General features: G+C 41.8%; 1 long non-coding RNA gene across 1 annotated transcript; it reads right to left on the bottom strand.

The window, feature by feature from the left end:
• Window positions 1–43929: 43929 nt before the first annotated feature.
• Window positions 43930–51347, bottom strand: LOC143414578 (uncharacterized). Its single transcript, XR_013095212.1, has 2 exons — window positions 47815–51347; window positions 43930–47513 (listed from the first exon to the last, which is right to left on the bottom strand). It is a non-coding gene; the product is annotated as an uncharacterized LOC143414578 (long non-coding RNA).
• Window positions 51348–72089: the final 20742 nt, after the last annotated feature.

Below are 72089 nucleotides of genomic sequence, written 5' to 3'. Positions count from 1 at the left end.
CACACACACACACACACACACACACACACACACACACACACACACACAGGTAGGGGTGTGTTAGGTGACAATCATGGTGAAAACAAACATGCTTGAATAAACAAAACAAAGCACAAAGGAAACATGTCAGCTTATCTGAGGACATATTTAAGAAGTTTTGGGTGATAACAAATCAAACTGGATGACAGCTCACTAAGCCTCACCCACCGTAAATAATACCTGGCAAGCTTTCATTTCTCATACAGAACAGACAGTTTAAAACAAAGCTCACCAGTTTACTATAAAAACATTCACATTTTTTAAATAATTTCTTGTCTGTTTTCGGCTCAGTTGTACTAAAAAATAAGACAACAGCCTCTTTGTGACTGACAACTCAGTGGCTGCCCAGTCATTGCACTGGAATTTTTTGACATTCATTGACTTACTGGGCAACCAATTGGTCATCCAGAGGGTTGAGCCTACAACAATCTGAGTCTCTGGGTGACTGCTTTCGATCACAAGAGTGCACAGGTCGCCTAACAGGGGGGCAACTGGTCTACAAATGACCACGGTCTGTCGAACTGATTGCCATCACTCTCACACACAATGACAAAGGTTTGCAGATAATTCTGATTTATAAACTCAAACTCAGATTGCTAGCACACTGCAATCAGTCTGAATCACTCTGCACCGAACTCATCTGTGCTGTATCTTGTGGCATTAGGGGAACTGACCCTGTGACGCTGACACTGCTATTAAAAACCAGGGATTACATGAAGTAACCCGATGTTCTATTCCTATATGTCTGTGAAGGTTCTCAGTCATCCAGGTCATTGTAGTCTAAGAATGACCTGGATGTATTCTGTGTATGTAGTCGTCAACAGATTTGTTGCCATGTTGCTGCACCAAAGTACCCTGCAGCAACCAAGTAAAGTTGCCCTGTACCTGTGCATGTGCAATGACAATAAAGTTGAATTCAAAGTCACCTTAAGGATGTCAACTGACTACAAATCGTCCCAGATCTGGTTCCTAACTTCAAAGCAACCATTTCAAAGTCACCAAGATCCCAAGTTCACTGCACATAATTGTGGTTGTGCTACATTCTCCAACCGCTGTTTCCCTGGATTGACTGCTGCATTAGATACGCAAATGCAGTCTGCTGGCTTTTAGCTGGGAACCATTGATTTTGCCGGCCTAAATTAGATTTTATGAATGAGGGTTTAAGGATCCGATTTGAACTGTATTCACATGAGAATGTTGTTAAATGGGGAGTTAGATTATAGTGTGCTGAAAGTGTAATAATGTTAAGTCAGATTATTGTTATTTTTCTGCTTGAATTTTATTTAGAAAGAATAAAAAACGCATGCGTGTCAAGCATGTTTATTAAAAAGTAACTGTTTTTTTCTTTTGCTGAAACTTGTGATTTTCAATCTTCACATAAATTCTGTTTTCAAATGGTAAACTGCAAACAGAAAAAGAAAATTCAAATGAAACAAAATAATTTTTATCAGTTAATGGCATACAAAAATCAGATTCAACTCTTATTTTATTTACGTTTATCAGGAACATCTATGAGCTTTCAAACACTGGAGAAATCTTAAAGTATGGATTAGCATGTCTTCTAAACTGGGCATTCTTTTACATGAACTGGAACCAAGTTGCAATGTCTGGGGCTAAACATTGCACTTCCTCTATCCTAGAGCTAAAAATGGATAAGTCTACATAGACTAAAGACAGTGCTAAAATGCGAGTCATGCAAATAACATGCTCATAGCCTGGCACAAAAACGGTTTTTAGTCTCTGTAGCAAATTTAACCATTTACAAAACCTATACTAGAATTCAATTAAATTTCAATAAAATTTGCTGCTTTGCTGCTGCTTTATACTGGTAAAGCTCTTACAATAATACGGAAAAAACCCCAAAAATCAGATCATCCCCAATGAGCAAGCACATGGCGACAGTAGGAAGGAAAAACTCCCTTTTAGCAGGAAAAAACCTCTGGCAGAACCAGGCTCAGGGAGGGGCAGCCATCTCCCCCACTCCCTGAACCCTCTCACCTGATCCATCTCTCAGGTGGATGCAGACACAGGCTGTTATTGTCGTCTAGGCTTCACATCTGTTTATTTTAGACACTCAAATGGATCTCTTGAACTTTTTTGTGGTGTTGGCGTCTTCTGGAACATTTTTACTTTCAGTATTCTGGCAAGTTGCGTGGGTAAAGCTAAGGAGGTGTTGAGCAGGTCATCTACTAATTGAAAGATTGGTGATTCAACCCCTGACTGCTCAATTCTGCATGCCAAAGTATCCTTGGGCAAGACACCGAACCCCACGATGCTCTGTGATGTGTTCATTGGAGTGTAAATGTCCATGAATGCTGGGTGAATGAGGCATGTTACATAAAGCATTTTGACTGCTCGTGTAGAAAGAAATCTGCTTACAGCCAAGGCATAATTCTTATGCGTCATTATGCTAGAATTAGACATTTCCTCTTTGGGGGAGGAGTTGGGAAAACAGTTGGTTGCAGAGGTTGAAAACAATGCTTGGCTGTCAGTTTTAAAGCCTTTGTTTCCATCAGAACAGCACAGTCTCTCCTCAAGTAATTTTTGCTCAGTGGCTTTTCTCTTTCACAGTTCGACCTGTCTGAAGAAGAGAATGAAAAGCTGGAGTGATGTATGCAGGGATGCTCGGCAATCGTCAAAGCATCAATCAAATGTTTTAACTCCGTGTGTTCTATTCATAGAGAGTCATTAATCACAGAGGAGGGTGTCGCGCTGCTGCCTCAAAAAGCCTGTAGCAACGATGGAGGCGTGAAACTTTTCTCTCTGAAACTTGAAACCGAGCTGCTTAAGTATGAAGTGTGAATCTGAGCAAAATGTAGGCGTTAACCTTCAACACAACAGAGTTTGCCAAACATGTGGTAGCGCGCTTCTTGGAATAAGTTCATGATGTGCACACTTAAATGTTCTTCGATCTGAACATCAGTAATGTTTGAGTGGAGATGCAAGCGTTTAGATATAGAGTGCAGCTGTGCATGTTTTTCCAGCTGACGGTATATCGATCAGCCTCAGTTACATTATGTTAGCATTCCTCACAGTGTTATTCACACCATTAGACAGACAGAAAATAGCACCACTGTGAATTCGGCATCACTCTGATGCCTGGGGTGCTTAAATGCCTGTCCTGATGGATTTTCTGAAATTAACATTTTTCCAGGTTGCCCAGCAGTTTCCTCAACATTAATTTATAGTATTTACAAAGTGTAGGACTGGGTGACAATATGAAATTCATAAACTAGTCACAACGTTAATGCAAACTCCATAGCTAAGATACCAGCATGTTAAAGCTGCACTGATGCAAACTTATATTGCATTAGACGATTGTTAAGACATGTAGGTTGCCCCCAAAATTCCCTAGTCAGACACATGTTTTCTGAAATAGAAATGAATAAAGAAAAAAGAAAAAAAAACATCAACCAGGCCTTTACTTCATGCGCACTTACTTTATAGTCAGTTGCTCATGCAGTTCATATGCAGGGATGAGGAAAATGACAAGCAGTCTGCAGCTTTCAAAGATTGGAGTTATGGACAGCAAGAGCGTGATGGTAAAATACAAACTGTGCCCAACCCCAGCCGAGCAGCCAGAGCCTTCAGCAGGTAACAATGGCAGTGATGAGCAGTGTGGTTTGTAGCATTTCTACGTCTGTGAAGGTTCTCAGTCATCCAGGTCATCGTAGTCAAAGGAGCTTGCAAAGAAAAGCGTCCGGACTTCTTTAAGTTGCTTGAAGACGTTTCACCTCTCATCCGAGAAGCTTCTTCAGTTCTAAGGTCAAATGGTGGAGAGTCCCAGATATAAACCTAGTGGGAGTATCCCCCCACAGAGGGACAAAAGGACCCCCTGATGATCCTCTAATCGCCTGAGCCAAGGTGTGAAACTGGGTGTGGGTCCCAATCAGCCAGAGTTTCGGGTGTGTTCATTGTGAAACCTGGTCTCACCTTATCATGCGAATTCCTGATACCTGTATATGTTTCTGAAGTAGAATCACTCTGGTGATCTCTTTGAAGTCTGGGCTGGTTTTTCAGGTTTCGTCTTTGTTGCTGGTTTTGCGTTCAATAAACACTAAAAGAAAGATCATATGTGTGTCCTCATTCTGTGTCAGCAATGTCGACAGTGGTCTAAGCTTTATTTCAGTTCATGATTATGAAGTAATGGGAAAGTAATGTAACAAGTAGTGTAAGAAATTACTTGTTCTAATGAATAATTCAGTAACGTCCTGCTTTACTGTTATGAAAAGTGATGAGTAATGTGTAATCGGGTACTTTTTTGTGTAACAGCTCAGCACTGGTGAATAACATTATTAACTTAAATTAAACATTTCAAATGTGTAACTCATGTGGTATGTAATAACTTCAGTTTTTCAGATGTGCAGCCTACAACTTTCTTAAGCACTGAACAGATCTCTCCAATAACCTTTACTGCAAGATTGGACAGTCTTTATGCACTTCTTGCAACTGATGAGTGAAAGACAAAATTATAAAATAATGAGTGGATCAGGTCGCACAGAGCACCAGGTGGCTGGGCCTTCGCCCATGGAGGAACAGCCCTAAAGAACCTCTTGGGTCAGCCCTTCCTTGGATCGACAACCTGCAAGGCTGCCTGTAAGGGTCAGTGCAGTGTTGAACAGGTGATGATCAAAGGCAGAGGAGTCGGTGGTTTAGTCCCTGAAATGATATTGGCTTGTTATAGACGGACTCACCTTGATGCACAGAAGAGGAGATCTCGAGAGGAGCTGGACTCTATTTCATTTTGGAGTTGCTGTTTTTGAGAGGTGGCAAGCAGGGCCAAGTATACTTGTATTTCCTGCTTCAGTGCCTTTATACTGTGCTTTTCCTTGTTGCAAGAGAGGGTTGCTTTCCAGAGTTACCCACCCTTTTTGGGGTGTCTTAGTTGGATGCTGATGGTAAGTTAGATCAGTGGTCAGGGAGGATGCCCGATTGACTTGGCAGCCCACATGTATAGTTAGGGTGTATCTGGCAGAGGGAAGTTCCACTTCCAGCAGAAGTTCAAGTGGGAAAATGAGGACATAACCCAAAATAGTAAAAGACAACACACAAAGTTATAGACTCAGTTGAATGATAGCAGTATCATCAATAACAGCAGCGGTTTGTTTAAAATGGCATCAACATAACACCACCTAGCAGGCATCAGTGTTTGCATTTTGCACCTATAAGGAATGCAGCTCGCTAGCTTTAACTGATAACTTACAATAGACATGTATAAAAGGCTAACCCTTCAAACACCTTCAAACCTTTATAGCAGAAATCCTTCCATCCATCAACATCTCCACAGTGAAAAAATCTTCACATTACACTCTGTGGTTTTTTGCACATGTAGTATCAAATCTTGTGGTCATCAGCTGACTATGCCGCTCAGTGCACCCAACCCGATGAGAAAATTTGTGTGGCTGACTCCAGCTTGTTGGTCTCGCGAATAACTCGTGCACTTTCCTCTTCACTGTTCTCATTCATAAAGTTCTCTGCAAACGCTAACATCAAGGCTAATAGGTGGATTTCTCCATTTTAGCACAGCTAGCCAAACAACAAAAACAAACAAACCACTTACTGCTTAAGAGACAGAGAGTGAACGTGTATATAATTTGATTTTTTAACTTAAAACTCAATATTGTAACCCGAGGTAGTATAAAAGTCACCTCCTTAGACTGCTTTTTAGTTATCAGTTCTGTCACTCGTTAGCGAATATAAACTAAAGTAAGCAGCAACCAACCCATCCAGTGATGTCACGTTCTGTACTTGTCTCCACAGTGCATTTGTAGTGGTTTACTTCAGAGATGCTTTTCGTCAGGGTGCAAATACACTCAAGAGTAAGTGTTTACACTCAATGAATGTATTATGTAAAAATATTTAATTAAATTCATTAATAAATACCCACAACAACACTCTCTTTAGCTGGTGAGGCGGCTGATGGCAAACTCCACACTGGATGCTTCTATTGCTTGAGGATGATATTTGTTTCTCTCTACACTGAAAGCAAGAAGCTCTTACTCATGACATATTCAGAAAAGCAGAGGGCGTTTAGCTTTTGCAGAGGAGAGCTGACCCCCTGGGAGAACTTCTCCATAGAAAATAATGAAAAGAAGCATGTTTAAAAGGCCCTGTCTGAGCAGTAATAGCTATGTTTCAGTAAGCTCACGTTGAGCAAACCTAAATGCAAATGAGGTGGCTTGAAGCAAATAAATAGGTTGCCTTGACATAAATTCATGCCAGTAAAAATGCACAGTGAAGACGCATCATCGTCCACATTCCAGGAACGGGCTAATTCTGGGGGGGGGGGGGGGGGGGGGGTTAGGATGCTATGGTGCACTAAAGTAGCACACATGTAATGCTGTTTGAAGACCAAAATAGATGATACTCACTGAGTCACAATGCTAATCTACTAAGTGAAAATGAAAGTGAAAATGAAACCCTTTGTGTTTCCAGTGTGGGAGTGACAGCAGAGTGACATGTCTTAGTATGTCGTCAGTGGTATTTCAGGAAAGCCAAGTGACATCAAACACTCATCCCGTCATTCTCACTCACTACATCCTGTTTTTCATAACAAAACTGGGATAAACTCGGCAAAAACAATCGTCTCGAGTATCTGTGATGTTTTCTCTGATATCAAGTCTGTATAGCACTGGTGTTTATCCTCCCTCTCATTATTTCTTCTGGGCTTTACATTGTCTGTGTTATTGCTGCAGTGACTTAGGATTGGACGATAATTGTTGTGGACACAATGAAACGGCCAGCCGAGCACTCAGTGGCTCTAAGCTCTTATAGACTTAAGTGGCTGTGGTGGATCAGTAAAGTGCTTGTGGAAGTGCAGAGGGAACCTAACCCATCTCCTGTTTCTATCTTCTTGCTCGCTCAAATGCTGCACAGTCACTGAAAGCCCTCCTCTCCTTCATTACATATTCCCCTCGACAACCCCTCCCCCTCTTCATCCTCTAATTTCCTCTTTCCATAAATCTCTCTTTGCCATAGTCTCTCTCCACGCTCCTCTGTTTCCTCACCTCCATTTTGTAACTGAGGCGCGCTCGGTGCTCATCATTTCTGTCGAGCTCCGATTCACTTTCCTGGAACCCGTCTCTCCATCTGTCTTGCCAGTTTTTCAGCAAAGTGAATGCAAACCTCTCCTCCACCTTCTCCACTCTTATCTCCTCATCCTTCCATCAGTCTCCATCACGGCCGACTGCTGCCACTTCAGACCTGTCTGTCCATGCATCTCTTTCTTATTCTTGCCCTCTCACCAGCACAGAGTTCCCTCTGTCTTTCTCAAACCATCTCTCTCCTGGCAAACAGAGGGACGTTGCTATACTGACAGTGGTGTGGGTTCGACAAGTGTTTTGGGGATTTACACCATTAAAATAATTTTCTTGGTACCTATCAATAAAAATACACTGAAGCCAGTACTGCCGAATAAAGTAAGACTAGACAACACACCACATATGATATATAGTAAGCAGATAAACTACCTCTAGCTGACAAATTATATTTTGTGTTGTGTTTTGGCTATATTTGTGCACCTCCCCTGCAGTGATGGTACATTACTGCCGTCTGGCAGATGGAACTTTTTGTGGATATTCACTGTAATATGATACCTACAAGTAACAGAAATCTTACCAAACTTGCAGTAACACATTGTTGGTCACTTGGGGGCACTGTTGGGCACATTACATGTTTCAGTAACCCAATTCAATTTTATTTATACAGCGCCTCAAGGTGCTTTATATTGTACGGTAGACCCTACAATATTACATACAGAGAAAAACCCAACATATGACCCCCTATGAGCAAGCACTTTGGCGACAGTGGGAAAGAAAAACTCCCTTTTAACAGGAAGAAACCTCCAGCGGGGCCAGGCTCAGGGAGGGGCGGGGCCATCTGCCACAATCGGCTGAGGAGAGAGAAGGAAAACAGGATAAAAGACTTGCTGTGGAAAAGAGACAGAGATTAATAACAAGTAAGTAATGTAATGTAACACATTACTGTACTAGATTCAGTTATCACATTACAGTTACAATGACGTTGTTACTTATGTTCAGTTATCTGCATGTCAGGCAAATAGAAAAAAAAAATATTTTTTTGGTTTCTTTGGGTGGCACAGTGGTTAGCACTGGAAACTGATAGTGGAGTAGTCTACAGTGGAAATGTGGACATTACAGCACAGACAGTATGCTATCACAAACCTAGCCAAGAACCCAGAGCGATAATAAAGCTGAGTGAGTCCAGCAGCCAGCTCCTGAACTTCAACATGTAACAAAAGTAGTGTTGAGCCATCAGCCTCACTGTCTCGATTTGCTTTGAAGTCTCATTGGGGTGATTTTTAACTTTGTATTGTCACCTTTGTGTTCATACATGAATACTAGTAAGCATGTCCTGACAAGGCCAGAGATTTATATTGTTCTAAAGTTTATATTGTTGACTGGTAATTATGAGACTGTGTGATTCAGGGGTAAGGAGAAAGTAATGTAATGAGCAATGTAACAAATTACTTTCTCCAGCGAGTACAGCTTTTCTTAAAAAGCAATGCTTTTTAAATGCTTTTTAAAGCAATACTGTACATACATATGTCTGCACTTTCAGAAGAAGCTGGAGTACCCTGAGAGACAACATGCAAACTCCACACAAAAAGGCCTCAGTCTGGATTTAAGTTGCTCCTGATAAAGACAGGCTGCCGGCGGAGCTCACGGGCATGTGACTGCAACCCCCCTGGCTTCTGCTCCGCAGCTGCTGAGCGACCCCTCATCTGGGGCTCTCCACAGCTCTTTCCGGGATAGTGGCGCGGCTGCCCCTCTGTTGGTCTTCCTTGGTCTCTTGTGTTCTGGGGGCCTCTGGATGTCTGGAGTTTTGATCTCCTCCATACCTGCTTCATGCCCTGGAGGACGTGTGGCCCCCCCACACCCTCTAGCAGATCATTACACGAAGGAACCTTTTAAATACAAGCGCGCTCATGCTCACAGGTGTACACACGGGTGCTCACACACACAAACTACACCCTTTTTGGCTCCTACCTCAAAGCACACTGTGCGCTGTCGATCTTATGTGCTGCACAATAATGTTTAATATTTAGTATTTACTGTTATATTCACATAGATCATTACGATGATGTTGTTTATTATATTGCTCTGTTTTTCTTTGCTTGTTTTCTCTTTCTTCTTTCTCAACAGATGATCCAGGTGATTGATATATGTATTGTTTGTCTGTTTGTTTTGTTGGTTTTTGCCCTTTATCACCGTCCCTCTTCCCCATTCTTTTTCGTTCCCTCTTTCTTTCTCCCCTTTCTTTTCCCCAGTCTAGTCTGTCCCGTGTTCAGCAAATGAAAATAAAATAAGCAAAAAAAAAAAAAAAGAGGTTTATATAATTATGTTGTCATGGCACACACAAACACTTTTGCTGTTGCAATTTGAGATTCAAAAACTTATTTTAAATCTTAGTTTTAGCAGTTTTAGCACTTTATCGCTGAGCAGTTCAATATTGAAGGAACAAGAATGACCAAAAACTCGCAGCAGCACAGTTAAAACTGTTTGTTTTCTTTTTAAAGGAAGATTTCTTTAACGTATTAAAGCACTACCACTGATCTGAAAAATAGTGCCCTGTTTTCCTCTAACTGTGCTTGCATAAAACCTCAGCACTTTGGCTCCCTTTATTTGCAGGTACTCAGCTGTGAGTGTTACCGCTGCTTAAATTATTGCCCCGACCCCCACATACTCCACTGTCTATAGGTCAAAATCAATATCCTACAAAATCTTTTCCTGCAACTTGGATGGACTTGGTGTAAAATATTTGTTGTGTAGGTTTGGGGGCAAAAGTGCCCAGAAAGTTGACACTGACAGATAATGATGGGAAGTTAAAAACAACAGGGAAAAAAAAATCAAGAAAAGCAAGTTGAAGACATTACCCTTGGAGATGCGAGATAAAAGGCATCCCATATAGGAACAGCAGGACGGAGCAGGGCGCATACGCAGGGAGGAATCAGTGAATCTTTACGGAGCTTCCTGTCTTTGCTGCTGAGAGCCCACGGTATAAATCATGAATCATTTACAGTCTCTTTCCGTCAGGAGGCTGTGTTTAAATATTAATGCTCTCCATTCAGATCACAGCCACCCTGACCTGCATAGCTGGGTCTGCTCCCCAAGGACGGCATGTACTCTCTGCTCACACACACATACAAAGTTCTGAGGATCATCTACAGGCAGAGATAGAAAATACCAAACTGCTAGCTAGCTCTGTCATGCTGTCTCCTTGGTATATGTGTGCACACATGAAGTTGATGTGGTCATATTGCAGTGAGGTTTGCTCTGCCTTTGTGCCTTCTCTCCTTTGTTCATGTTTTTTGCAAGTCATATTAATGCAAAAAACCCTTTTAGATCAGTATTGTAGATAGAACTCAGCAGCTGTCTTTCCTTTTTTCCACCTTATGTGCGTATGGTACCAGACATAAAAGATAGGAAAACTGGCAGTTTTGGTTTCCAGACTAGCTGGGAATGTGGGTGATGAAAACACGCAATATACTTACCCCTAAAGGTTTGGAACAAGTCTGTGTCTGACTGGCACAGATGACAAGTGTGTGAATGGGTGAATGACTGAATGTAGTGTGAAGCGCTTTGGGGTCCTTAGGGACTAGAAAAGCGCTATACAAATGCAGGCCATTTACCAGGCCATTTACAAGACCACGAGGCTACTTCAATCAGTTTTGTCACTGCAATAGTATTTCCTACTCATTAGTTAGATGTAGTCCTGGTGAACCTCTCTTTTGGCAAAAGGAAGATTCTTAATCTCTTCTAAACAGTAATACAATATTAGATCAATAAAGTATCATGTCATCTTCAGATTTTCTAAATTCAGTTCAGTTTTATTTATATAGCACTAACTCACAATAGTTGTCTCAAGGAGTTTTATAATGTAAGGTAGAACCTTACAGTAATACAAAGAAAACCCAAACGATCAGATCAAACTCTATGAACAAGCACCTGGCAACAGTGGAGCTAATGCATATTTACATATCAACAGATGATGAACATATTTAGCATTGAGATATATCAGCAATCTGACAAACATTAATCTCATCTATTCTTTGGTCTCCTCCATCTCCTTATGTGGCTCCATGCACAAATATAAAAAACCTTTCTCTCTAGAGAGTTTAGGTTGCAGTTAAAACTGCTGTAAGCAGGCACAGTTGGTCATTTATTATGAGGATAACGCTAATATTATTTATTGTATAGTATTGTCTTACATCTCCTGGTGCTTTGGCTAGGCTATGTTAAACAATGAAGAACATGGTGTTAGCATACTAAGCAAGTATTAACTGGTGCTTTGTGTGTGGCTAGGCTAAACTAAACAGTGAAGATGGCTTTAACCCTGTCCAAATTCATAAGCTGCATCCTCCTGAGGACCCGGCCTTCGCCTTTTACGTGGGCCAAGTCCTCCGAAAGCCAGGTAGGGCGGAAGTGAGCGGCTGTAAAATTGGACGGTCTAACCTTCAGATTTGCATCACCAGCTGTCCCGGTGGAGTTTAATAAACTCAGCAGTCTGCTTCTTGCTATCTAAAATATAACAGGACACTGGCGTAAATTCTCGATAATCTTACACTTTTGTTTAATCAGTTTTCTGTTTGACGTTTATTCAGTGGTGTGAAAACTATAACTTTAATCTCAGCCAAACCGATTGACTCACTGAAAAAAGCCAAACAATAACATTTTGAAGTTATCTAAGTGACTTATATATCATGTTTAACCTCAGTAGCGAAAGACCGCGGGGGGTTTGAAAACGATGTACCGGGAGTTCACTGTTCTCACCGGCTTTAGTGAGCCTTGAACCCCCGCCTAGCTATCGAGCTGGTGGATAACAGACGTCTTCAAAAACGTCAGAGCACTTTTGCAAAAATGTGATGTCTTGATAAACCGAGCAGATATTTGAAGTTTACACAGCTACATTCTCGCCTGAAAATATTTATTTTATTTATTTTATTTTAATATTTAGTTTATTTTGTGACCCAGAAAGAGTAATAAGAGTAATATTAAAACTAAGTAGCTGCCACCATTGTTGGAAACTGGAATTTGCTGGGCGACGCTATGAATTCTGGGATGTGGTGGGCCACAAAGGATACACCCGACCCATCCTTCAAATCTGGGGAAAAGGAGAACGCATTTGTCGGCCGCATTTGTCAGAATCTACGAATTTGGACAACCTTTGTTGCATTACTGTGACGTAATCGGCCTGTGGTGTCAGGAGGATGCAGCCTATGAATTTGGACACTCCCTTTAGCATACTAAGCTAGTATTAACTGGTTACTTTTTGTGGCTAGGCTAAACTAATCAATGAAGAAGACGGCTTTAGCATACGAAGCTAGTATTAACTGGTGCTTTGAGTGTGGCTAGGCTAAACTAAAGAAATGAATGTGAAGGTGGCTTCAGCATGCTAGAGTTATGTCATGTATGTTGTTGCTTTCATGCACTAAACATAACTACACAGTCAACATCATTTATTCATGTAAATTCATTTGCATTGTCAGTCTTGTTTTTTCTGGAAAAACATGAAACATGAAAATATAATTATACAGTGTAAGTGAAACCATACATGTTCTTAACCAGGACATATACATTTACCTCAAATTTCTTTTATAGAGAACAGTGGCCTATGTAGATATTAACTAAACAGAAGAGAAAGGAGAGAGTGAAGCCTCCAAAAACCCCCAAAAGATAAAAATTAAAAGAAAAGCTCCAAGAGATGGAATATAATTTTCAGTCGCTCTAAATTACCTCTTTTACAACAGATCTAGAAATAAAATTCAACCCATTTTCCAATATTGAAATATTGATTAGGGCAGCTTCAAAGTTAGGAAAAGATTGCCTCTCTGCTGACTTTGCCATTGATTTTAGGAGATGTGACTTAAAGCGTGGCCTTTGGTGTCACTATAGGTGTTTGAATTAAACTGAAGTGAACCTCTAGCTCTCTGATCTTCCTGGTGGGGACAGCCTCCACCCTGAAGAGGACGTTAGAACTGTCAAACACTCTGGCACACCTTAGGTAGGCTAAAATAGGAAATAAAAACCTCAGATAAATAAACTCTCCCAACTCATGCACTTTCTCCTTACCGTGCCTGTTTCTTCATCGTGTCTTTCTTAATAACACTGGGAGCATTGCTCCCACAAGATTTGACAGTGAAACAAACATTCCAGACATCTGCCATAACCCTGCAAACACTTTCTCAATTCAGCTAAGCAAAAAGATGAGAATCCACACCAAGCTTTCACAGCCAACACCCCAATTAGTGTCACGTCCTCCAGTCTGGAGCATTCCTCGACATGGCTCACGCTCTCCCTCCATTTCTCTCTTTGTTCTGCCCCTTTAATTCCCATCTTTTTAGCCCCAGGCGAACTTGCACATACACAGGTATCTGCTGCGTTTCCTATTTTTTTCCATTCTGTTTTATCTCCTCTGGTCTTTTTTTTTTTTAACACTATGTGCTTCACTGATTCTTTCACAGCGCTCTTTTAATACGCCCACTGTTTAGATCAATCTTTCCAAATCAATACTTAATATCAGAAAGAAGCGCTGGCCTTTTGCTATATGTACCCTGGCGTATCGTCAAGACACACCGACCATCGTCTCCATTCAACCTATTCACACCAAAAGTAATGAGATATTGAATTGGACTCAGATACACTAAAGAGCGACCAATACTGTACCATCCACAATTGGTGCGTTTCTCCCCCAAACCCTGATAATATTTAGCATCAGAGCCTCATTTTTCTTTGTTTGTTTCTTGTTCTCTGAACAACACATTGACCAAAACAACCACTAATTCTTCAGTGAGAAAAACTTTGCAATTGACATGTATTCCGCATAATAAATGAGTCCTCGGCCCATGACCTCTCAGCGTGTACTTCCAGCGACGTGTTTTCGAAGGGCCTACTTTCAAATGATTTTGCGTCTCTCAGGATATTCCCTGTCTTCCCATTAACCATGCATTACAGGCCTAAGTGTAGTGCCTGGGATAAGTGGGCACCAAGCAGAATTTAAGTATGTGTTGCGTGCTGTGTATAATTCATCATGTGAGGAGCCTCAAGCTTTTTAATGGTCTCTCCTCTCATTATCCAGTCTCTGTTTTTCTGCCGACCCTTCTGAGAGTTCCCCCTAATGGAAGGACAAATAGATTCATATGAGATTGTAATTACAGCGTTTTTAAGCAATAAGTACATCTAGTAAAGGTAGCAAAAAGAGTGCAGAGTGCCTGCCAGCAGGAAAAAAAGAACAGTCCAATCAGACAGTGTCAGATTACCCAACAAGCTTGTCTGTCATTCGTCTACACTCTAGTCTTGCTTCCTGTTTCTATCTGTTTCCTGTCTCCGGGTTGACTGATGGGGCCTTTGGAGGAGCTGAGCGCCACGTCAAAGTTGCAAAGCACTAACTCTTCTGTCAGACCAAGATCCGACTACATTAAATGAATAGAGACGGATGAATTTCTTGAGAGGGCTAATTTAATTGAGACTTTCCGTACTAACCGAATTGTTTCATTTGCATATTTTCACAAAAGATGGAGAAAAAGCCTTCAGTTAGTTAATTAAGGAAAAGAAAACAGTGAGAACAAGGATGACACTGCTTTTTGACAGCATTTCCAGAACCTTTTTGAGTCATCTGAACTAAAACGCGGTGTGACTTTTCAGAAGACAGTTCAATCGTCTCTGAAGAATTGAAGAAGAAAAAACTGAGACAACCAGGAAAGTAATACAATTGGGTAATTGACAGCAGAAAGCATGTGGCCAAATATATCTGGCAAAGCTCCCCGTGTTGCTGAAACATGAGCGTCGGATATTCACTTCCCTGCCAAGAAGAGCTCATGCATAAACAACACTGTCATATTTATATAGGCATCCCCGCGGAGTTATTCCACTATTGTGCTGTTATACTAACTACCTCTGCCGAGGGAACATGACAGTATCGCCACAACACATGTTCATAAGTGATTAAATTTCACTCTCCCCTTGTAGGCTGCTCTTATCGGTGAGGTTTCTTTGGTGTTTCTCAGCTGCGGAGAGGGTCACTAGGGGCAGCTGCGGGAAGCAGATAAAAAATTGTATTTTTCATTGCCACTGAGCTGCTGTGCACAGCCATCACCAGACGCACATGCCGGGGAATGTTGTCGAGGCCAACCTCGGGAGTGCTGGGTTGATAAAAACAGATTCCCTCCATTGCACTTGAGCGTTATTATTCTCTCATCGTTTTTTTTTACTTCTTCTTCTTCCCCTCTATCTGAAGCCTATTGATGGAACACTGGGTGGTTATTGGGTTTTGTCAAGACAGGCGAGAAACGAATGGAGGATGGGGACAAGCTTTATGCCCTCATTCTCTGCTCCAGTGCCGTGGAGCAAAATAAACCCACATATAGCCTCCGCTGGCACCTCGCACCACTCAGATTCTCTCTCTGAAATGATAACAGACGTTTTCTTTGGGTAAAACATTGGAGGTGAAGATTTATTTTTGTGCCGAGGTGCTCTGTAATTGAATAAAAAAGGAAAAAAGGAAATTTTTCCCAGTTTTCCCAGACACACTTTGTCGTCACTAGTTAAAGTCACACCGAAATGATTGCAGAGGGAAAATATTAACCTTGTACACTCTCTCTGAGGTAACGAGCTGTGTGCAGACCTTTGATGAAGTAGGACTCTGAGTTGGATTACTTCACAAGACAACGGAGAAATGAAGAGAAATAACCAAGCTATTTTTTTTTGGCTCCAAATTTCATAGATTTAATTCTCCTGAACTGACACTCAGGCTGTATTCAGACTTCACACCATGTCCTCGCACAGTATATACATTCAGCTATTCCAGAGAGATAATATTTTCTAGAGAGAAAGAGATGATCTAAAATTCATGCACCCAGTGATGGCAGTTGACCTTGTAAACTTTTCCAGCTCGCAGCCAAGTAAAGTTTCACTTCTGCTCCGAGCTCTGCGATCTAATGAGGGTTTGTAGAGAGAGAGAGATGCGCCCGCTATCTGCGGGGCCTTGTTGTGAAATTAAAGGTCATTCTCACTGGATGAGCAACCCCGATACCACCTATCTCTCTTCTCTCCGGCCAACGGGGAAATCAAACACTATTAGACTGGAGAAGCGTCCTTTATCATCACGGTCATTATCATCCGAATCATCACCCAGGCCACGGCGCATCATTTAGCCTCCCCATTTAACTTCTCACCAGCCGTGTGTCAAACATATCCACCAGTGACAATGTGTCCGGCAATATTGGGAGCTGCGGGGAATTATGCAAGAAGGAAAGCAATTAGCGGGCCAGAAAAGGGTGAAGATTCAAAGGCAGGGCGTGTACAGTCATAGAACAAGGAGAAAGGGGAGATATAAGCGAGAGAGCTGAATTACTTGTTATTGCCACTAATGAGGGCTATGCAATGAGGGCTTAAGAGGGAACGAGGTAATGCACCTTCTGCTGTGTAATTGGGGTAAAAGCTCTATCCCTGCTTGTTCCAGTGTGGATCCAGAAATCCTGAAATTGTGAATCGTTTGGTACATTTCCACAGCATATGCAATGCAATACAGTGGGTGTTTGGGTGTAGTGTATTGCTGAAGCACGGATTGCCATAATGTGATGTTTTCCATCAGGAAAGAATACAAGGATTGCAACCTGAAATTGAGCTATTACATAACAGTTACGGATGGCAGAAATGCTCTGTTAGGTTGACACAGGGGAGACATCAGTGACAGGAGACATGACGTTGATTAATGGCTCAGTCCTACTGCTAGCATGATTTTTAACTTAAAGTCACAGGAAAACTGAAGCCAGTTAGAATGAAATAACATCAGAAAATGCTTTTTGAAATTGTGCTTACATTTTAATGGTCCTTGTGTTTGATAAAACTGTGAATGGCCATATAATCAGTAACTTGTACAGCAAAAGAAGGACAACATATTAGAGGAAAATATATGAAGACTGTGAGGAAGAGGACTCTCTTACTACTATTTATATCAGTGTTTCCATACCACTGTGCCGAGGCACATAGGTGAGCCGTGAGACATGGTCAGGTGTGCTGTGGAAGATTATCTGGTGCCACCTGATTACATACATGCCAACCTTCCCAGTTTTTCCGGGAGAATCCCAAATATCAGTGCCCCTCCTGAAAATCTCCCGGAGCCACCATTCTCCCGAATTTCTCCCGATGTTCCACCTGGACAACAAAACTGAAAAACCATATCCCAGAATTCATAGCGCGGCCCAGCCAAACAATGGGGGCAGCTTCTTAGTTTTAATATTACTCTTATTAATCTTTCTGGGTCGCAAAATATGCTTTTAACATCTTTTCAGGCGAGAATGTAGCTGTGTAACTTCAAATATCTGAGCCGCGAGAACAGCAAACCCCCGCGGTCTTTCGCTACTCAGGTTAAACGTAATATATAAGTCACTTTGATAACTTAAAAATGTCATTGTTTGGCTTTTTTCAGTGTTTTAGTTGTTTGTGAATAAATCAGTTTGGCTGAGACTAAAGTTATTAAATTAGATTAGATTAAATAAAACTTTATTAATCCCTCGGGAGGGTTCCACCGGGGTTTTTCACACAGCTGAATAAAAGTCAAACAGAAAATTGATTAAACAGAAGTGTGAGATGGTCGGGAATTTACGCCAGCGTCCAGGTTATATTTTAGATAGCAAGGAGCAGACGGCAGAGTTTCATTCCACCGAGAGAGCTCGTGATGAAATTCTGATGGATAGACCGTCCAATTTCACAGTCGCTCACTTCCAGCCTACCCAGCTTTCGGAGGACCCGGCCCACTTACAGTGGGGCAAAAAAGTATTTAGTCAGCCACCGATTGTGCAAGTTCCCCCACTTAAAATGACAGAGGTCAGTAATTTGCACCAGAGGTACACTTCAACTGTGAGAGACAGAATGTGAAAAAAAAATCCATGAATTCACAAAAAGCATATTGATCATTTCCCCCTGTGCATCAGGCATAGCGGAATTGGTTCGGTTTGTCCCCAGTATACCTTTTTTGCTTTCTTCTGACCACTACGCATGCTAAGGCTTTCATCTGGGTCGGAAGTTTCTCCAGGATCCAGGTCACATTGACTACTGTTCCTTTTCAAATATTCATCTGTTGCTGTTACGCACTGCGTTGTCTCACAGCATGATTATTATGTCATTTCTTCTTTGTCTTCTGTTTTACTGGCAGTTGGCAACCCATTTAATAGAGTGGGTAGTTGTACTGCCCTCTAGTGGAAGAAAATGTGATTGTTCTGCCCATTACTCACGCCGGTCGCTTAGAGTACTAATTAGGCATACTTGCCAACCTTAAGACCTCAGAATTAGGGAGACATTCAAAGAGGCTGTTTGGGGGGGGGGGTATACATATGCATATATATATAAAAAAAACTTGAATTTTACAGTCTTTATTTATCGGATAAAATAAGTTAAATGTCACCGTTATTATTGGCCGGCCGGAAACAGTGGGGGTGTCCAAATTCAGAGGCTGCATCCTCCTGAGGACCCGGCCTTCATGGTCTGTCACTACCCGATCCGTACCGGAAACCCGATCGGTACACCGCATGCGCGAAAGGTTTCTACTTCCGGTCGTAGCGTTTTACGATAGTTATGCGTCAGAGTATCTGTTAAGATGTTAAGAATAACAAGTACAGTGTGGCAAAAAAGTATTTAGTCAGCCACGATTGTGCAAGTTCCCCCACTGATGACAGAGGTCAGTAATTTGCACCAGAGGTACACTTCAACTGTGAGAGACAGAATGTTAAAAAAAAATCCATGAATTCACATGGTAGGATTTGTAAAGAATTTATTTGTAAATTAGGGTGGAAAATAAGTATTTGGTCACCTCAAACAAGGAAAATCTCTGGCTCTCACAGACCTGTAACGTCTTCTGTAAGAAGCTTTTCTGTCCCCCACTCGTTACCTGTATGAATGGCACCTGTTTGAACTCATCATCTGTATAAAAGACACCTGTCCACAGCCTCAAACAGTCAGACTCCAAACTCCGCCATGGCCAAGACCAAAGAGCTTTCGAAGGACACCAGGAAAAGTATTGTAGACCTGCACCAGACTGGTAAGAGTGAATCTACAATAGGCAAGCAGCTTGGTGTGAAAAAATCAACTGTGGGAGCAATCATCAGAAAATGGAAGACATACAAGACCACTGATAATCTCCCTCGATCTGGCACTCCATGCAAGATCTCATCCCGTGGGGTCAAAATGATCATGAGAACGGTGAGCAAAGATCCCAGAACCACACGGGGGGACCTGGTGAATGACCTGCAGAGAGCTGGGACCAAAGTAACAAAGGTCACCATCAGTAACACACTACAACGGCAGGGAATCAAATCCCGCAGTGCCAGACGTGTTCCGCTGCTGAAGCCAGTGCATGTCCAGGCCCGTCTGAAGTTTGCCAGAGAGCACATGGATGATACAGCAGAGGATTGGGAGAATGTCATGTGGTCAGATCAAAGGTCACCATCAGTAACACACTACAACGGCAGGGAATCAAATCCCGCAGTGCCAGACGTAAATGGCCTGCATTTATGGTAAATGGCCTGCATTTGTATAGCGCTTTACTCAGTCCCTAAGGACCCCAAAGCGCTTTACACTACATTCAGTCATCCACCCATTCACACACACATTCACACACTGGCAATGGCAAGCTACGTTGTAGCCACAGCCACCCTGGGGCGCACTGACGTGTTCCGCTGCTGAAGCCAGTGCATGTCCAGGCCCATCTGAAGTTTGCCAGAGAGCACATGGATGATACAGCAGAGGATTGGGAGAATGTCATGTGGTCAGATGAAACCAAAGTAGAACTTTTTGGTATAAACTCAACTCGTCGTGTTTGGAGGAAGAAGAATACTGAGTTGCATCCCAAGAACACCATACCTACAGTGAAGCATGGGGGTGGAAACATCATGCTATGGGGCTGTTTTTCTGCCAAGGGGACAGGACGACTGATCCGTGTTAAGGACAGAATGAATGAGGCCATGTATCGTGAGATTTTGAGCCAAAACCTCCTTCCATCAGTGAGAACTTTGAAGATGAAACGAGGCTGGGTCTTCCAACATGACAATGATCCAAAACACACCGCCCGGGCAACAAAGGAGTGGCACCGTAAGAAGCATTTGAAAGTCCTGGAGTGGCCTAGCCAGTCTCCAGACCTCAACCCCATAGAAAATCTGTGGCGGGAGTTGAAAGTCCGTGTTGCTCGGCGACAGCCCCAAAACATCACTGCTCTCGAGAAGATCTGCATGGAGGAATGGGCCAAAATACCAGCTACTGTGTATGCAAACCTGGTAAAGACCTATAGTAAACGTTTGACCTCTGTTATTGCCAACAAAGGTTATGTTACAAAGTATTGAGTTGTATTTTTGTTATTGACCAAATACTTATTTTCCACCCTGATTTACGAATAAATTCTTTACAAATCCTACCATGTGGATTCATGGATTTTTTTTTTTTCACATTCTGTCTCTCACAGTTGAAGTGTACCTCTGGTGCAAATTACTGACCTCTGTCATCATTTTAGGTGGGGGAACTTGCACAATCGGTGGCTGACTAAATACTTTTTTGCCCCACTGTAGACCATGGTCGTGTCCAAATTCATGGGCTGCATCCTCCTGAGGCCGCATTTGTAGACCGATTACGTCACAGCGACGCGCCGAAGGCTGTCCAAATTCGTAGACTGCTCCGAATGTAGCCGACAAATGCGTCCTCCTTTTCCCCGAATTTGAAGGATGGGTCGGGTGTGTCCTTCGTGGCCTACCATATCCCAGAATTAATAGCGCGGCCCAGCCAAACTCCAGTTTCCAACAATGGCGGCCGCTACTAAGTTTTAAAATTACTCATACTAATCTTTCTGGGTCACAAAATAAACTTTTAACATATTTCCAGGCGAGAAAGTAGTTGTGTAAACATCAAATATCTTCTCGGTTTATCAAGATATTGCATATTTGCAAAAGTGCTTCGACGTTTTCGGAGGCGTCTGTTACCCACCAGCTCGATAGCTAGCCGGGAGCTCGAGGGTTACTGATGCGGCCGAGAACGGCACAACTCCGGCACATCATTTTCAGATCACCGTGGACTTTCGCTACTCAGGTTAAACGTAATATATAAGTCACTTAGACAACCTAAAAATGTTATCGTTGGGCTTTTTTCAGTGTTTTGTTTGTTCGTGAGTAAATCAGTTTGGCTGAGATTAAAGTTATTAGATTAGATTAGATTAGATAAAATAAAACTTTATTAATCCCCCGGGTGGGTTCCTCCTTGGTTTTTACACAGCTGACTAAACGTCAAACAGAAAACTGATTAAACAGAAGTATGAGACAGTCGAGAATTTACGCCAGTGTCCCGTTATATTTTAGATAGCAAGGAGCAGACGACTGAGTTTATTAAACTGCACCGAGACAGCGGTGACGCTAATCAGAAGGCTAGACCATCCAATTTCATGGCTGTTTACTTCCGGCCTACCCGACCTTCTGACGACCCGGCCCACGTAGACCGCGAAGCCGGGTCCACAGGAGGATGCAGCCCATGAATTTGGACACGACCCATGTCACTACCCGATCCGTACTGGAAACCCGATCAGTACGCCGCATGCGAAATGGTTCATTATTGCAAACATTTTAAGATATACAGTGGGGCAAAAAAGTATTTAGTCAGCCACCGATTGTGCAAGTTCCCCCACCTAAAATGATGACAGAGGTCAGTAATTTGCACCAGAGGTACACTTCAACTGTGAGAGACAGAATGTGAAAAAAAAAATCCATGAATCCACATGGTAGGATTTGTAAAGAATTTATTCGTAAATCAGGGTGGAAAATAAGTATTTGGTCAATAACAAAAATACAACTCAATACTTTGTAACATAACCTTTGTTGGCAATAACAGAGGTCAAACGTTTACTATAGGTCTTTACCAGGTTTGCACACACAGTAGCTGGTATTTTGGCCCATTCCTCCATGCAGATCTTCTCGAGAGCAGTGATGCTTTGGGGCTGTCGCCGAGCAACACGGACTTTCAACTCCCGCCACAGATTTTCTATGGGGTTGAGGTCTGGAGACTGGCTAGGCCACTCCAGGACTTTCAAATGCTTCTTACGGAGCCACTCCTTTGTTGCCCGGGCGGTGTGTTTTGGATCATTGTCATGTTGGAAGACCCAGCCTCGTTTCATCTTCAAAGTTCTCACTGATGGAAGGAGGTTTTGGCTCAAAATCTCACGATACATGGCCCCATTCATTCTGTCCTTAACACGGATCAGTCGTCCTGTCCCCTTGGCAGAAAAACAGCCCCATAGCATGATGTTTCCACCCCCATGCTTCACTGTAGGTATGGTGTTCTTGGGATGCAACTCAGTATTCTTCTTCCTCCAAACACGACGAGTTGAGTTTATACCAAAAAGTTCTACTTTGGTTTCATCTGACCACATGACATTCTCCCAATCCTCTGCTGTATCATCCATGTGCTCTCTGGCAAACTTCAGACGGGCCTGGACATGCACTGGCTTCAGCAGCGGAACACGTCTGGCACTGCGGGATTTGATTCCCTGCCGTTGTAGTGTGTTACTGATGGTGACCTTTGTTACTTTGGTCCCAGCTCTCTGCAGGTCATTCACCAGGTCCCCCCGTGTGGTTCTGGGATCTTTGCTCACCGTTCTCATGATCATTTTGACCCCACGGGATGAGATCTTGCGTGGAGTGCCAGATCGAGGGAGATTATCAGTGGTCTTGTATGTCTTCCATTTTCTGATGATTGCTCCCACAGTTGATTTTTTCACACCAAGCTGCTTGCCTATTGTAGATTCACTCTTACCAGTCTGGTGCAGGTCTACAATACTTTTCCTGGTGTCCTTCGAAAGCTCTTTGGTCTTGGCCATGGCGGAGTTTGGAGTCTGACTGTTTGAGGCTGTGGACAGGTGTCTTTTATACAGATGATGAGTTCAAACAGGTGCCATTCATACAGGTAACGAGTGGGGGACAGAAAAGCTTCTTACAGAAGACGTTACAGGTCTGTGAGAGCCAGAGATTTTCCTTGTTTGAGGTGACCAAATACTTATTTTCCACCCTAATTTACAAATAAATTCTTTACAAATCCTACCATGTGAATTCATGGATTTTTTTTTAACATTCTGTCTCTCACAGTTGAAGTGTACCTCTGGTGCAAATTACTGACCTCTGTCATCAGTGGGGGAACTTGCACAATCGTGGCTGACTAAATACTTTTTTGCCACACTGTACTTGTTATTCTTAACATCTTAACAGATACTCTGACGCATAACTATCGTAAAACGCTACGACCGGAAGTAGAAACCTTTCGCGCATGCGGTGTACCGATCGGGTTTCCGGTACGGATCGGGTAGTGACAGACCATGAAGGCCGGGTCCTCAGGAGGATGCAGCCTCTGAATTTGGACACCCCCACTGTTTCCGGCCGGCCAATAATAACGGTGACATTTAACTTATTTTATCCGATAAATAAAGACTGTAAAATTCAAGTTTTTTTTTATATATATATGCATATGTATACCCCCCCCCCCCCAAACAGCCTCTTTGAATGTCTCCCTAATTCTGAGGTCTTAAGGTTGGCAAGTATGCCTAATTAGTACTCTAAGCGACCGGCGTGAGTAATGGGCAGAACAATCACATTTTCTTCCACTAGAGGGCAGTACAACTACCCACTCTATTAAATGGGTTGCCAACTGCCAGTAAAACAGAAGACAAAGAAGAAATGACATAATAATCATGCTGTGAGACAACGCAGTGCGTAACAGCAACAGATGAATATTTGAAAAGGAACAGTAGTCAATGTGACCTGGATCCTGGAGAAACTTCCGACCCAGATGAAAGCCTTAGCATGCGTAGTGGTCAGAAGAAAGCAAAAAAGGTATACTGGGGACAAACCGAACCAATTCCGCTATGCCTGATGCACAGGGGGAAATGATCAATATGCTTTTTGTGACTATTTTATTTGGTGGTGTGCCGTGTGATTTTTCTAATGTGAAATATGTGCTTTGGCTCCAAAAGGTTTGGAAACACTGATTTATATTATAATTTGTATAGCACTTTAGGAGCACACCTTTCACTTTATTAAAAGCACCTTATATAGCACTTTATTTAGCATCGCACTTTAAGCATAGATTTGCATATGAAGAACATTTGCACACAAGAAGTTTAATTATTTATTGAATATTTATTGTGTATTTTAAAATCAGTTGGTAGCCTTTGTTCCAGGTCCTGCACAGCTGCTCCTCACTGATAAGTGTGGTGGTTGTCTGTGAAGAGAAAAGGTTGTGATTGAGAGCATATAAGGTTTACCAGTAAGGAGAACCAATGCAAATGTGTGTGTGTGCAAAGAGGTGATTGAGATGTGATTACTCACCTTTCTTTCCTGTGTCCTCTCCAGGGTTCTGGGAGAGGCCATGGTTTAAGGGAGAGTGGGGAATCTTTGGTGCTTGGGTTTTTGGTGTTTTTATAATAGTGGTGTGGTGTAAGGATAAAGTGTGAAATATTTAATAATATGAAAATGTAAAATGATGTTAGTAAAAGAATGACAATGTATATATTTATTTATTGACATTATGTATTGTATAGGTTGGGATTTGAGAACTCACCTGTTAGTAGAATAATGGTTTAGCATGTGACAGCCGAGAGTATTTAAGGCTGCCAGTTGTCATTAGACAAGGATTGTTGTGTTGTGAGGAAGCGTGAAATGTGAGTCATTGTCATAGCTGGAGAGCTATATGGTGAGTAAATGCCTCTTGTTCCACTACACTTGTCTTGGTCTGCTTGTGAATCCAGCCGCAAAAGGCCGCCCTGTTACAAAGACAATGACGAGTGCTGGACGTTACTGTCTTTTTGTACGAATCAACAAATTTAAATCAAACTACTTCGTCAGTCCAGTCCTTGTACCTGAGCATTTTCAGGGGAATTTTTGCTTTGTCTGTTAAACCAGTTGAATCATTTCTATATAAAAAAGCCACCTAACCTAAAGGCAGTGTTGGGGAGTAACAGAATACATGTACCGCCGTTACGTATTTAAAATACAAAATATGAGTAACTGTATTCTGTTACAGTTACCATTTAAAAGGGTGGTATTCAGAATACAGTTACTTTGTTACTTTCCTGTTTCATATGTTAGGCTATGCCCTCTCTATTTTTGGTAATTCCACGCCGGTGAAAACCCAAACAAAACACGGATTAAGAGACTCTAATGTCTGTGTCTCAATCCCGTGGCCCATGTCAACTCTACTTGCGGCCCGCAAAATGACGTGAAGAAATATTTTTTAAAATTATTCACAAAAACGATTTAATATGAAGGCAATAGGCAGAGTGTTACAGGCATAGCCCTAAAGAATGTAGCCTCATGGGCAGTGTAGTCCGTGCTGCAGGGAGAATGGACTGCCATACCCGTTACGTGTCTGTGAGCGAGGAGGGACAAAAAGGAGAGTGGAAAAGTACGAGTTGTCACCGAGCAGAAACGGGAGCTGGAAGCATGTAACTATAATAACAACCGCTGCAGCCAAGCTATTAAGACTCGACTGTACGCTGTGTTCGTGTTTTCCTCCGAAACAATAAGTTCCGTTGGAGCAGCCTTTCAATGCCTCTCTCTGTCTCTCGCTAGCAAAGTTGACCCAGACAACAAAGTAAAGCTAGTTTTCGGCTACGAGCCCGACACAGAACCCGACGTATTAGCCAGAGGTCTCTTTACTACGGTTCGGAGCCGCGGACCTGTTTTATATATGCGTGGAATAGTTTTCTATACGAGATCACTGCAAAAAGTGCAGCCTTACCTAATGTCCACCCTACTGTTACTCATTTTATATTAAGATTTAAACATCTAGCCTGCATTGGTATGGTGGGTAACCTTCAGTAATAGTTGTACATCACACAGCAATAGTACATTCATGTAGTTGTAAAAAGCATGATAATATATTAATCCAAAGTATTCAGAATATGTTACAAAATACATTTGGGGCATGTATTCTGTAGTGTCTATAGTGGAATTCATTTTAAAACTAACCTTCCCCACACTGCCTAAAGGTATGAGACAATGTTATGTCGACAAACAATACACACAAAAGACAACTTAGACTAAAATTGTTTTTTTTTTTTTGCTATCTTAGACCTTTACTAGCAGACTGCCACGAAAACAGACAATTTGTTTTTAGTTGAAATGGGCAAAGAAAATACCAAAGGTAACAGTTTGTCAGTCATAAAATAATGTTTTTGTGCCAGCAAGGAAAAGTTAGTAAATCCATACCTGAATAGTTGAATATAGAATTATTACAAAAATGCACTACCACAGTGTCCACGACTATTTGTCACGGACTGGTCACCAGACTTCAATATTTTTGAAGCAGTGTGGGATTATCTCGACAGAGAACAGAACAAACTACCAAATACCCTTGGTTGTATACAAGGGTAGTAGTGTCGGCTGGCACTGAAATAAGCTGTTAGTTGAACTTGATATGTGGCCTGCCTGAACTAAAGCTATGCTATCTTGCTTGATTTAACGGATGAGCTAAAGTTTACAATACATTTCCATGACATCGCAGGGAATTTGTTTTGGGGAGAAGGTTTATCTGAATCCTATTTTATAAATTTTTGACATGCAAAATTTGCAAGATCACTAGAAAGTATGCAGTATATGCCTGATAAATATATCCCAACTAAGCAAACCTATTTATTATACTAATTTTTTTTAGAAGAGCTAAAGCCCAAAATGCATGTAAGACATTTGATTTAAAAAGCAAAATCTTCCTGTTCATGAAACTAAGCATAATTTGCATGCTTCTAAAATCCAGCTTTCACCCTAAACCTGCTCCTAAGTGGTTTGCCAGGGATCTGTTGGATGTTAAATGGATAAAAGTGTATGAATTCTTGTGTGAGGAATTGTAGCAAGCACATTTGAATGATGAACAGAAACGTAATAAGTGATATAACTAGTTATTTTGGATATTAGCTCATTTGTAAAGATTTTTTTTAAACTGATTATCACTTTCCTAACAAAGCAACATTTATGAGTTCAAGAGAGCTGCTGCTAGCAGCTAATAGTACTTCATCCTGTCCGAGCACACATCGTTTATCAGTTGGCACATTCTCAGGAAAGTGCAGTCTAAATCCATGCTATAATAGTTTAATAATATCCAGAGTTCATTTATAGTACATAATCAGGCAAACCAAAAAAGGCTGTCCCAATGGGTACAACAATCATTAAAAGTTTGGCGCCTTCCCAGGATCCAACCAGGATGACAGAGAATATGACAGTTAGCTTTTATTTTTCCTGTAAAGTCAAAAGCCTGGGAGAGGAGAGTGGAACAGCAAGGAGCTTTCCTGCAGTTCAAGCATAGCTCTGATCGAGATATTTAAAAGGGGCGCCTGGTCCGTCTCCCCTCACTCCCATTTAAGAAGGGCAGCTTTGCCAAAGACTTTTGTAGAGATGTCTTGTCTTTTTATCAGTGGATGAAAAGCGCCTCTGTTTCCTCACAGCATGGTTGGCGCTAATTAGTTTGACACACATATTACCCAAGAGGCTTGCAAACCTCTGCTCCCCACCAACTGGGGAGTCAACCAAAGATAAAACAGTGATGAATAAACCTTGGTGGATGCTGGAGATGAAATCGGAAGGATGATGAAAACAAGGACGCCCGAGTGAATCATAAAGTGTAATGATATTAAGCAGAGAATGATATGTTCCCATTTAAAATGCCGACTTGATTTCCCTTTTTGTGCATAATCACAGTGTGCTGCTCGTAGAAGCATGTTACAAAAGAAGAGGCTCTTTAAAATATTAAACAATAAGCCCTGAGCTTTACTCAGCCCGCTACATAATTTTGAAAAATGCACAAAAGTTTGTAAACGATAGAGAGAGCTCGTGGGGAGGGGCAGAGGAGGAGATGTGAATCTGTAATGCAGGCAGAAATTCTCACACCACAGAATATTAGAAGTGGGACAAAATAGCAATTCATTTTGAGGCCAAGGACTTTTTCTCCCCACAAATCATTGAACAAGACCTCAGTGTTGGGGGATGCGATGGCGGACACACGCCATTTTTAAAGGAGTGCTGCCAGTGAGTCCTGCAACTTGCGGTGTATGCAGGAATGGGTGTCAAATGGATTTTTGGTTGAGGTCATGCAACCTAATGTGGCTGTTTTACTTCTGGCAGTTGCATTTACGCTTAGAACTTTTGAAAGTGGTGTGAGTTTGCAAAGATTAATATATTAGCAGCTACAAACATTTGATTTGGCAGAGGTTTTTGTAGGATGGCACAAGCACAAAGAGGTTTTAATTCAAAGGCTGGGAAATAAAGGTGTGTGTGTGTGTGTGTGTGTGTGTGTGTGTGTGTGTGTGTGTGTGTGTGTGTGTGTGTGTACAAAAATGCAGTAGTGTGAAAAAGTGTTTGCCCCCTTACTTATTTGCTATTTTTTTACGTTTGTCATACTTAAATGTTTCAGACAATCAAACAAATGTACATATTAGATGATAAAAAAACAAAACACAAAATGCAGTTTCTAAATGAAGATGTTTGTTATTAAGGCAAAAAACCCTCAAACCAAACCTAAATGGCCCTGTATGACAAAGCGATTATCCCCACTCCCACCACATTATAACATAAGTTAACTGTGGTGATCACATCTTTGAAAAGCTCAAACTCTCTAGCCACACCCTCACCTGTTCTCATTATAACAAGCTTTTTCTTTAAGCAGAAAACCCCCCCAAAAACGTCTCTAATGTCAAGTACTCCAAAATGGCCAACTCAGTCTGATCACTGGATTTGCAAGTTTCAGAATAATTTAAACCAACAGATGGAGAACAGATGAATATTAACAGTGTTAATGTTAATAATGTAAACATTAACATGTTGATATGGTTCATGTTAGTAGAGTTAGATTGTTTAGTTCACTGCTAAAAAGCCACTATCTATTCAAATACCTTTTTCTAATCAGAGGACCATTCAAGGTTACCCCCCCAAATATAAATAAAGAAAGAAAATGTCCAGCCTTGCTTTCCTGGGTATTCAAATGCTGCACTCTCTGAGGAGAAGAGGCATCCTTGAGTCCATCTGATCCATGTCTAACTTGCAAGGCCAAAGTTCTCACTCTTTGCTCCAATAGCACAGGTTGGGATACAAACATCACTGACCTCCTGTTACCAATATTAACATTAAGTACATGCACACCCACGCACACACCACCCTCCCACCCCCTTCGAGTGAAGTTACCTAAGGGAAAAAGAGCTGCTGGTTGTTTGTAAATGGGGCTAGACAAGGAGACAAAATAATTCCCTCTGGAATGCCAGACCTAATCAAAGTCTCTTTTGGATGCAAGCTAACAAGCAATCAAACAAAAGGCACCCCGAGCTTCCATGAACATCTCGTTAATAAAAAAGGATGGACGGATGGAGGGAAGGAAGGGTGGGAGCCGATGCATTTCCGGTCAAGCAGGCAGCGATATAAGGCCCTGATCACAGTGGTTTACCTGGTAATTGGGTTTGAGAAATAGTTAAAATGATGGGTGGCGTGATCGGGGGCCATTAGAGGAAATGACACTTTAGGTTTGAAGGAGAAAAAAGACTGGAAGGCAGCTGTGGAGGGTTCCCTGTCTTGGAGATCTGTGGCAAAATGCAGGGAAAATGGGGACGAGGCTGTCAGCGACAGAGGCCCAGAGTCACAGTGGAATGACAGGAGGAGCAATTTAATCTGGTGCACTGGGATGAGAGAGGGAAAGGGAGGGAAAGGGGGGGCTCTGCAGTGGTAGGGACAGGCGATGCTTGAAGAGCTGAGGGTTTGTATGTGGAGATTTCACGGGGGAGTGTGGGGTGGGAGGGCGTATTTCATAAAGGTACAAGGAAAAAAATTAAGGTGGAGAGTTGATGATAGGCTGTCAAAAGGAAGATTGCAGGGTTTTTCATGTAGATTTTGCAGTGCAATCAAAGGAAGAGAAAGTTGGGGTGGGATAGCGCTGAGGGATGAGGCGGCAGGCGGGGTGGGTGGAGACAGGGACGGGGGACTGATGACGACTGGCCAGAGGTGGAAGAGAAGCGATTACACAAACAGGAAAGGGTTTCAGGCAGTGAGAGAAGTTGGCAAGAAGCTTGGGAATGAAAGAGTCAGGAGGAGATGGATGGAAAAGCGACATGCTGACATCATTCAAACTTAAATCATAAAAGAAAGATCCCTCTGGTAGCTAGAGAGGCTGATGCCCTTAATCAAAGCTAAAATAGCAAAGTGCAGGCATGTTAATTACCCGGAGATTATTCCTTCGGAAAACATCCGCGTGCACCAAATGAATGCACGTCCTTGGCGTGTGTTAGAGGCGGGGGCAAACAGCACCCACCCAGCTCCTCACACGCCCTCAGTGCTGTTAACATTGTGCTGCGAAAAGCCTATTACCAGGCTTCACCAGCAGCTTATCCCTCACCACTGCAGGGAAGATTCTGGCCCAGCAACCAAGAATGGCGTCTTTGCTCGGGAAAATGAGAGATGCTAAATCCCCGAGCCATAACCCACTTCTTGCCTGGCGCACAATAGAAAGCCCTTGGAGGAGATGACTCTGAGCTTCCTCTCAGGCAGCCGTTTAACACCCTTCTGAGAATATTTGTTTGACGTTACAGCAGCCATAGATGTGATGGACGCTGTCTGATGAGAGGGAGTTTCAACAGGGCTGGTGGGAGATTATATTTTTATTGCCTGCACGAGGAAAAGGAGACAGGTGCCTTTTAAGATTTTTATCTGCATATAAAAGAGGAAACTCGGAGCTTTGGATGTGCTCCAAAATGGCTGCCTTATCAGGTTCAGCGCTCTGGTGCTTCTCCGTGTCAGCATGTGTCTCCGGCTTCCTCTGTTTCTCCGTGTCAGCCTCCCAGTCAGCTCCACTTATGTCCAAACGCAAAGTTAAAACTGCTGCTGAGAAAAATATTCAAAGTAGAGAAGATAAATGTAGCCTGCTAACGCAATCACGAGTATGAACATACTGATGTGCCGATTCTGGACTGGGAACAAAAAGTGCATTTTGTTCTCGAACAAGAGGTCAGGTCAAGTGTCCTCAAGCTGCTGTCAGTTCAGAGAAAGTTTGCATATTACTAAGTGGAGTGTTGCTTTATATGAAAGGTCAACAGATTAAATTTTCATGAGGTCAGAAGCCAGTAACGATATCGGCACATTACTGTAAAAGTAGAGTGTATGATTCAAATCTAACTTCAAGTAAAGCCTGCGAGACTTGACGTAGGAGGATAAATGAATCCAGTTTGTCCTTTAGGCTGATGAAAGGTTGAGGTCGAGCTTGTTTTCTGGCAGTGTGCATGCAGGTGCAGGGCGAGACTGTAACCCTACACCTTGATTGTTTGCAGGAAGAATTTGATGCACCTTTCCTTGGGGATTGTTGTGTTTGCTTAGCTGTGTATTCATTAACTTACAATGCCAGAACCAAGGAATAAAACTACATGCACGCTGGAAGTGATTCTCAGGGATGTGGCAACCAGAGACCACAGATGTCAGGGTCCTGGGTCTCCTGACCCAGCGTTTTTAGTTCTTTGTGATTTTTGTATTGTTGTACTTGTGTGTGATTTATTCTATGGTTTCTAGTTTTGATCCCTTGCCCTTCATGTCTCTCTGTGTCCCCTCTGTTCTGTGTAAGTCTGTGTCTGCATGTTTGAGTTTCCCTCTGTGTCTTTTGGTTCATCGAGTCCTCTGCCTTACTGGTGATGTCTCTGTGTTTCTTAGTTGCTGTCTCCACTGTGTCAAGTTTGCGTCTCTGTGTGATACTTCCTGTTTTACTTTGATGGTCCGTGTCTTATGTGAATGCGTCCTGCTTTGCTTGTCTTGTCAGTTCTGATTTCCCCCAGCTGTGCTCTCCTTCTGTGTCTCATTCCCCTCGTTACTTCCCAGTGTAGTTAAACCCTGTGTTTCTCTGAGTCAGTGTTGCATCGTACCCTCAACAAGCTGTGTGTTTTACCTCCGTATTTCCAGTGTTTTGTCTCCAGCTCCCTATTTCTGCTACAGAGTTTTAGTCCACCAGCGTTTTTGTTTGTCTTTTGGTGAGTTTAGTTTAGTAAGAGGTTTTTCCCAGCAATAAAGCTGTGCTTTAAGTTGTACTTCTGTGTCTGAGTCCTGCATTTTGGATCCACCACTCCTGCTTGCCTGCCTGCCACACAGCGAGTCATGACAACAGGAAGTGATTGACTTTCCATGACTTCGAGCGACTACGGGCGAAAGAAAATTTTCCCAGCTTCCAGGCAAGCCACTGAATAAGAGTGAACAATACTGTTGACTGATATGATCTGTTAGTAAATACATTAAAGGGTCACCTGGGCCAGCGGTCCCCAACCTTTTTCGCGCCACAGACCAGTTTATGTCCGACAAGTTTTTCACAGACCGTCCTTTAAGGTGTTGCAGATAAATACAACAAAATAAAACCAGTATCGGTACCAAAAAAGAGAAAATATATTCATAACAAACGGAAAAAGACCCAGGGAAAACGAGTTAACAATAAAAACGACAAAAAAACAACAATAAAAAAACATAAATTTCACACTCGACCCTCCACACTCGACTGCTGTCAGCTTCAAAGTGACAAACAATATACGACTGCTTCGTGTACGTACGCAGCTTAATTATTGCCAAAAGTATTTGTGTGTCTGCATTCACACACGTATGATCTTGAGTGACATCCCATTCTTAATCTGCAGGGTTAAATACGATGTCGCCCACCCTTTGCAGCTATAAAAGCTTCAAATGTTCTAGGAAGACTTTCCACAAGATTCAGGAGTGTGTTTCTGGGAATTTTTGGCCATACTCCCAGAAGCACATTTGTGAGATCAGACATGGTGCACACAGTCTGGTGTATGGAAGTGACTGGAACACCTGAATTTGATGATTTGTATGAATGTGTTAATACTTTATATAGTGCACCTTACAGTGAATAGTAGTTCCTCAGGTAAATTTAAAAGTATGCATTCTGGGTTGTTGTCACCATGTTGTGGTTCATGTAAAACCAAAACAAAGACACCAACAGGTAAAACACACTAACAAACAGAAAAACCCCATCAGAGAAGCTAAACAGTGAGGGAGCGTTATTAGCAGGTTCTGTAGTGTGTGTAGTGTTCTCCGTTGATACTGGTTGCACTGGTAGAAGTAGCCACAATTACGTCTGTGTGTCCGAGGTGTAATGCTGATTCCCAGTCACGCTGTTGCCTGTAAAAAGCTGTTTTCTAAAAAACTAAAGCACAAAGATTTTCTTTGGTTCTAGCTCTGCTGTCGTGTAGCTATAGCCAAGATAACTGTCCCATCTGAGGTGTGTAACATAGCAACATGACATAATTAGAGCTTGCCCGTATGATAATACTGTGATCGCACAGATATTTTCCAAAATGTTGTTGAAGGTGTTGTTTCTTCTTCCTCCATTTTCTACCGAAGCCATGTGTTGTCTGCTCTGTGAACTCATCTCCATGTTGCTGCTTCCATTCCGGTCATATGTGTGATTGTGTCATTTCCCAACAGTTTCAAATGTCCGCAAATTAACCTTCCAACCCGAAAGCAACATCTATCACCCTCTATTCCATATATACAACAGTCCCATAATGCACTGCACTGGCGATCTATTAAAATATGTGTGTAACCCGTATGAACATATAAACACATCTGAATATCCTAAATCTCTAAGCAGAGGATGAAGTTGTTTGTAGTCATATCTGTAGTCCATAGTTAAAATCACATGTATACTAAAACACATGTAAATGTATTTCTATATATTTTAGTCTTTTAGTGACAGTTTTCTGCCCTCAAATACACATTTGATTATTTGAAAATATCCCTTTTTTTTAAACTTTGTGTTTATTGAGTGTTTTTTCTATTTTTATAGACAATAACATTTAAACATAACACAACAAAAGGAGGACCAACCAAACAAAAAAGAAAGATGGGAGATTAGGCCATCTAGGTAGAAGTTTGACATACACAAGGTTACAAGTTGAAAATTATGTATGACTCAGATACATATTATTACCAGAGGTAATACAAAGGAATACCACAAGGCTCTAGAGTAATTTCTCAGTAAGAAAACATTTCCATTTCTTCCAGTATTGTTCACATTTTTCTGAGGACAGTTTTAAGGAGAAGCTTAGTCGTTCCATAACGTGAATTTCGTATATTATTTCTGTTCAGTCCGAAACAGTTGGAGGTTCCTCATTCAACCACTTGCGTGTTATAACTTTTTTGCTGGCCGCCTGTGATATCTGTACCAGGTATCTCTCCTGTTTCTTCAGTCCGACTGGTATGTTGCCTAAGTAAAAGACTGTAACCCAGTTATCTGCTTAGTTCTTTCAACCACTTCTGTCCAATAGGGGAAGATTTTAGGACATTCCCAAAAAATGGAAGTGGTCTACTAAAGTACATCCCCATTTCCTCCAACATTTACCATGTTCAACATTTTTTTTTTGAGTTTTTTAATCTTAGGGGTGATAAAAAAGTGAACTCTCTCCATGAATCGGAGCTTGAAGTAGTGGCTATGGTTTTACATATATTAGACCAATCTTCTTCAGATATATTTATTCCGGCCTCTTTCTCCCATCTGAGTTTAATGTAGCTGGTGTAGTTTTGTAATGTAGTTTTCTTTTGGTTTGTAGTGTTGAGTAGGTCATAGAGATTTGTTTTGTGGTCAGTTTCCCTTTACATGCATCTTATTTGAAAATATCTTGAAGCAGAAGTAGGCAACATGTTTTGACGTAAAAAGAAAATGTCCTCATGCTAATCAGTATATTATAACTGAAGGCTGAAGAAGGGTGATGTGTCGCAGAGCATACTATCTAGGCACAAGTCGAGGCCCAGGAAAGGCTGTCTGATGTTGAGACCTGAAATACATGATGACCCACATCACCGAGGCCGTTGTTGAATCTTGTCACTGCCTATGGCTCATTCTCACATGTTGTTGGAACAAGCCCTGTCCAGTGATTATATTCCCAAGAAAAACCAAAGTCTCATCCCTGACTACAACCTTTGTCTGAGGGTGTTTTCAAGGACAGCGACATCAGTGCGGCGTCGGATAAAGAAAAGCATCATAACTGGCTGTATAAGTTCAGTTCTCCTGTTCGCACTAACCACGAACTTGATCATAAAGTGAACTGAGGTGGCGTGCAGACTGCTGATGTCCAAGCCAGTTAGATCGCTGCAATTAGAGGACTCATGGATGACCTTTTACGACTTCATCTGCGCCTGATGTAGGTGATCCTGCAGTGGTTGTGGCTCATCTCATGGGCAAGATTGAGGTTTGAGTCTGCCAAGTTTGGGCCTCTGGTACTCTCTGGTAAGTCTCAAATTACTTCAGCTTCAGCTTCTTTAAGAAGCCAATCAAGAGTCTGGGCAAGTCTTCACCAGTAATCTAAAGGATACAGATGCATCGCAATGTCAGTTTTTTTTAAGTGTAGTACCTGATACAGTTACATCCACATTAAACATAGATAGCATAGAGATAGATTTTAAAATGATTATTATCAAAAGAGTTTATACTTGATCCTATTATTCAAGCAGTTTTTATTTTATTCTTGTTCACGCTTTCTGCATTTTTATTTTATTTTCATTTACATGTTTGAAATCAGTCAATCAAGCAGTCGATCAATCAGTTGAGTCGATGACTTAGCTACAGCGCCATGATCATGCTGCTAAAGAATAATTCCCCCATTACTGCAATGATTATATTTGTTTACAGAGAAATGCCAAAACATTTTCTATGAAAAAAGGGTGAAGGAGATGTTACAAATACATGGTAGTGTAGCTTGGGAACACTGAGGACCAAACAGGGGGCAATGCCAACTAATACAAAAATGAATAAATACTAATCAATAGGTTGATTACTGGAAGTTGTGGATAGCGCTGCCAATAATCTATTTTGGGGTGGGCCATGTGCTCTGCATGTGGATTAGTCGGCTTGTGCTCCTGGTAATCTGAATAGCAGACTATCATTTATTATGTTGCAGTCATTGTTATGTGTGTTTTGTGGGTTGTGCAAGCATCTTGAGATATTGTTTTTACTTACAAATTTGTGTGTGAGCATTATTATATTTATTTTTTATTAGATAATGTTACCTCACAGCATATTTGTAAGAGTGCATTTGCTGTCATAGCCTGAACTGCTAGTATTTCAGACTTTTTTTTGTTGTACACAGTCACATTGACTGTGTCTACCCATCCATCCATCTATTTTCTTAACTACTTATCAAATTCAGGGTCACGGGGGCAGCTGGAGTCTATCCCAGCTGTCAGACGCAGGGTACACCCTGGACAGGTCACCAGTCTGTCTCAGGGCTAACACAGAAAGACAGAGAATCATTCACACTCAGACGCACAGCTAGAGCCAATTTAGATGTGTCTAGTTTAGGACTTTAACCCCGTTCTTCTCTGTTTCTAGAGTTGCAGCTGGCTTCCAGTCACAGGTTTCCTCAGTTTGCTGGGAGTTTAGCTGGTGATATGATTTGTGTTTACTGTTTTATCAGTGTCTCTGTTGTAGTTTTCATTGTTGTTTGTTGTAGTACAACACTAACAGTGCCCCAGCAGTGGGTGGTTGGCTTCCTGCCGTTGTGGTTCGACTGTCTTCTTGCTCTTTAAACCAGTGGAGGTTTTTTTAATAAATAGCCAGTTATGGAATTTAACCCACAGTGACTGTTGTGGCCTTGTTATTGAAGCTCCTGCTTTGTATTGTACTTTAGAAACATATCAGTTCTCTGTATCCTTAGTTTTTTGCCTACAGAGCAAGTTACGGCACATCAACAGTAAATAAAAACAATACCTCAATATGCATACAATAAAATCATTATGATGAATAAAAAGGCAATAAACAGATAAAAGCCCATTGTTTAGTTCACCAGACCCCCCAAGTGTAGACACCAGTCTAATTCAGATGCAGCGCACACTCCAAGAAAGATGGCAGATGGCCTGCCAAGCAATCAACCTATTTATTAATTTCTGTGTGCTGGCAATTACAATTAAACAAGAATCCCAACCTTGCAACATGTCCATTTACAGGGACCATGACAGTCCACTTCCAGTCCACCTTGTACCTAATTTTAAAGCTTTCATTGGCTCTTATTTAAATACAAAATCCAATAAATTCTTGATTCATATGCAGCATAAGGGCTTCACTATAATAATCTGTACAGTCGTCCACGTAGGCCTGTGTTATTCTGTGTTCAACAGCTGAGCAAACAAACAAAGAAACACACAAAAAACGTAGAATAAAAGCTTTATTGCAAATATAACAGATAAATGACGGGTTGGCCCTACACCTGTCTCTGCATGCGCCCAGAGTACTTGTGAAGAGACTTCATACATCTGTGCGCTTCCTCGTTTGTGCGTGACGGACGTGACGGCATGTGTGTTTGTGTTTAAAAGAGCAGATGTTGCACGTGTGCACTGCAGAATGACTATGCATCTGTTTGCTGACTCTAGGGGATATGGAGGGCTTTGGCTTTCATTCGGGGTTTTTGCTCCACGCTTGTCTGGTGTGTCGGGGTGGGGGAGGTGGAGGAGGCGGGCACGTGGCTGTGACAAACATCAATTATTGAGAATCTGCTCAGAATGCTGATTTACAAAACAGAAGTCTGCGTGTGCATATGCATGCTTTTACTGTTTTGAAGTTGTCTTATGAAGGATTTATTCACTACCCATCACTTAAAACTTAATTTCACTGCTCGCCGTGGATCTGTCAGCTTGTCAGCTCCCAGGAACCGCTTTTATTTCTAATCACATCAGCACTGAGATTAACTCCAGGGAGCCAGCAGCCGTAATCAATTCTTTGTTATTAATAATTAATCCAGTGCTCATACTAAAATATTCTATATCAAGTGCAGATGCCAAATGTAGATTTCTGAGAGAATCAAGGAACTCAAGCTATATTTTTGTGTTTATGCTGCTCGTGATGTGTCTTTAAAGGATTCTGGAGCGGCAGGTTATGTTGAGAAGGCACCGAAAGCTCGCTGAGATGAGCAGACTCGCCGTGTGCTCCCTGAGATACTGATCATTAGCTTGTGAGGAATGGAAACAAGGACACAGTGATGTGGACAAGAGAGGAGAAAGTGGAGACAGAAAGGGTAGATGAAAAAAAAAAGGAGAGAAGTGAGCTGCGCAAACTTCTCGGCTTAATGATAGTGCTACCGGCAGCAGACATGGGGTCAGCGTTTTGCTTTACATGTAGCACGCTAATTGTAACATCTCTGCATTCCTGCTGCCATCGAAACCAGGAGCAGAGACAAAACAAAACTGCAGTTAAATCCTGAGCTCAGACAAGAGAAGCTGACCCTTATACACTTTTTAAAAGTTACTTTGTTAATGGCAGAAGCATTCTCCGGCAAAAACAGCAGGAGGGACGGGGAGAGGGGAGGGTTGTGAGAAATAAAAGCTCACCTTGATAGGCGCGGCATACTTTGAGTTGTCACTTCCTGGGTCGGACTCAAGGTTAAGATGGCTCGTTATTTTTTACGGTCCTCGTTAAAGACCCAGAGAGGTCACGGGATGGGATGTGTATGTACATATTTCTTTTTCTTTTACTTCTTTTAGCATGAAAAGGTGTTCCGCAGGGCTCCATTGAGGGTTCCACCTGATCCTGTGCCACACACGCGTGCACACACACACACACATGCACACAGACACACACATGCACGAAGCTCAAGGTGACTTCCACCCACATCTTTGAAATTTATTCAAGATTTTTTTTTTCGAGTGGAGAGGGAGATGGTTATATTTCCTTCGAGGACCATTCATGTGTGTGTGTGTGTGTGTGTGTGAGGGTGTATGTACATTTTAAATGTAGCCCTATTTCTTTTCAATGACATCCTAACCCCTGTTTTCATTATTATTTTTCATAATAATATTCAACCTGGGATGCTGCAGTGAGTGACATTGAAATATAACCTCCCAAATGAGTATGTTGTTTACTTTTCATGTTGAAGTGTATACAGCGCAGGTTACTGTTATTGCATGCAGACAGAGGCTAGAGTGAGCGCTCTCAATTTATTTATTTTTTGTCTCCTCTGCTGGGTATTATTCATTATCTCAGAGTGGTTCTTATCCAAGGACATTATTCACAGATTGAAAGTTTTCTGGATGTTGTGCCAATTAGACCCGTGACCAACTGCAGACAATTGCACTAGCCAAACACGACTCTGTTACAATAGAATATTTGAGACGTAGAGTTGTGTCCTGCTTTCAGTGTCAGATAATTAAATGAGACTTTGCATTCATGCCGTATATTTTGGTGATGAAGAGAGGCGCAGACCTGCAGGGAAAATATTTTTCATGGCTCAGGAGGCTTGGAAATTCATATACCAACGTAATGAAACAATATTCAACAATTCAAATCAAAACAGACAACAAATATAACCCTGTGCCGAGTAAAATGTGAATAAAAATGGAATGCAATGATTTGCAAATCTCAAACACATATATTATTCACAACAGAACAAATAAAACATCAAATGCTCAAACGGAAACATTTTGTTATTTCATAAAACGAATGAGCTCATTTTTAATTTTGTGACACCCTGATCAGAAATGAAGCAACGAATTAGGCAAAGGGCAACAGGTCATGATTGAGGAATTAGAAAGAGCATCTGAGAGAGGCGGTTTCTCTGTATTAAAGATAGGCAGAGAATCAAAAAACTGTGTCTGCAAACTGTGAAACTATTTCAGAATAATGTTCCTCAAAAATAAAATTGAGACTGAATATCTCATTATCTGTGGTACATGATATCATCAAAATATACAGAGTAACTTATGAAATGTCTCAGTATTAGATGCCCGTGATCTTCAGACCTTTTACATAATGCGTTTCTTCTAAGTTTCAGGTTGATATTCTGTTTCTCTACATTACAATGAAACTAACAGAAATATTAGACACTGTTCATTTGTTTGGAAATGATTCAGCTGGAGATCAAATGATCATTTCCCCCTCTGTAAGTTACACGTGGTTGTGATTTAGTAACTAACATCAGCTTAACGGGGTGTTTAAGGACAGATTAAAGAAAGCTGACCACTCTAAATACCATCCAGCTCACACGGCACATGTATGTGCATATTGAACACGTGCAGTTATGATGCTATTATGCAGCACAATGAAGCACAAGACACAGATTTGCGGACTTAACTCGTAATACAACTGACAATTTGTTGTCTTCTTTTCAATTTGTTGCTCTGACTCACAAGCCACAATCCTGGATTTTCTTCCAGGTCTAAAAATGTTTATATGTTGTCTAGTTTTTAATATCACAAAGGTGCAGTCTACAATTTCATACCGAGCTACCAGGACTACTTTACACTTATTAAAATTATATATTTGAAGAAAGAATAATGTAATGAAATATGCACATAATACCAACTAAAGAGCATCACAGTAAGAATAATTTCAGCTTAGGATATGGTTCAAATAATGACAGATTACAAAAAAAAAATGATGTGCATTAAAAAAGGATCATGCAGACACCTCTGACAATATGAATTTTGGGTTCAGTTGTATTATCATCAAAAGGTACTTTAACCATCAAAAGTAGAAGCATTCATTATGCAGTTGAAGTGCCCCTGTCAGAATAATATTATTGCATATCATATTGTTTTATTGCCGGCACTGCACAAACCTGTAAGAAGACTTTCAAAGCCTGTAAAAAACTTTTATGATTTCATAATGAACAATTGGAGTTTGAACGAAGGAAAACTTTCTGTCACAATAAAATTCACTGGTTTTAAAATTACCACTTAATGTGACCCGTCTAATTCATGAAAGGTAAAAGATTGGGGGAAAAAAAAAACCTGTTTGAGAGCTATGCGAGGATTGGTAATGAGATTTGTTTGGTATTGTTATACATTTAATATTTAATATTTTATTTTAACATCATGAACTGCAGGTAGAGGGACTCAAATGCAGACTTGGGGCAGGCTGATATAAAAAAAAAAAAAAAAAATCCCAAGACATCTTCAATCAGGCTGAATGATTGACAAAACTGAATCCACAAATTTGGATAAGATAGCAGCACACAGGGAGTAAAACAACGTGCAAAAAACTAAGCTGTTAAAGTAGCCACAAAAATAAAACAGGAATTGAGAACCATAACTAATGAAAACACACAAAAGGATGTGACAAGAAACACCGAGGCAAACAGCCAAACTCGAATACCAACTGGAGGTATAAGGAACAACACGCAGATGAAAATATAAACAACAAACAAACCCAGAATCAAACAGAAACTATTTGACAGCATTCTGAGAGCATACCGTGTACCAAGACAGCTCACTCTCTGGGCCGTATGTGATTTTAAGGGAATAGTTTTGTATTTCGTATAAATTCATTTTGTTTTCTTTGCTCTTTTGTTGAATAGATTGTAAGAAGTTACATCGCAGCTTTTGATATTTGGCCTGGTTAAACCCATTTTCCTGTACTGTACATCATTTTGAGTCTAATTACTTTTTAATGTTTTTATTTATGTGTATATAGTACATTCACAGCTTACATTCATTTTCATTTCAAAGGTTGATTCAATATAACATAACAAATTCATAAGAAAATGAATCAGCTATCCTCAAACAGAATCCCATGCCTATTTTTAATTCAATTTCAAACACAGATTTCCAGCTTAAACTATAAAAACAGGCACTTTTTAACCGCATCCAAAATTTGTTTTTCACCATTCGCGTATGCTCGAGGAACCTAACCCTGGCAAATCTCACAGGGTCGACAGTATCCATGTCAGATTGTAATACTTAGTGTAAGAACCCTTTCTTTTTTCTACATGTTTTATGCAGTTGACGTAGACTACTTTCAACTTATTTAGGCCGTTAAGCACAGCAGTGCCTTAGATTTGATGAGATAATTATAGACCGTGCATGTGAAATCTTAGTCTGCAAAGTAACATGAAAGGTAGAATAAAAAAAATTAGTGGAGTTAAAAGCACTGTATTTTTTTCCTTTGGAATGTAGAGAGGCACAAGCATAAAATAGTCCTGTCAGTACTTGGAGAGCTGCCGCTTTTTTCTCTCTGCAGAAAAAGAGCAGCTTTGTCAAAGGCAGATTACAATCTCCTACGAGTTATTGAAAGGAGCTGCTCAAGTTGAGTAAGCTTGGAATTCGCACGCCACTAAAAAAAAAATGCAGGTTAGCAGAAGGCTGGTTGTTGTTGACATTTTCGGGAATGTCATTTCCACAGCTCCCCTATCTCTCTCGGTGACTCTCAGCTGCTTACCGTGGAGCCCTGCCAACCCCATTACTCCTACAAGACTGTAACTCGCGGCCTCATTGACAGGGATGTGACAACAAGCGTTTAGACAGAAAGGAAATCATTCATCATTAACCACGCAGCCATGGAGGAGACAAACACATCTGGGGCAGAGATAAGGCCTTGTTGGCGCCCCGCCGCACCTGTTTCACATGAGCTCTTTGGCTTCCTCACCTCTGCGTTGCTTTTGTGTTTGGGAATGCTAATTAGCAAATGTCCTTGACAAATCCTTGTTCGTAGCCTCCCCGGTGAACAGATAGAAGGGGAGACTGGGGGGTGAGACACAAAGCACTACAAAGAGGAGGGCACTCGTAAGACTTTTACAAAGAGCACTTAGATATTGCTGGATGTTTTGTATAATACCGTCTTTGAAGAGCTTTTTCAAGAGATATTCTAAAAGCCTGCAGTAATCCTTCCCTCGCCATGTCTGGGTGTGAATCAGCATCAGTCCTACCGTGGTAAGATGTGATAATCTCCCCACATGTCTCTGTACTCGATTGCTTTCTATCAGTGTCTTTACTACAGTATGGAGACATTCTCTTATTATCCTCGCTTTGCTGTTGGTGGACACAGACAGAACTTTTGCTTTTGTTTGAATCCAGTCAGCAACACTCACTGTACCTTCCCGCCAACGCTGGACGCCAGTGACATTATTAATCAGTGTTAGACGTCAATCAAATGAGAAGCAGCGAGCTGAGGACTGCCTCATTCAGAAAGGATTGATATTGGTGATTCACTCAGTGCCAAAGGAGCAGGGATTGGACAATCATTAACACATCAGTCTGTGTCATAGGCCCAATGCAGTGGTCATATTGGATTACCTCACCTTGCAACATACAGCATATCACCGCTCTTCCTGCATGACAGTGATGCTCCTATAACAGCAGCACAGAAACATTGTCTGTGGCTGTCAACCCAAAGATTGTGAAGTTTTAGTCACGCTGTGCTATGTGTTGCTGTAGGAATGGCATCACCATTTGATCTTTCACTTTGGTCCCGACCAAACCAGTTCAACCAACATTTTCTTGATTGTCATGAATGGGGCAGGCATGTACGGTCCCCAGAGGACAAAGCCTAAAGACTTTGATAATTCTTTGTCCTTTCCTACTGCATCACAGTGGCATTTTTCCTCCTTGGTGAAACACCTTAACAATGGCATTGCCACGAAATCTGATGCAGACATTTATACTTTACAGTCTTTGACGGCTGTTGTGAGGATCTCCTGAAATATTATGCAATCATTCATTCTGTATATGAGTCTTAGCAATGCTGTGGATCCCAAGAGGGTTACTCAAAATCACACTGATGTGTATCCTGACTGTATATGGCATAATTATCAGGTCACATTGTTGCTTCATGGTAAAAAAAAATAGGTCTTTGACTTGGCAGCAAAGGGTGTTGGTAAATGAGGAATTGAGTTATTTGTTTGTGTGGCACATACCTTGGTTTGAGTGCTGTTTCATACATACTTCAGGAAGGCCAGAATAGAAAAATCTTACTATTACGCTCAATTGGAGATAGGGGTCGTCTCCAAATTCATGGGCTGCATCCTCCTGAGGGGCCGGGTCCTCAGAAGGTCGGGTAGGCCGTGTTAAGATTCAATATTGAGGAAGGGTACAAGAGGTGATCGAAGAATAACCACACCGATCCGGCCGGGTGAAGTCAAACGATGATTTTAATGAATACACGCGTGGGAAGACAACTCTGTACGCAGACAGGAAGTAGTCTTCGACTTAATCAAAGCATGAACAGATATTTTATAGCATCAGGGTTTGTTTACTGACGCCCCTTCATGCGTCACCGGTACATTTTATACATAGATCAGATCAACATCATCATGACTTTTCACCCAGAAAATCATCTTCTATTTTCATGGCTTGGTACTTTCCGTTCTTATCTTAAAATGAATTGTTCCTCTTTCTTGCCGAGACAACAAGGACGGTTCCTCTAAATAAATCTAATTTAAAGTGTGTGTGTGTCACGACCTCACTCAGCCTCGATGTCACCTCTCGCACTTCTGACCTTTTACCAGACCAGAGGCTCACTGAGACTATGTGTATGTCTTCTACTAAATAAATGTTTTAACCAAGAACCTCTACTAAAACCTTAATATAAAATGATCTGATATATAAGTGTTTTGTAAGCATGTATTGCAATTCCTTCTATGGCTCCAAGTCACTTGCACAATAGATTGTCCGAACATCGCGCCGAACAAAGCTTCCGACCCCCAATTAATTGACCGAGCTCCAACTCTTTAATAAGCACAGATATGCATTGTGTATAAAATAGTCATAACTGCTTAAGGCCTTCTTAAAGCTATCTGTTAAATTGTTAAAGCCTCGTCTTAGCCTGCGGCTCAAAATAACTTCCTGCTTTCACTTCTGCATACAACTTCCTGTCAGCCTGCAACTCAGTCTTTCTGAAAGAGACACTGTTTAACCCCTGAATGCAATATAAACTCCAGATTTTATTATTAATGCAATGGTAATGATGACAATTATTTAACTATAGCAGTAAAATAATTTCCCTTCTCGACACTCCCCCTCATGACCTCTGGAACACCAGAGGTCACAATACATTGTGTCCTCACGCAGACCCTTCTCTGGTGGTCTCGAACCTTGAGATCTCCAGGATCCTCGCCCCTCCTGTGGTCGCCGAGATCGATCTTCTGCAAAAGAAACAAAACACCTTTTCCTGCACCTCCCTAACTTATCCTATCTGGGACTCTTTGGTCCTTTTTTAAGTTCAGTTAAAAGCTAAATGAATTTGAGGCCTTTTGCCTGGAATCAATACTGTCATGTGTGTTTCTTAACTCGGTGTCTGTAAGCGTGTGCAATCCTTCATGAACTCATATTATCCTCACAGTAGATTGGCTAATCATAGCGCTAGCCAAAGGCTCGTGACCCTCCAGAGACAAATTTGAGCCACAACTCCTTTAAAAGCACAAAATGCAATATGTATAAAAATCATTTCTACGTAGAAGCTCCCCCTTTATCCTAAAAATACCTTCCATGTAATATCTGTATGTGTAAGCCTACATTATAACCACTTCTTCTAAAGATCAAAAAATCAAACCTGTTCTACTCCTTCAACCCTCACTAATTTTCCCTCTAAGATTTATTCACAGCTTTGAAAAACCAGCATTGTATCTTCTAAACAGGATTCAGTTCTGTCATGGTCCTGGGCCATGTTGGCCCAGTATTCTTGGTTCCTTGTATTTTCGCTCCTTATTTAGGCCAGGTTTTCTCAGGTGTCCTATTGTGGTGTTCCCTAAGTGTTTTTCCCTTTGTGACTCTTACCCCCTTGTGCCCCTCTGTGTATTTATGAGCTCTCGTCTCTCTTTGTATTTATTCCATGTTTCCCCCAGCCTGTTATATCTATGTTCTCCCCGTACTTTCTCTGGGTGTATTTAAGTTGTGTCTTCTGTTATGGTAGTTGCTGGTTCGTCTATGTTGTTTCCCCTCGGTCTCCCTGCGTCTCGTTTCTGGTTTGTGTTATTAGCTTACCCAGTTTAGGTTTCCGGTTTCTTGTTTTTCCACCAGTGCTGTTTTGTGCCCACCGTTGTAAATAAATATTCACCTGCACCAGAGCTGCCGCCTTTTGGGTCCTTTTCTACAACTCCACACGGCTTGCCTCGCAAACCGTGACAAGTTCACTTTTAATCCTTTAACCTTAACTTAAAAATAACAGTTTCAGTTTTACCATATCCAAATGATCAAAAACCCAAAAGGTCCTAAAATGATCCTAAATTATTAAACAATTAAATTATTAAACCCTAAACCCCCCTTTATCTTGATACATTTCATGTGTCAAGATACTATACAAAACTTAAAAATGCTCAGTTTCCCCACTCATGATCCAATGTATGTCATAAAATAAACTTAAAACAGAACAGTTATCAGTCATATGTTTCTTCAATTAATGATAACTGAGTTACATCAAAAAATATTTCCCCTTTAGCATTTGGCCTTCTCCCAACAATATACTATAATCCCATAATCTAACCCCACCTAATAAAACAAAACAGAAATCTTCTCTGGTAAAAACAAATTGTTTGTCCACATTAATTCATCCTCACTCACATACAGTCTCACCTTCACTCACATGCAGTCACACCATGTATTTGCTGATAGTGGAGCCTCCCGCACGATCAGATACTCCACCCTCAGCAAAATGAGCTCCGTCATTTTTTATTTTCCATAGGAAAATATTTCTTTATCCTTTTGGACTGGATTGACTCGCATAAAATCCTTTTTACAGGGACTTACGACCTTGATCAGTCCCCACAGGTAGCTTTCTCCTCAGCCAATTGTAATCTGGAAAGCCCCCTTATATTTGCTCCTCCCGAGAATTTTCAGCGCCGTTATTCACTGTTGCAGGCCTGCTTAAAACAGAAATGAAAAATAGAGCTGATTGTTAGCTCATAAAAACAAAACAAAATCACCTGACAGGTTTTCTTTAAGTGCACTGTTACAAAATAATGGGCCCCTCCCAGACATGTCCATGTTTCCTAAAACTCCCTCTATTAAAAACAAAAATAACAACAACAACCTAACTGACAGAATCAACCCCTCACCACAACAACCTCAACAACCTTAAACACACAAGTCTTGCCACCACATAATTTCACCTCCTCAATACACCAAAAGTCTCATTAAAACCACACAATTTGCACACAACAATCACCCCCTTATGCTCTGTAACATACTTCAATTCAGCATAAAACATAACCCCCTTTGTCATATGGCTTCTTCTATTCCTCAATTACAAACACAAATGTATTTTATTAAACATTCACACCATTGTATCATTCATACAAAATAGCAAGCTGTTCTTCATTGCATATGTTTGTGTTCTTAGCCAAGTTTAATCTGTATTTATGCATTAATCTCGATGAGCTTGTCTTGTCTTCATAAGGTTAATGCATTTTCTGCTTGTGTATGTGAATTTGCATATGTTGCTTTTGCAGTGTGTCAGACTCCTGCACAATTCTCCACTTAAGCCGTCAGTTTCTTTCCCAAATTTGCTAACCCAAATTTTAAGTTCCCACCTTATTAACAGCTTTCATGCTCCTCAGCCAGAAGCTAGGGCCCACTTGTCAGGTTTATGGAGACATGGCGCTGTAAACAATTCAACCAGAAACTTGCCTTGGCATGTCCAGTCAAGTTAACCTACAGGTCTCTTCCGACCGCTGCACGTGGAAAATTGATCCAGATCTGTTTCGCCCCTATAGAAACACAACTGAGACATTTTCATTATTTTCATATATACTTAAACTACCCGTTTCCCTTTGTCTGGTCAGAAATCCCAACTTATGTTATGTATATACGTGTAAGCAGGTCTTCATTGCTTTTCCTATGTATTTTGTTAATGTTCAGTGAGTGTAAGCTGCTTTCTTCATTGCCTCTATATGTTATAGTCAGGTTTAATTCATGCATCTTTTCTCTGATTTCTTAATTCAAAACTATCTCACTTCTGATTCTTTCCAGAAATAATTTCACATGTAACACTTTGTCTATGTATGTTTTCTATTCTTGTTTACCTCTTTGTTTGTGACGGTGGACATCTCTAAACCATCATGAGTTCAAGCTTCACTTTCAGTCCAATTACACCCTGTATTCTCACAGTCGAAGTCGTCCAGCTTCACCTCTCACTGGTCACCGTCCTCTTCTCTCAGTGTCCTTTTGTTGTCTTGAATTCCAGCAAACACAGTCTGTTTCTTCTCTGTTTCTCTTCAGTATTTTCCTTTTGGATCAAGTCCCAGCCTGGCAAAATACCACATTCAGTGCCTTTAAACAGTCATGTCACACTGTTCTTACCAGCCTGCTGTCCACCGTGCATGGTTCATCACGTGGTTTCTTCTTGTCTGTTGATCCTTTCACTCGTCCCTTTCAAGATTACTCCAAGCAAGACAAATCTGACAATCAGTGTCCAGTGCTTTACCACCGTTCATTATCCCACTGTTCAACTGCCCAGCCTGTAATTTACAGTACATGTTTCCACCTCGTGGTTCCTTTCATGCTGCTGCTGGTGTCGTCAGTGTGGTTTCCGTTGCACTGTCTTTTGCCTGCTAGTAATTCTTCTCAAGTCCACGATGTTCTGTCGGTCTTCATCAGGAGATTAACTGTCCTTTGAGCTTCTTCTCAGGATGGGGACAAGTGCGAGGTCAAGCTGTAAAATTTTAAGCCAAAATCTGGCCTGTTTTCCCCCAATTATGCTACTCTAGTGGTTTTGGCGCCGTACTCAAAATTCCAAGTTGAGAGAAGTCCACCTTCATTTATCTGTAATCTGTGTTGACACACTAAAACATACAATTAATATCCTTTTCATTTCTTTTCTCAAAACCTCCATTCGCTTTATCTGCCTAGAGTTTAACTCATCTGTTTCTCTCTCTGGGTGCTCACTCGTCACCTTATATGGGCATGCAAACTTCCTGTCACCCACACCATTTCCTGTTACACACACACAGCACGCAGCTGCTCAGAGCAGCTCAAGCTGCTTTGCTGTTTCTCCAGGCTAATCAAACTTATTTTGTATTTACAATCTACAAACCCTCTGTAATTCTACTAACTTTTGACCTAAAATGTAGCATCATTCACACAATGATTTCATAATCCTCTCACACACACCTTTTAAATAAACTAAACTCTTATAACATCACTCATGCCTCTCTCAAATTAAAAACACTTTCAAACTTTAAAACGTCCTACTTTACATCACCCAAGAAATACCTCTCACACCTTTATTCATCATGTCAAAGCTTCTAGTCACCGCATTCACACTTAAACTGTGACTAGAGTTAAGGAATATAACTCAACACACTTTCCTAAGAGTATTTTAGACATGCTTGTCATAATCAAAAAGAGCAAGTAAAAAACAAACAAACAAAAAATTGAAACCTCCATTAATTCTCACCGCACACACAAGAAATTGAAAAAATAAAACCCACCAGCAACTAATGCTGGAGAAAAGTTACTACTGAAAGTGATGTGTTAGTCTTAAGTATATACAGTGCACTCAATATATTTATATATCTACATCCAAACTCAGTCAATTACTATACATCCACTACGGCAACTCAAAACTTTATTTATAGTCCTCTAATAAACATAAATGGCATTTGAAACACACACTCAACAATGTTTGCAGCAGTATTTGTAAAACCAACTGTGGCTTAAACAGTTCACTGCTTACTCATTTGCATTTTCACTCACACACACACCGTCTAAAAATAGCTCCAGCATTGCCTCAGACTCCTTTCACACAGAGATCTCTTATTACAAAGACGTCTTATATTTACAACTACTGTCAGATCTGTCAGCTTTAGCGCCTAACCAATTTAGACAAATTTCAGTTAACGGTCTAACCGATAAAGTCCAACTTTTTGTAATCAATTAACCAGTATCTGTCCAACAGTTTCTGGCCTCATTTCTAAAATCCCTAACTCAATTTAAAAGTGTCCAACACCCAAGGTCCAACCTTTGCTGCCCAAAAAAGCGCAGATACCGTTCCAAACGGTAAGGAGATTCTAACTCCTAGTTTAATTCCAGGATGCCCTGTACCCCACAGTTAAACCACACTGAACTATCCCTCTTCGCCGAGAGGTCAATGTCGCGCGTCCACGACAAGGAGGGAGCGTAACCTCCGGGCTCTGCGCTTCCTACCAGTCCAACTGGCGTTCTAAAATAATTTATAATACTTTGAAACAACAATAAAACACCCAACAAAGTGTAAGACTGAAGCAGGTCCAACCTTATAACCAAAAAATAACCAAATTCCCTAATATACTAAAATCATTTCCAGCAGTCCAACTGCTTCCCGCGGTCCAACCGCATTAAATCCTTTCCAGCAGTCCAACTGCTTTAAATCCTCAGTACTGTCATGACATTCTCATCAAAATCAAAACAGACATCCACCAGTAACTTCAGTGAGTAGACTTAAATTTTATCATATCCAATTTGGCACACTTTGGAAATAATTCAACAGGTAGTGCCTTACCTTTTGGATAAGCCGGCTTATGTCCACTCACTTAGACCACTGGAATTCATGTCTGCCCGTCAGACCACCTAAGACCCCGGATTTCTCCGTCTAAACCTCCAACTCTCCCTCCTCAATAACCGGACGAAGCCCCCAAATGTTAAGATTCAATATTGAGGAAGGGTACAAGAGGTGATCGAAGAATAACCACACCGATCCGGCCGGGTGAAGTCAAACGATGATTTTAATGAATACACGCGTGGGAAGACAACTCTGTACGCAGACAGGAAGTAGTCTTCGACTTAATCAAAGCATGAACAGATATTTTATAGCATCAGGGTTTGTTTACTGACGCCCCTTCATGCGTCACCGGTACATTTTATACATAGATCAGATCAACATCATCATGACTTTTCACCCAGAAAATCATCTTCTATTTTCATGGCTTGGTACTTTCCGTTCTTATCTTAAAATGAATTGTTCCTCTTTCTTGCCGAGACAACAAGGACGGTTCCTCTAAATAAATCTAATTTAAAGTGTGTGTGTGTCACGACCTCACTCAGCCTCGATGTCACCTCTCGCACTTCTGACCTTTTACCAGACCAGAGGCTCACTGAGACTATGTGTATGTCTTCTACTAAATAAATGTTTTAACCAAGAACCTCTACTAAAACCTTAATATAAAATGATCTGATATATAAGTGTTTTGTAAGCATGTATTGCAATTCCTTCTATGGCTCCAAGTCACTTGCACAATAGATTGTCCGAACATCGCGCCGAACAAAGCTTCCGACCCCCAATTAATTGACCGAGCTCCAACTCTTTAATAAGCACAGATATGCATTGTGTATAAAATAGTCATAACTGCTTAAGGCCTTCTTAAAGCTATCTGTTAAATTGTTAAAGCCTCGTCTTAGCCTGCGGCTCAAAATAACTTCCTGCTTTCACTTCTGCATACAACTTCCTGTCAGCCTGCAACTCAGTCTTTCTGAAAGAGACACTGTTTAACCCCTGAATGCAATATAAACTCCAGATTTTATTATTAATGCAATGGTAATGATGACAATTATTTAACTATAGCAGTAAAATAATTTCCCTTCTCGACAGCCGGCAGTAAACGGCTGTGGAATTGGATGGTCTAGCCTTCTGATTAGCGTCACCGCTGTCTCGGTGGAGTTTAAGAAACTCGGCCGTCTGCTCCTTGCTCCTTGAATCGGTCTGCAAATGCGTCCTCAGGAGGATGCAGCTGTTATGGTTCAAAATATTGGGGATGGAGACAAGAGAAAAAACCACAATAACAACACTGGTTCGGCCGGGTTAAGTCAAACGATGATTTTAATGAACACACGCGTGGGAGATGGAAACTGTATGCAGACAGCCTCAGATCTCAAAATGGTGGAGCATTGCTCAAACTCTTATAGCCTCTGGTTCTCCCACCTTATCATAAAAGCCTAAACATTCACATGCTTTTCTCTCACACGGCGCCTAAGCTACGACCTTGGCTCCCCGTTTATCTGCTCCTGCTGAGTTGGGGCAGAAAACTCCAGTATATTCCGTTCTCTTCTAATCAGACAAATAAGGCGATGACTCTCTGCAAACAGTATTTCTTATAACATCATAAAACAATATCATTCATCCACAATAAATCAGCAGTCTAATGTAATGCAAATCAGTTTAACTAATGCAATAGTTATCAGCTTCTTCTAATTCAGGAGAATAATGCAAACTAAAACTACATAATAATTCACAATCTTTAATTAGGGGTATAACATGGCATAAAATAATATTATAACGTAACACAACCCATGAATTCAGACGCGACCAAAGTATCGGAGCGGGACCACGCCTCCAAACACGCTCCTTCCGGTTCTCATCTATATATGTTCCCCCAGTTCTACAAGCGGTTCATTCTCGTTTACTTGTCTCACCCTCTCTCCCCTTTTCAATCCTTTAACTTCTTCACTTCTATTTAGGGGATCTATCTGTGAGGCCTTCCCCAAACCGCAGCTCAATTCATGTCCAAGCCATTCACCTTTACCTACTAAAACATTGTTAAACTTAAAATGAGGACGTAGGCCCAGCGAGTGAACGGCCAATAAAGGTTATGAGTTAAGTACAACTCATGAACACTCAAAACTATCCACAATGCATTTGCTATCTCATGTTTTAAACGCTAAATGCTAAAAATCAAACACTGGAAACCTGTAAAATGATTCATCATTTTATTCAAAGTAAACCTCCTCAACAGACTCCACTCTCTCTGCTGTAAGGGAGGAAGCCACCGTTAATTCTCCAGTGATTAGTAAAGTCCTAGTTTAATGACTCAAGCTGAAGACTGTGGCAGTTGCCATCTTGATGTTTTAAAACCTGGCATGATGAGCGATAGAAGACAGATGACATTAAAACTAAAACAAGATGACTATGGATATACTATTTACACAAGTAAGTAATTTCTGCTTAATAGACTGTCAGCTCTATATCACAATCCCCTCATGAATAAAAGTTTAAATCTTCAGCAATTCTACAAAAGCTTTTTTTTCTATTAACTACACAACTCTTTTACAATTATTTAAATGTTACAACTTCTTTCTACCAACTGATAATGTAGCCATACTTGCTCGACGACTGTTAATTTCTTTTAGAAATCATAACACGTGCTAAATGCATTAGCATGATGGAAGTATTATCCCTCACAGAGATCCTGTCACGGCAACACATTTTAAGGCATTTCAAAGTATAGTTACAAACACATCCCATAGCCCATCTTCAGCTTTTATTTTGACTGCCAGGTGCTGCGACTTGAAATTGCATCTCGTCTGGCTGTGACGCAAATGAGTTGCCAAAATGTATCCACACAAATATTGAAAAATAAGCAAATGAAGTACTCCAACCTTTTGTGGAAGCTTTTACCGCACTATGTGTTTTGCCATTGTGAGAACATTACTGTTTTCACGGGACTGATATGGAGACTCAGGAGAACAGCAATTATTTGCACAAATTGTTGCCTCAGGACAAAAAGCAACGGTGTGCTGGTTACCAAATGTTAGCGTGCTATGAGACTGATAGTGATAATGAAAAACATTTGACAAGTTTAATATTAACAATCTGAGTGAATCAGTGAATTTTGTTTATGTTCATGCAAATATGTAAAACAGCATTTTCAGTTTATTGTGAAACTGGTTGCTACTCAGTACCCATTCCATTCACTGTACATTTGAAATTTTTGGACCACTGAATATCTTGAAGTGTTAGCAGCACAGTTACATTAAGCTACTACGTAAAAACGTTTGCACAGTCCAGTATTATTTCTGAAGATTAGGTACTTAATTTTAATTTTTGGGATTATTTAAAAAGGGAAAAAGATCTGATGAGTGATCCAGGTGGTGCTCGAAGATTGCCTTTATCTATTTTTGGTTTTACTCTGAGATGGCACAAGACGGCACGTACTACAGTTCAGGTCATTTCTTTTTTATGTCCTTGCTCAGGAAGCTGGAGCAGAACTCCATGTTTGGATGTTGTACCCAGGGGGACTGATTCACAGTGCACAATTACAAGTGTTCTCCTGGTCGTACTCTTCACCTGACGTGTTGCCTTTGGGCTTATAAAAACATGGATTTTTTGACAGAAAACTGCTGAAAACCTTTCAGTCATAACCTGAGCCCCAGCTTTCATCACCAGCGATGATTATTCAGGTGTTTCAGGTCACTGTAAAAACAGCAGTCGCACTCAAAGCTAAAGAAGATGACCTTGAATAGGCGGCTGGACAAATTTGAATCAGGTGAGCTTTTTTGTTTTTTATGAACTTGTTGTCAGAACTTCATCACACCTCATCTTTAGCACCGCTGTGCCTAATTACAGCTTCACGAGGTGATGGCGTGGCTTTAGACTCAGGAGAATGACTAGGACTTGTTCAAATCCCTGTCACACTTGTGTATATTGCTTTGCTATTTCCTTGAACCACCTGGCAGTATTGTTATATACACAGTGAAATATGCAGACTGCGATTTGATCCTGTATATCCCTGTGCAGATTAGGACAGTGTCAGTACAGGATTACCTTAGTAATTCATGTAATGCTGCGTCGCCAGAGTTAATTTCCCTGCGGATGAGCCGAGAGAGTTGACTTATACAGCAGTGCGAGCTCCCCAAACTATAGTGTATCACTCTCTCACGGCTCTCTATCTCCTCAACATGTTTGGTATGCAAGAGACACAACTTGAATTTTCTGTCTTAACGGCCTGTTGTGTATTTATTATGGGCATACGGCTCCAGTGACTGAGGTGTGGCGCCATCTTTCCATTGAGCAGTTAGCTGCTGAATGCAAATAGCATATCCGTAATCATCTGGCAATCATCATGCAGTCTGAGCTCCAATCATCATTGTCATCTGGCTTCTATCTTAAAGTTATGATGCCACAGAAGGAAATAGAAATGATAAAATCAAAACAGGGGAGATGGTAAATGTGGCCAATGAAGTGGAGACGGAAGTTTGTGTCAGAGATGGGCTTATTAGTGTGAAGTCATATTCTATCCTCCAAAGAGACGTGAGGAGGTGTGAGGAGGCCACAGGCCAAACTAAAATCTAGTGTATTTATCATTCCCCGTGGAAATTAAGGTCAATCTTTTTAAGTAGAGAGCTGCTAACAGAATATAAGTCACACATATTCATTCACAGTTTGTCCCATCAGCTATATTACAGCTGATTCAAGTCAATACGTGAGGTTGAATAAGATCTCCTCTGGGGTTTGTCGTTTGAGCTGGTCGAGTTTCTCAAAAAACATTTGTTACATGAAAGACTTTAATAAGCAGCTGCCTCAATGACATTGTTTAAGTTCCCACAGGATTCTATTGAAAGTGAGTGAGGTGAGCCCCTTTAGAGGTAGCTCTCCCATTAGCGCTTACATCTTTTAATTGGCCTGAGCAAAGTGTGGCCGAGCTTTAGGTCCATTCAGTGTAAAAAAAAAAGAAAATCTTAATATGGAGAAAATGCCCGTTTTTCATCTTAATACACAACCACACACATGGATGCAGATGCAACATACACCCACATTAATATACTTAAACAGACCTAGAAAAGGCTTACAGAGTATTTTTGCCCTCGGCACCCATAATTCTATGCTGATTACACTGAGTGTGGTTTAATGGAAGCCCCAATAACCCATGCTGAGGAACACAGCACACATACACACACGCAGAGTGAGAAGCTGGAGAGCAGTGCTGTCAGACGGAGACAGAAAGAGGACGGAGAGATTAAATTCTGCCGAGAGTTTTTTGTCTGTGAGATTGGTTCGTAACATCCCCAGCTCCCTTCACACTCCCTATTAGTGCAGTGAAGAAGAGAGAAGACCGGGGTGGAGGGCTGGAAAAAATAGGAAACTTCAACACAGACATTACTCGGAGGATACTTAACAATGTTATTAATCCATTAATCCTTGTTTGACATTTGCCAATGTATCACCCCTATTGCTCTTTCTTTCAGAGCTGCAGGCTACAGTAGGTGTATGTATGTGTGTATCTGCCTCTTCTTTTTTCCTTATTAGCTTGTCAGTGTCCTCACAAGAAAGGAAAGACAATGGAGACCTGCCAAAGAGAGCATTTAGCTTGTCCCCAAGTGCACAAGACTTACTACATGGCTAGAGGTTCTGGTTTGTAGCCATGAGTAGTGTTTGAGAGGTGGTTTTGTTGGTCATTTAAGCTTAATCTGTTTAAGGCTGGGATAGTACTTGCTTGCAGACTCAGACAAGGACAAGTAGCTCTTGTTAAAGTATGTTCAGGTCCACTTGGAGTATGCTTGAAAAATGCTCATTTGGCGTGTAGCGTCTGTGGAGCTTTATGTTCAGAACCCAGAACTTCGATGATGACATTTACATCAGGCAGCCATGTAGACACTTACATGTGTACAGGGTGTGCTATTCCACTGTGGTGAAGAGCAGTGTCATCCGAATTTGGGGAGCAGGGCAGCTGAATGCCTGCAGCTAAATGTTAAATTATGATCATGACAATAAAAAAGCAACATTTCTAAAACTTAAAATGGGCAGGTATAGGTTAAGTCTGTGGTAAGTGATTTATAATCACAGTCCCCTCTTTTAACTGTTTTTGGTCTCTACCAAGCACTTTTTAGCTGCTAAATGCATCACTTTGCTTATTTACTATTCAATTCAGATCAGTTTTATTTTTGTAGCACCAATTCACAATTACAAGTTCCTTTGTATTGTAAGGTAAAGAAACCCTGACAATTAAACAGCCCCCTACGAGCAGGGACTTGGTGACAGTGGGAAAGAAAAACGTCAAGCTCACATGGGCCACAGGAAGAAACCTCCAGCAGAACCAGACTCAGAGAGGGGCAGCCATATTTTGTGACTGGGGTGAGGGAAAAGAGGCAACAGGCAAGAAACAGGCGAGAGAGCTATATTGTAACCATTAAGCATAATAGTGGTACAGAAACACACAGTGTGAAAGAGACGAGTGAAGAAGAAATACTAAGTGAATCATGGGAAGCCTCCAGTAGCCTAAGTCTATTGCAACATAACAAAGGGAGAGTTCAGGGTTACCTGATCCAGTTCTAACTAAAACCCTTATAACAAAGTTTTAAGCCTAATCTTACAGTGTCTATCTCCTGAATCAAAACTGGGAGCCGATTCCAAAGCAGAGGGGCCTGATTGCCGTATGTCCCGGCTCCCAATCTACTTTTGAAAACTAGGAATTACAAGTAAGTCTCCAGTCTGAGAGAAAAGTGCACTGCTTGGATAATAAGGTATTATAAAGTCTTTAAGATTTGATGAAGCCTGATTATTGAAGATTTTGTATGTGAGGAGAAGGATTTTAGATTCATTTCTGGATTTAAGAGAACTGAATCCTTTAACAAGGAAGAGAAGATAATATATATATATATATACACACACACACACACACACACACACACACACACACACACACACACACACACACACACACACACTATGGTCCCTCTTTCTCACTGGCAGTACTCTCATTTTGGATCAAGTAAAGACTTTTTGGGAGCTTTTAGAGGGATTTGATAATAATGAATAAAATATAGGGATGGGAATTGATGAGAATTTAGTGATTTCGATTCCTTATTGATTCTCCACTTTGAGTGCCACCACCTTTACTAAGCAGCAAATCAAAGAAATTAGATCTGTGTAAATGTTCGGTCAAATGTTTGTGCATGTTGGATGTATTTCCCCACTTTGTTGTGATCAGTGTTTCGGTCGATACTCAAAAAACATAATGTATTACAAATATTACCCGGAACGCTTTTCTTGCACTACTAAATTACTCTTAGGGAAAAGTAAGATTGGGAGGAACGGCCTCCCTGATCTGAACCCGAGCGGGTTCAGATCAGGTGCTCTGTTATTGGACTTCTGTGCTAATCACAGTTTGGCCATAACGAACACCCTGTTCGAACATAAGAGTGTCCATAAGTGCACGTGGCACCAGGATGCTCTAGGCCGTAGGTCGATGATCGATTTTGTAATCGTATCAGCAGACCTGCGACCATATGTTCTGGACACTCGGGTAAAGAGAGGGGCTGAGCTGTCAACTGATCACCACCTGGTGGTGAGTTGGATCAGGTGGCGGGGGAAGACGCTGGACAGACCTGGTGCACCTAAACGCGTAGTGAGGGTGTGCTGGGAACGTCTAGCAGAGGCCCCAGTCCGCGAGATCTTCAACGCACACCTCCGGCAGAGCTTCAACAGCATTCCGAGGGAGACTGGGGACACTGAGTCCGAATGGACCATGTTCAGCGTCTCCATTGCCGAAGCTGCTGCATTGAGCTGCGGCCGCAAGGTGGTTGGTGCCTGCCGTGGTGGTAATCCCCGAACCAAATGGTGGACACCAGAGGTGAAGGGAGCCACCAGGCTGAAGAAGGAGTCCTATCGGGCTTGGTTAGCCTGTGGGACTCCGGAGGCAGCCGACAGGTATCGACAGGCCAAGCGGAATGCGGCTCGGGCAGTGGCTGAAGCAAAAACTCGGGTGTGGGAGGAGTTCGGAGAGGCCATGGAAAAAGACTTTCGGGCTGCCTCGAAGAGATTCTGGCAAACCGTCAGACGTCTCAGGAGGGGAAAGCGGTGCTCTACCTGCACTGTGTATAGTGCTGGCGGAGCGCTGCTGACGTCGACTGAGAAAATTGTCAGGCGGTGGAGGGAATACTTCGAGGACCTCCTTAATCCCACTGACACGTCTTCCGAGGAGGAAGCAGAGTCTGGGGATGAGGGGAATGACCCGCCAATTTCCGGGGGCGAGGTCACTGAGGCAGTTAAACAACTCCTTGGTGGCAGAGCCCCTGGTGTTGATGAGGTCCGCCCCGAGTTCCTGAAGGCTCTGGACGTTGTAGGGCTGTCCTGGTTGACACGCCTCTGCAATGTTGCGTGGAGATCAGGGGCAGTACCTGTGGACTGGCAGACCGGGGTGGTGGTCCCCATCTTCAAGAAAGGGGACCGGAGGGTGTGTTCCAACTACAGGGGGATCACACTCCTCAGCCTCCCTGGGAAAGTCTATGCCAGGGTGCTGGAAAGGAGAGTTCGTCCGTTAGTCGAACCTCGGATACAGGAGGAACAATGCGGTTTTCGTCCTGGTCGCGGAACGCTGGACCAGCTCTTTATCCTCTCCAGGATACTTGAGGGTGCATGGGAGTTTGCCCAACCAGTCTACATGTGTTTTGTGGACTTGGAGAAGGCATTCGACAGTGTCCCTCGGGGTGTCCTGTGGGAGGTGTTGCGGGAATATGGGGTGTCTGGCCCATTGCTACGGGCCATTTGATCCCTATACAACCGTTGCAAGAGCTTGGTTCGCATTGCCGGCAATAAGTCGGACTCGTTCCCGGTGGGTGATGGGCTCCGCCAGGGCTGTCCTTTGTCTCCGGTTCTGTTCATAATTTTTATTGCCAGGATTTCTAGGCGCAGCCAAGTGGCGGAGGGCTTTTGCTTTGGTGGCCTCAGAATCTCATCTCTGATTTTTGCAGATGATGTGGTTCTGTTGGCTTCATCGGGTGAGGGCCTCCAGCTCGCACTGGAGCGGTTCGCAGCCGAGTGTGAAGCAGCGGGAATGAGGATCAGCACCTCCAAATCTGAGGCCATGGTTCTCAGCCGGAAAAGGGTGGAGTGCCCACTCCGGGTCGGGGATGAGTTCCTGCCCCAAGTGGAGGAGTTCAAGTATCTCGGGGTCTTGTTCGCGAGTGATGGGAGAAGGGAGCCGGAGATCGACAGACGGATTGGGGCTGCAGCTGCAGTAATGCAGACGCTGCACCGGTCCGTCGTGGTGAAGAGGGAGCTGAGTGTAAAAGCGAAGCTCTCAATTTACCGGTCAAACTACATCCCTACCCTCACCTATGGCCACGAGCTGTGGGTAGTGACCGAAAGAACGAGATCGCGGATACACGCGGCAGAAATGAGCTTCCTCCGAAGGGTGGCTGGCCTCTCCCTTAGAGATAGGGTGAGAAGTTCGGCCATCCGGGAGGGGCTCAGAGTAGAGCAGCTGCTGCTCCACATCGAAAGGAGCCAGCTGAGGTGGTTCGGGCATCTGACAAGGATGCCCCCTGGGCGCCTCCTGGGTGAGGTGTTCCAGGCATGTCCCACCGGGAGGAGGCCCCGGGGCAGACCCAGGACACGCTGGAGAGATTATATCTCTCGGCTGGCCTGGGAACGCCTTGGTATTCCCCCGGATAAGCTGGAGGAGGTGGCTGGGGAGAGGGAGGTCTGGGCCTCTTTGCTTAGGCTGCTGCCCCCGCGACCCGGCCCCGGACAAAGCGGATGAAAATGGATGGATGGATGGAAAAGTAATTCATTACACTACTCATCACTACTTGGATTACTTTCACATTTCTCCATACAGTGACCTGAAATGGACTGTCTCATAATCACCATTTATCAATGTAAACCTGAGGCTACAGTCCCACACACCAACTCAAATCTCTATCTCAGTGAGTCCACACATGTGGTCTTTCTCTTAGTTCAAATGAACACAAAGCTGAAAACACAAATCAAAGATGAAAACCAGCAGAAGGAGACTTTAAAGCAATTGCCACCATGATCCTACTTCAAAAATATGAACAGGTGGAAACAGAGGCTTCACTGCGTTTGTTACCAGTTAAAGTTCAGGGTCTGGCTGCTGGGCTGGGGTCAGCACTGATGCCTAACAGGTCGAGCACAGAGATGAGTCTACAGTCAGTAGATAGAAGAACATCTATAAACTTAACTTTTCTGTGCTGTGATGATTTCTGAGTACTGACTAAAGCTTTAAAAATCAAAAATCATTCCTTTCCAGGTATTTGACGTCTGCTTTTAACCTCTTAAGCCTCAACACCCCCAAATATGGGGGCAAAAGGCAGAAGATCAGTTAGACGTTGGGGCTTAAGAGGTTAAAGAATTTTCAGGAAGTTCAGAATTTGCTCTATAATTAGCCAAGACAGCTGGATCAAGTAAGGTCTTTTTAACTAATGGTTTAATTACCTCCACCTTAAAAGCCTGTTGTATTAATTGCATTAATTAGTGGTGAAGTGTCTTTGAGCAGTCTTGTAAGAATGGGGTCTAAAAGGCACATCGGTGGTTTAGAGGAAGAATTTATTGACGTTAACTCAGAAAAACTGATAGGAGAGAAAGGGTCTTAGTAGATATCAGCAGCTTTTAAAGACCTACACTTTTGTATGTAATGATGAATTTTATTCATGAAGAAATTCAGAGGCTTTGCTAGTTCAAGGCAAAGGAATGCTTTGCTCAACAGAGCTCTGACTTTTTTCCAACCTGGCTACATTGCAGAAAAGGAACCTGGAGTTGTGCCTGTTTCCTTTGATCAGGGACAAATTAAGATGTCCTTGCTTCATGGTCCGGGTCAAACAAAGCTCTGCTAAATGAATTAAACACCATTTCCTCGTATGTACTTAAGGTTCAAATTCAAATTTTATTTGTCACACACACAACCATACACAGTATGACATGAGGTGAAATGCTTGTAGCTCTGCAATGCAATGCCCGACCATTAAATGACAGTAGTTTTACAGTATTTACAATTTAAAGGTTATTACAAAATTTACAGATTTTAAAATGTGCAAATAGCAGAAAGAGATTATAAATTATAGGAAGTGTGCATGAAGAAAAACCAGAGTGCTTGTGGTGATGTGATGTGTGTGAGAGTCCAGTCTTACAGGGAGTGCAGAATTATTAGGCAAATGAGTATTTTGTCCACATCATCCTCTTCATGCATGTTGTCTTACTCCAAGCTGTATAGGCTCGAAAGCCTACTACCAATTAAGCATATAGGGCTTTGGAGTTGACGTCACGCCGCAATGCATTGTGGGAGCGCAGCTCCATTTTCGGGGTCTACGAATCAAAACAAACACACTGTGTTGGAACGACGACGACAAGAAAGATGCTTAAAAGCAGCTCAAAAGCAAACTGACGGTATAGAGACCGATTGCGTCCAGAGGCGAAGCAGCGGTACTTGAAAAAAAATAGAGTGCATCGCAAATCTGGACCCATATGAAATACGGCAGTGGAGTAAAGACCCAGACGACTTACCGCCACTGTCCTACCCCGATATCTTCACGTATCTTGTTTGTGGAGTAAGCGCTTACACAGCGAACCAGTTTCGTAATTAATAGTCACTGGAGGCGCACATCCAATTTACAAATGGCTGGGTGCAAGATTTGGCTATTTTCAAGCCGCCAAACTCTGAGTACGTCGTCATTCATACCAAGGTAAGTCAGCTGGAGTGCATCGAGTGAAATAGCCATTTTCCACCCCCCACCATAATTAATGTTACACATTTATCATTGAACTGCTAAAACATCATTATCATATTATATGCCCATAATTGTAAAGTACATCCAAATTAACACATTGATAATCGGGTAAATTATTAACGCCAATTTGTGTCCTTCCTGTCTCATTTCATTTATTGTCTTTACATCAACCAATCAAGTCACTCCATTCTATGTTTGATCGTAATTTCTATAACTTCCGAGACCACCAACGATGATATTATTCAGCTATAAAGTGTGATGTGAACATATTTAGAACTTACCGGAATGAAAATGTCTTGAGCACACCAACTGATATCTGGAGACGTAACAGAACTTGATATCAGCTCGTCTCATGGCTTCTATCCAGGCTAGACGCCTTCGTTTGGTAACATCCGATACATGAGCTCCTTCATGTTGCTTCCAGGTTGGGAAAGCATAAAAAGACAATCGAAACTTATTCCCGTGCCGGTCGTAAGATCGAACATTGCAGCCGACCGCACAGCAAGTACGAACCATGGCTATGCTTTCGCTCCTTACTTAGACCCCCAAAATGGCGGATCGGGCCAAAATCCTTTCCACGCCCACCCCAGTGACATCACGCTCCAAAGCCCTATTAGGTGATGTGCATCTCTGTAATGAGAAGGGGTGTGGTCTAATGACATCAACACCCCATATCAGGTGTGCATAATTATTAGGCAACGTCCTTTCCTTTGGCAAAAGGGGTCAAAAGAAGGACTTGACAGGCTCAGAAAAGTCAAAAATAGTGAGATATCTTGCAGAGGGATGCAGCAGTCTCAAAATTGCAAAGCTTCTGAAGCGTGATCATTGAACAATCAAGCGTTTCATTCAAAATAGCCAACAGGGTCGCAAGAAGCGTGTGGAAAAACCAAGGCGCAAAATAACTGCCCATGAACTGAGAAAAGTCAAGCGTGCAGCTGCCAAGATGCCACTTGCCACCAGTTTGGCCATATTTCAGAGCTGCAACATCACTGGAGTGCCCAAAAGCACAAGGTGTGCAATACTCAGAGACATGGCCAAGGTAAGAAAGGGTGAAAGACGACCACCACTGAACAAGACACACAAGCTGAAACGTCAAGACTGGGCCAAGAAATATCTCAAGACTAATTTTTCTAAGGTTTTATGGACTGATGAAATGAGAGTGAGTCTTGATGGGCCAGATGGATGGGCCCGTGGCTGGATTGGTAAAGGGCAGAGAGCTCCAGTCTGACTCAGACGCCAGCAAGGTGGAGGTGGAGTACTGGTTTGGGCTGGTATCATCAAAGATGAGCTTGTGGGGCCTTTTCGGGTTGAGGATGGAGTCAAGCTCAACTCCCAGTCCTACTGCCAGTTTCTGGAAGACACCTTCTTCAAGCAGTGGTACAGGAAGAAGTCTGCATCCTTCAAGAAAAACATGATTTTCATGCAGGACAATGCTCCATCACACGCGTCCAAGTACTCCACAGCGTGGCTGGCAGGAAAGGGTATAAAAGAAGAAAAACTAATGACATGGCCTCCTTGTTCACCTGATCTGAACCCCATTGAGAACCTGTGGTCCATCATCAAATGTGAGATTTACAAGGAGGGAAAACGGTACACCTCTCTGAACAGTGTCTGGGAGGCTGTGGTTGCTGCTGCACGCAATGTTGATGGTGAACAGATCAAAACACTGACAGAATCCATGGATGGCAGGCTTTTGAGTGTCCTTGCAAAGAAAGGTGGCTATATTGGTCGCTGATTTGTTTTTGTTTTGTTTTTGAATGTCAGAAATGTATATTTGTGAATGTGGAGATGTTATATTGGTTTCACTGGTAAAAATAAATAATTGAAATGGGTATATATTTGTTTTTTGTTAAGTTGCCTAATAATTATGCACAGTAATAGTCACCTGCACACACAGATATCCCCCTAAAATAGCTAAAACTAAAAACAAACTAAAAACTACTTCCAAAAACATTCAGCTTTGATATTAATGAGTTTTTTGGGTTCATTGAGAACATGGTTGTTGTTCAATAATAAAATGATTCCTCAAAAATACAACTTGCCTAATAATTCTGCACTCCCTGTATAGTGATGTGATGTGTGTGGGAGAGTCCAGTCCTACACCTGGTTCAGGGCCCGAATAGCCTGGGGGAAGAAGCTCCTCCTCATTCTCTCTGTTTTGGCCTTAAGGGAGCGGAAGCGCTTCCCAGACCTCAACAGTGAGAAGAGTCCATTGTTGGGATGGGAGAGGTTTTCCTAGCCTTGGCCTTGCACCACTTGGTGTGGATGGACAGCAGGTCACGGAGCTCTGATTGAATGATGCGTTCGGCTGAGCTCACCACTCTTTGCAGATCTCGTCTGTCCTGCTTGGTGCTGTTCCCAAACCAGGTGCAGATTTTTCCCGTCAGGATGCTGTTGATGGTGCAGGAGTAAAAGTTCTTGAGCACCTTCAGTGTCAGATGGAAGTCTCTAAGTCTTCTGAGGAAGAAGAGACGCTGACGGGCTTTCTTAACCAGGGTGTTGATGTGACAGGACCATGACAGGTCCTGAGTGATGTGGACACCCAGGTATCGGAAACTGTCCACTCTCTCCACTGGTGTGCCACTGATGATGAGGGGCTTGTAATTCCTCGCCTGCTTTAGTATTTAGTATTTAGTATTTATTTATTTATTGTCATTGTCAAGAACAATGAAATTGCGTTTGGGGCTTCCATACAACCCAAAAAAAAGAAGAAAATAATAAATACCCCTTAAAACCCAAGTGTACATATTTAACCCAGTGTGACTCCAATGCAATAAGACAATCCTTAGCAATAATGTTCGTAGAAATTCAGACAAAGACCTGAGAAACATGACATGCTTTGTAGTGAAGTCCACGATCAGCTCCTTAGTCTTGCTGACGTTTAGGAGGAGGTTATTCTCCTGGCACCAGGTCTCCAGGTTCCTAATCTCCTCCAGGTAGGCCGTCTCGATGTTCATGATTGTGGATTATACCAGAGTGTCAAGCGTCTGTGATTTGTTGCCTTCTTTTTCATGAAGTAACAGTATTAACAATATATACATATCACTAGTTTGTGAGTTTGTCAGTATGACATCTGGTTTTGCTAAAGGAGCATGAAAAGACAGGCAGCAGGAATGCATTTCTTACTCTGAAATTACTTGGAAATTCTGACACCACTTCACATTTAAAGAAGAAAGGCATGGGCGAAATCTGACCATGCAATGCAAACTCTGTTTGTAGTGAAGTCCACGATCAGTCCACGATCAGTAACCAAGCTGATCTCAGCATCAAAAGACTCCAACCTAAAGAAACATCTGGAAGTAAGTTCTTTTAAAAAAACGAATGTTAGCCTACTGCAACTACCTTGTTTTAGTTGTGGTAGCTACCCGAAGTTATGTGCCACTTCAGTGTCTTCGATGAACTATTGCTGTGTGATTTATTACTATTACTGAAGGTTGCATCACAACCTGCTAGGTGCAAATAATCATATACAGTTCTGAAAGCAGACAGAATGAAATAACATATTACCGATACAGAAATAGTTTCCTATGTGAGACCACTGCAAAAAGTGCAGCCTTACCTAATGTCCAGCCTACTGTTACTCATTTTATATTAAGATTTAAAAATGTAGTTGGTATTGCTTTAAGAACTGCACGTGATTATTTGCAGCTAGCAGGTTGTTAATGCTATCCATCGAGTCTAACAGTCTGCAGTCTATGAAATAACCTCAGCTAATGCCAGCTAACAATGTTAGCTCGGTGGTGAGTAACCTTCAGTAATAGTAATAAATCACACAGCAACAGTACATTCACGCAGTTGTAAAAAGCATGATAATATATTAAGTAATCCAAAATATTCAGAATACATTACTCACATTGAGTAACTTAACAGAATACGCCATCAAATACATTTTGGGGCATGTATTCTGTAATCTGCAGTGGAATACATTTTAAAAGTAACCTTCCCAACCTTGGTCACTGAGAGCTACTGCATTGTGTTGAGGACTAGTAACGTGCAGGTAGTCTGGAAAAGCGAGTTCACTCAGATAGTCGGGCGCATTAATGGAGACTTTGGTCTTTTTGGACAATTTATGTTAAAGCATATAGAACTGAATACAACAACCACATTTCTTAATGACATGTGAACAATAAAACCAAAGCAACACCAACTCATTACTCATTAGCTTCACTTGAAAAGGTGCATGCTACGTAAGGATCATGCAATTCAAGTGGCATTAACTTCAAATTCTCAGAAATTTAGGAGCACAAAGCACATAACAAAAGCAATAAATACATTTGTTGTCAGCAAAATAAGAAGATATAATGCGATGCACAAAACTGCATCGAAAAAGTGAATGTAGAGGTTGGAGTTTCTAAATGTTTTAGGCCATAGAGATCCATTAATGTCATGTACTCCCAGCTTCAGTAATATGATTCGTAAGCCTGGAGAGTAAATATTTAAAAACCGCTATGTTCTGCATGTGGTCCCGCTGTATTTCCCTGCTGTTTCTTCTGTCAATCCACCATCCATACGAGTCTCCACATTTGTTCAACATGTTTTTCCCTGAAGCCCAGCATGATTTGTTTGTCCCGGTCACACAGCGTTTGTCACAGTCTGTTGTAAAATATAGTGATGTTTAGAGGCAGAATGTTGAAAGGCTCATCACACACATTGTGATTTTTTTTTTTGTTTTTCCCTTTTTGTGAATCATGTCAAGGAAAATAAAACATTAAGTCAGCCCTTTGGATGAGAAAGCAGGAATCCTGCCAATCCGGGACGCCTTGCTGGTTTATTTGAGATGTTTTGTCTTTCCAGTCTTTGGTTGTGATCCGTCTCCTACTGTATGCTTGTTAAGACTGATCAATAATCTGTGTGGTTGTGTTGTGTGGCTGTATGTGTTTTTGTGTGTGTGTGCACAAGTGGGGCCCTTCAGAAAATAGAAAATTGAAAGCTCTGTTGTAATCTCGAGCCCTATCAGCTCTCAATCCTTGTCCTCATATCGGAAGCCCAACACACACACACACACACACACACACACACACACACACACACACATACATGCGCGGCTGTGCCTACACACAGAAGAGCAGCTCAAAGTGCCCAACTTGGCTCATGTCTCCCACCCACTGTTCCCTAAATCCCTCTACTGTCATCTCACGCAAACGCGCACACACACAGAGAGTTCAGAAAAAGACAGATTAGTGATGGTGTTTGATTTCGTTATCGGCATCCCCTCTGTTGCAGAACGACAGGTTAAAGGTGTTGAATTCAGAAAGCTCACGAGCCAGCGTGCTCCCGCAACCACACGCACTTGATCTTTGGCGTCTCTTGCGACCGCCCCAACAGCAGAGCGGCAAGGCATTAGAAACGAATGAGTGGGGAGAGTAATTGCAGTGCTGTCAACACTTGCTGGCAAGCGGTCGAGCTGATTGCCATACAAGCAATTTACTTGCTTGATTGACTGACATTAAAATGGCTGCCGGGCTGTGATTGAATTCAGGCCCGTCTCAGGCCAGATAATGTCCGGATGCAACGAGCATAACGATGCAGGCGTGATCGATCCATCTAATTGTATTTCTTTATTGCAAATGAGTTTTCATAATATTTACAAATCTGATATCGCCGTCCACAGGGACCCGATCACACGCTTATTACCGGCGTGCTTCTTTGGGAACAAATTCTGAGGGCTTCTGCACTGCTTCATGACTGTTCTTTGTTTATGATTTATTTAATTGCAGTCAGTTTAACTGTGGCACCAGTGGGGTTTTGATTCCCTTTGATCTGCGCCATTAAAATCAGCGCCATGCATTATGTAGAGCCTGTTTGGTGTGTAAACGATGTTTAAGAAAGCTAATAATTACTCTGTCTGTCTCATATTTCATCATTTATTCATAGGGGATTTGAGAATTCCAACACTGGGGCCTTTTGCTTTCTTTTGATTTATTAACCACCTAGATGTGCCTAATTAGTGAACTTTCTGGAGTTGCTGCACAACGGAAACACGATTTGGACTTCTTCGCTCCTGTTCTCCCAGTTTTGTTGCTCACGCACAGCTGGAAGGAGCTCATTTGCAGTAATATTAGACAATGTCGAGTGCCCAGATGACAAGCTGCTGATGTGTCTAGATGTGGGACATAAACAGCAATTCTGAATGTATAATGCTTTTCCAATTAGTTCCAATTATTGCATACCGCCACACATTTGTCTGAACTTGCAGGTTTTGATTGGACGATAGCAGTGTGACTCTCAGGCGGAGTGGCCGAGATCATAGACTGCATATAACAAAGCTAAGCATGCCACTTTTGCAGGTGCTTGCAGAACTGTGATGTCATGTTCACCACACTGGATTGTTGATTCTGGACTGAGCGGAGTTTATTCCTAACATCCAGGCATCCATGAAAACAGAATTTATTAAATGTAACAGAGTTAGAAACATTATATATAGCATGTTCTGACTGAGAGATTTCTGAAAAAATTCAAGCGTACAGCTCTGCTATCACTTCCAACATAAATAAAGACAGAAAACTAAACAGCAGTGACTTTTGTAGTGTTACTGAAGTTTGGCTGGCTGGTATATAATGATGTGCTACGTGATCGCTAACGACACAGCTATGTTAGCATAATATAAACACAGTGAAGCTGGAAAATGAATGCTAACTTTTTTCCACTCGATCAAAGTTAACGTGAGGGTTCCCGATGGTTAGGGACAAATGCAATCGCATGGCAGGATGCTGTAAATGGACCAAACTCCAGTCAGGAGAACAACTGAGATAATAATAATAATAATAATAATGGATACTTTATTGATCCCCATGGGGAAATTACTTGTTTTTCTCTGCATTTGACCCATTCACTCAGTGAAGCAGTGGGCAGCCACTAAGCAGGCGCCCGGGGAGCAGTGTGTAGGGACGGTACCTTGCTCAGGGGTACCTCAGGGTAGCCATTAAGTGGATTCGAACCCCCGACCTTCCGATCATGGGGCGACCACTTTACCTACTGAGCTATCCCTGCCCCTAATCCATCCACAATAGGAGGTTAGCCATTAATATACTGCAACAACATGGGAATAGAGCAGCTACGAGAGAATTTAGTTTTAATGAATCAATGGTATGGAAGTGGAGGAAGCAAGAAGAATGAGTTGGTAAAGTTTGACTTATCTAACTGTTTTGTTTCACTTAATGCGCCTTATAATCCGGTGCAACGTATGGTCCGAAAAATACTGTAAGTAATAAATTGTTCTGTTTCCTGCTGTGTTCAAGGAAGGCACAGGGGAATTCCCCCCCCCCCAATCTCTATATCATATAGACCAGCGCTCCCCTACCTCCGGGCCTCGGACCGGTACCGGTCCGTGAGTCCTTTGGTACCGGGTTGCGAGAGTTGAGGCTCAGGTGTGAAATGTATAGTTTTCAGGGTTTTTATCGGTTTTCAGCGTTATTCTGTTATCGTTTTTATCGTTAACTCTGTTTTCCTGGGTCTTTTCACGTGTGTTATGAATAAATCTTCTTTTTTTCGGTACCGGTACTAGTTTTATTTTGTTGTATTTATCCGCAACCCCTTAAAGGCCAGTCCGTGAAAATATTGTCGGGCATAAACCGGTCCGTGGCGCAAAAAAGGTTGGAGACCGCTGATATAGACAATTGAAAATCCCATATAATGCAAATGACAACATAATTATTTAATATGGAACCATAATATGATAACTAGAGTATATCAATATATACACATTTTATTAAGGTCAAATCTAATGTCAGTACAATAGCTTACTTTACTTTACTTTGAAACACTCAGCAGTACTGATTACTAGCAAACCTTAACATACAGTGGGGCAAAAAAGTATTTAGTCAGCCACCGATTGTGCAAGTTCCCCCACCTAAAATGATGACAGAGGTCAGTAATTTGCACCAGAGGTACACTTCAACTGTGAGAGATAGAATGTGAAAAAAAAAAATCCATGAATCCACATGGTAGGATTTGTAAAGAATTTATTGGTAAATCAGGGTGGAAAATAAGTATTTGGTCAATAACAAAAATACAACTCAATACTTTGTAACGTAACCTTTGTTGGCAATAACAGAGGTCAAACGTTTACTATAGGTCTTTACCAGGTTTGCACACACAGTAGCTGGTATTTTGGCCCATTCCTCCATGCAGATCTTCTCGAGAGCAGTGATGTTTTGGGGCTGTCGCCGAGCAACACGGACTTTCAACTCCCGCCACAGATTTTCTATGGGGTTGAGGTCTGGAGACTGGCTAGGCCACTCCAGGACTTTCAAATGCTTCTTACGGAGCCACTCCTTTGTTGCCCGGGCGGTGTGTTTTGGATCATTGTCATGTTGGAAGACCCAGCCTAGTTTCATCTTCAAAGTTCTCACTGATGGAAGGAGGTTTTGGCTCAAAATCTCACGATACATGGCTCCATTCATTCTGTCCTTAACACGGATCAGTCGTCCTGTCCCCTTGGCAGAAAAACAGCCCCATAGCATGATGTTTCCACCCCCATGCTTCACAGTAGGTATGGTGTTCTTGGGATGCAACTCAGTATTCTTCGTCCTCCAAACACGACGAGTTGAGTTTATACCAAAAAGTTCTACTTTGGTTTCATCTGACCACATGACATTCTCCCAATCCTCTGCTGTATCATCCATGTGCTCTCTGGCAAACTTCAGACGGGCCTGGACATGCACTGGCTTCAGCAGCGGAACACATCTGGCACTGCGGGATTTGATTCCCTGCCGTTGTAGTGTGTTACTGATGGTGACCTTTGTTACTTTGGTCCCAGCTCTCTGCAGGTCATTCACCAGGTCCCCCCGTGTGGTTCTGGGATCTTTGCTCATCGTTCTCATGATCATTTTGACCCCACGGGATGAGATCTTGCGTGGAGCCCCAGATCGTGGGAGATTATCAGTGGTCTTGTATGTCTTCCATTTTCTGATGATTGCTCCCACAGTTGATTTTTTCACACCAAGCTGCTTGCCTATTGTAGATTCACTCTTACCAGTCTGGTGCAGGTCTACAATACTTTTCCTGGTGTCCTTCGAAAGCTCTTTGGTCTTGGCCATGGCGGAGTTTGGAGTCTGACTGTTTGAGGCTGTGGACAGGTGTCTTTTATACAGATGATGAGTTCAAACAGGTGCCATTCATACAGGTAACGAGTGGGGGACAGAAAAGCGTCTTACAGAAGACGTTACAGGTCTGTGAGAGCCAGAGATTTTCCATGTTTGAGGTGACCAAATACTTATTTTCCACCCTAATTTATGAATAAATTCTTTACAAATCCTACCATGTGGATTCATGGATTTTTTTTTCACATTCTGTCTCTCACAGTTGAAGTGTACCTCTGGTGCAAATTACTGACCTCTGTCATCATTTTAAGTGGGGGAACTTGCACAATCGGTGGCTGACTAAATACTTTTTTGCCCCACAGTATGCCATTTTTTCTTTATTTTTGATGAAAAATTTACATATTTTATTTTTTTGTTGTATTATATGTGCACCATATAGAAGCAAGTTTAAATACTTTTCTGGTGTAGACAGTCTTTAATCAGTGCTCTCCAGCCTGCACTTCTTTTTGTAGTTGTGGAAAGGAGCCTCACTCACAGTGCTCGCTACACCTCTTTTGAAAATGCTAGGATTTTGAAATCAAATCTGAGCTGAGAGAAGCAAAAAGTATTTAGCCAGGAAAGAGAGCAAATTCAAAAACCTTGTTCGGCGAAGCGTATGCGTGTGATGAATCCTGGGTAAAATGGTGTATGTACCTTTTGCTGTAGGTGTTGATTTGTCTTAGAGTATGCAAAGTAAGCCCTGGAATAAAACAATATTGTCATTATCACACGTGAGATTAAAGCGGATGCACACCGCTGCCTCTAGCCTGCTAAATAATGAGGAGATTAAGAATAACATGAGAGATGCAACAAAATAGCACGGCTCAGTTTTCAAAATGTTTGAATTGATTTCCTTGCTTAACTATTTAATAACTTGATATAACAATTTGCAAAACTTTAACCACTGGCCTCATTCATGGGCTTTATTTTAAATAGTCGTTTATATTTTTGTCAGGGCTGAAGTCAGAATGTGAGGTGGAACCAAAAGCAGACTCAAAATGATG

The sequence above is a fragment of the Maylandia zebra genome, linkage group LG22 (genome assembly GCF_041146795.1).
Source record: "Maylandia zebra isolate NMK-2024a linkage group LG22, Mzebra_GT3a, whole genome shotgun sequence".
Lineage (NCBI taxonomy): Eukaryota > Metazoa > Chordata > Actinopteri > Cichliformes > Cichlidae > Maylandia > Maylandia zebra.
This window is presented reverse-complemented; position numbering and strand designations above follow the sequence as displayed.